Here is a 72,089-nt window from a genome sequence, read left to right on the forward strand (position 1 = left end):
GAACAAAGACACATTTAGTGTTTGTTTACATTTATTAAAAGCAAATAAAAAGATGGAGAGGAACTGAAAGCGTCATGGGGCTGGAGCAGTGGAGGCATTAAGAATCGCCAAAGAAGCTAGGATTTGGCGATGAGTGTCCTCCATGGCAGTGAAACGCTCGCAAGAGAGTTTAAATTCCTGTCTGGACAACAGTAAGAGTAGACTGAATAGCAGGAGATGCAAGCTCGACATCTCCAAACCCATAAATGGGCAAGTTAATGCCTTTGGACTTTTTAGTTGTGGTAGAAGCGTTGTCATCTTTGAATTCTTTGACAGTGTAGGTAGGACCAACCAAAGGAGGAACCAAAGACTCATAAGACATATTCAAAGGACGTTGAGTGTCCAACAACTTGTAAATGATTGAGGAAACATCAAGTGTTAACCCTTGCGCTTCACACCACCCAAAGAAACAATCAGATGAAAGATTGATGAAGTAAGATCAACAGTGATACTGGTCCCAACCTTAAACAGAAAGAAGGTCATGTCTTGAGTGATTGTCGAGGAGTGTGTGGTAGGAAGCCAATTGTATGTGGCAAACTTGAAAAGAGCACCATAGTAGTGTGTAAGGTCTGAGACTTTGAGGGATGCATTCGGTTCCCACACCATAGCTTGGCCAACTAATTCAAATAAGACTTGATCCTTTGCAAATTCAAACGAATCATTGACCTCCACTAAGACTAGATTGAGAACCCAACAATTTCAGAAGGACAAAATTTATACCAATGTCCTCTAACATAGACTTTATGAAACATAAAGGATTTTTGATCACGTAACTCATCATTTAAATTGGCATAAAATTGTTGAACTACCCGAGGGACATACCCATCAAAACTTGACAAAGAGCATAACCAACCCCTTTCTTCAATTGTAAGTAGAACCTCAAATACCCGACGAGGAGCAAAAAGAAAATTACGTTCGCTATTGAAATGTTTATTCTCATTAAATTGCATATTTTTCTCATTACCATTAAAGCAGTAAGTAAGAGAATGAGCCTTGAAAGATGAACCTGAAGAGCGAATTGAAGCACCCTTGCTTTTGGTGCTTTTGGTAGATAATTCAGGAAAAGCCAATGGCTTTTTGACTTTGGGATCAGATGCAGCAGGTTAGGTTTCTGATGGGTCTTCTTCAGATTCTGTCTCCTCCTCAGAATTTTCAAGAAGAGGATCTGCTTGTGGTTCTTCATGAATCGACTCAGTTAGATATGGGTCTAGCTCAGGCAATGAATCTTCTTTTTCAGGAGAGCCATCCTCCGAGGAAGTGCAAGCAGGAGGATTGATTTTTTCCTTCTTTTCGAATTTGGATAAATGAGTGGAGTCGGAGAAAGAGCTAGTACCTTTCACCTGGGCTACTTTGGCCTTCTTGGTGTGCTTTGGGCTAACGACTTTGGATTTACGCTTGCCATTTGCCTTGGGTGTCATTACATCAGGAGATAAAGAAGACTTAGAGTCTTGAGCAGAAGGATCAGTCTCAACTTTTGTTGAGACAGACTATTGAGAGCTTGAGGTCGGTGAGGACACCGAGGACAAGCTCTTCTGCACATTGAGGTCGGGAAAGATCACACCTTTACTGGAAGCCTCAACTATTGGAGACTTATCAAGACCTGGAAGAGCAAGGACATTCTTCCTTGCTGTTGTTTTGTGTTGACGGCCTGGATGAGCAGAGGCGACAGAGGGTGTTGATGTAGAGACAGGCGGAATCGATGATGGGACTGGTGGAGTGACTGAGGGAACTACTCAGAAATAGTCTCCTTTTGAGGCTTTGTTGCATTGGAGGTGGAACCACGACCTCGGGTCTTCATGGTTGCTGTAAGAGAACAAATGGAGAAACACAAAGAGAGAGAAACACAGAACCCTAGGCACAAGTTAGCAAGAAAATGGAAACATAACACACTTAGAACCAAAAGGCCTTAGGGAATCCGATTATATAGAGGATTCGGTTAACAAAAGAGGCAAATGCGAAAATGGGTAACTAACCAAATTTGTGATTAAGGCCAAAATATCTCTATTTTTTTAAATATTCTCTCACACCAAAAGATTGGGAAACTTTTCAACATTTAAAATATAATGAGATAAAACAAAAAATTTCTTTCCATTTTATTTCAATTTTTTTCTAGTATAACGTCAACTAAGAATATTTTTATTAATTAATTTTTTCATTAGAAATAAAAAAAAAAACTAAATTTCTAAAATATAAGCAATCTCATTGCCATACCATATGAGTCCTGTAAATGCCAAGTCCTGTCCAAGAGAAATATGATGACCATTTTTTTAAAAAAAAATTAGAAAATGAAAAAAAAAAATTGGAATATTAAGTAATGATAAAAAATAATTTGAAAAAGTATATACCAGTCACAAAAAATATATTTTAATCAAATTATTAAGTGTATGAATCTAACAACATTTCTTACACGGTCTTAGACAACAACCATTTGTGTGTGCATGTGAAGCTAAGAAATATTGTCGTTTCTTTTTGGCCTTTTGTGCAAGGGTCATTGCCCAAGATTGACAATTTTAGCCTTTTTCAATTGTAACCATAATGGAGGCTATAACTTGTATACTGATGGTAATCCTTTACACTGGTAGAGTATCCTCCAATATAAGTGCTAATTATCTGGTACCAACTTACTCAATGTTGGCTTTCACACATCAATATAAGTAGCACTTTTCCATAATGGAGCCTGAAGAAGAAACTGGATTAAAGACAAGGAATGCTCATACAAAATTGACATAATAATTTGATCAAATATAGATTGGAGGGTCTACAACTTTTTCAAATATGGTTTTTACTCATCACAAAACATAAAAATTATAAAGTTCATTCTCCAAAAATTAAAAATATGGACAACAAATTTCTTTCAGATGGGACAAAGCAATCGATTATTGGCAATTTCACAAAAAACAAACCCCCAAAGATTTCCTAAGGGAATCAAATCTGACTATGTCTAAAGTTTTAGTAAAAATATTTGCAATTTGTTTGTTAGTCTCAACATATTCTAAAATTAGAGTTTTATTTTCAATAAGCTCCCTAATAAAGTGATGACGAATGTCAATGTGTTTGGTGCGTGAGTGTTGAATATGATTTTTGGAGATATTAATAGCACTTGTATTATCACAAAAGATGGTTAAAGTTTTAAGATCAAACCCATAGTCAGCCAACATTTGTTTTATCCATAAAAGTTGAGTACAACAACTATCAGCAACTATGTACTCAGCCTCGGCTATTGACAAGGAGATGGAGTTTTGTTTTTTTCTGTGCCAGGAAACCAAATTATTTCCTAGATAAAAACATCTACCACTTGTACTTTTGTGGTCATCAGTGTTTCCTGCTCAATCTGCATCACTATAGCACACAAGGTTAGAGTTTTTTTCTTTGGATTACCATATACCAAATTCAAGTGTATTATTCCCATAACGAATAGTTCTTTTTATAGCAGTCACATGAGATTCTATTGGGTTTCCTTGAAATTGAGCACACACTCCAACACTATAACTGATGCCTGGGTGACTAGCATTTAAGTATAGAAGACTGCCAATCATACTCCTATAAAGAGTTGGATCCTCTTTGGTCCCATTTTCATCTTTGGATAGTTTGATTGTGGTTGCCATGGGTGTTTTAGCAAGTTTGGCTGTCTCAAGCCCAAATCTCTTCACCAGATTCTTGGCATGCTTGATTTGTGAAATGAAAATTCCCTCATTGGACTACTTAACTTGTAGCCCTAAGAAAAAATTGAGCTCTCCTACCATGCTCATCTCTCACGTCCCCCCCCCCCCCCCCCCCCCCACTCTCTCCTTCTAAGTTTTCTCTCAAAGAGTGGAAGTGTTGAATTCTTGGAGCTTTTAATTTAGTGATTAGCTGAGTTAGATTTGAGGTTGTAATTAAGGATTGGAGGCAACTAGGAGTACTAGCAGCTAAGGGGGGATTTTAATTCTGTTGAAGGATTCAAAGGTATGGAGGTCTAACCTTGAGTTATTTAAGTGTTCTTGGTGAGTTTTGAATTTTGATGTTTAGGGATATTTTAGAGGCTATAGGTTGTTATTTAGCGTGTATCTGAATTGCTTGAATGGTTTGGGTGGTCTATTTGGGATAAAAACTGAGTTTGGAGTGGTTTGGGAGAAGATTGCGATTTCTGAAATCACTATTTTTCTGAGTTCGCAAGGTTGCGTCGCGACGCTATTCTTAGAGCGTCGCGGCCCGCATGAACTCAGAAGCCTAAGGGGTTCTGTAAACCGCCTTAGCGACGCGGCGATGGGTGGGTTGTGCTGCGACACGTGTCCAGGGAAATGAGGGCTCAGGCCCTCTGACTTGTAGAGGGTCGTGGCATTTGTTAGGGGCGTCGCGGGGCCAATTAAGGTTTTTAATCTCAGGAACTCAAATCTAAAGGCTAAGGAAGGATTCTACTACCCGATTTAGTATAATTCAAGATCCCAAAGGCTAGAAATATACATTGAAATTCTTAAATAGTCTAAGGAACTGATGGTTATCATTATTGCTTGTGACTAGGTTATATCACTATGGCTCAGGGATTGGGATTGTCATAGGCTATCTGCTCGCGACTCAAGATAAGAAAACTTTCTGTGCTCGTAGAGCAGGGCATGGCTCGATTATTTGTGCTTGTATTGTGCTTAGTGTTATGTGTAAATGTCCGTAACTATTATGTCATATATGTGTTGTGACTGAGTGGCAAGGGCAAGGATTGACATTAAGCATGCTGAATGCAGGTCGCCAAGGCAAGGCCATCTAAGGGTGTCGTTCTCACCCACTCAGTTAGAATCGTGAATTTGGTGCCTAGTAACGCACCTTGACCGGCTGGAAACATGTGGATTGTCTGTTGTGTTTGATTTGTTATGCATTTATTGAAATGAGTTATTTTATATGCTATGCTGGTGAAGTGTTCTTATTGGGCCTTGGTTCACAGGTGCTCTATGGTGCATGTAAGGACAAGGAAAAGGGCAACCAACCTTGAGTTGGAGGGCATGGAGTGGTGCATACATGTTTGGCCTACATGGCCGCCACGGTTGGGGTACTTTTAAGGAGCACAGTAAAATGTTTGATTTTGTCGCCTAGGTCAACTGTACAATGACTTTTGAGTTGTAAATACGTCTTAAAAAATATTTTTGGATCCCAATGTAACTCTTTTACAATCTAAATGAAATTTCAAATATTTTATATGAAAGTTTTATTAAATGAGTGTTTGTTTTAATTTAATTACACTTTTGGGTCTAACACCTCGATTAGCAAGTCAAATACACACTTTAAAACCACATGGTAACAACTCTAGGATAGTAAGGCGTTACACTCTCATTCTAACTTTCCAATATGGATAGTTAGAGTCATTGAGTAACGGGGGCGAGTTATGGAACCTCCTTCTGTGAAAAAAGACATTCCAAGAACAAAACAACACACAATAAACGGAATATAGCAAGATCAGACTTTAGAAATAAGTGTCTTGCTCTGATACCATTTGAAATTCCTTTTTTAGTAATTACAAAATTAATTAAAACAAGTGGCTTAATTAAGATGAAGAATGGTGATTGAATGTTAAAACATATATCAGTTCTGTCGTGACAGAATGAGGATTGTTCGTAATAGAAACTGAAACAATAAAAAGATAGTGCAAAAACAATAAAGAACTCAACGAATTTTTACAAGGTCCAAAAACCCTTTCGGATAACCTACTCCTTGGAACCACGCCCAGAGAATAAAACTAATTAATAAAGAATCACAAGTACATAAATATTGACTTACACAAAACAAGACTCCCTCTTGAGATTTGCCGCAACTTTGTTGTACTTCTCTTTACTAATCTGATTTTGATTGAAATGCCTAACCACTTGAACTCCCTTCAATGGTTAGCGAGTGCTTGCATCCTCCCCCGAAGCAAGGCTTGTAAAAATCTCCTCCCGAAGACTTCAAGAATTGTGTTCAAAATACAACATGTATTCACTCATGAATGTGGTATAGACTTAACACAAACCTAAACACTCATTTTATTACAAGAACACGTGAATACTGTGATCTTGAATACAAACTATGAACCCTCACAACTATTACAATTCATCCACAAAACAATACACCAAAGAGTTCACTTTTTCTCAACATCCTAGAACTCGATTTATAGAGACCATTTTGAGCTCAGAAGGCCGAGAAAAATATCCACAATAAAAGAAAGAATATTTGATAATATTCTTGATTGAAGGATATTTTCCAATCTGTTGATTCTGTTCTGACAGCCACGCAATCTGTGGAGGCAACTTATACTTGAGTCAACACAAAATTTCCTAAAAAATTAAATGAGCAATAACTACCCAAGAATTTTATTTCCTGGAGTAAACAATCCTTGGAAAGTACAAAAATTAACCCAGGAAAATCCATAAATGAATTCAATTAATCACAAGATATTTTCCTTAGAAAAACAAGAAAAAAATATATTGTGAACATAACTATGAATAAAGAATATTTGCAAATCCCACCAAATATTCCAAGGCATTAAAACTGAATATCACAATATAAAATAATTTAAATCAGTTTTTAAATAAAATAAGATATTTCCATAAATTTGCCAATTTAAAATTTTACACATTTCCATCACATCTATATGGTATCAATATTTTTTTAAAAACCACGTAAAGACATCCCGTTCTACTTTTGCTTATCTTAGGCTCAAAATTCAGGAGGCTTAAATAAAAAGAGAAAATATTAACATTTACAAATTGGTATTTTTATTTGTTGACGTGGTTTTTCGTCATAGTAGATTAAGAAAGCTGAATAAGAGAGATTTTTGTAAACCGTAAAATAAGAACACACAGATTTTTTACATGGTTCAGTAGTTAAAATCCACCTAGTCCACGAGTCTATGTTATTCTGTTTATGAACTCTTGGAGAAATTGTTTAAGACAATCTTTGCTGAGTTTTTGCATACAAAATTCGGTCCCTTTTGCTGTCAATTTCATCTGTATTTATAGGGGTTGATGGACAATATTGGGTAACCGTACAATACTTGGTAACTTTCAAGAATGGGTAACTTCCCAAATACATAATTCCTTAAATATGTTAATTCTCTTGATATTGTGCATTTATTAGATAATGATTACAACTATTAATTGTGTATAAAGAATCTCCGAGTCTTTGAGGATTCACCCTTATGCCACAAGCTGAATGTATTTCTTGAACTGGAGGTTATATGCTAGGGTGATCTGACCCGATAAATGCTCGAAGACTGACGGGGGCGATCTAAACTTTGTGTTATTCGATCTTTATCACAGACATTTAGGGCGATTTAGAGGATCTCCTGATAGCCCAACTCAATGAAGTAATCTCAAGCTATTTAATATGGAGTTAATGAAATGTCTTCAGTCTAGTAATCTTCATCTATCGCTTGACAAGTGTACCTCGAACAAGACGATTTAGCTTGTATTTTTAGGGTACAACATTTTCCCCCCAAGTCCCTGCTCATGTATAACGTCTCTCCTTATGCACACAATAGAGGCTTTTCTACTTCCGTTGTGGGAAAATGTGCCCACGTTCCCTCTCGAGTGTAGGACACGTGTCTGCTTGTTATAGGCATTTGTTCGGGTTTCGAGTACTGTGACAGTTGTCTTGTCAAGTTTTTTGCCACAATTTGGTTCATTTATCTTAGCCCTTATATCTTGACTACTTTGATCGTGTGGCTCAGATCTTTCCCCGAAATTTACGTATATATAGGAGTGCAAAATCTGATTCTTCACCACCTTTATATTCAAATTTCCTTTTTTTTCTCTTTCCTGAAACCCTCAAGTTCTCAGAGCTTTTTGGCAATTTCTTCCAAGAAATTCATCTGAAATCTCGACTTTCCTCACCCTTCCAAACTTCGATCAAGAACCAACTCGTAAGTATGTATATTTTTCTCTGCTTTAAACTTCTTCTACATGTTTATGAAGTTTTCGAGTTCTTTTTTTTTATTTTTTTTATTTTGGTTATGTATGTGGTTTGGTTTGGGTTTTGGTACCCCAAAGTAGATAATGCATCTTATATGACCAAAAATGATAGATTGTAAGGCACAAAATAGGCAACTTTCTAGATTTTTTATGGGTTTTGAGGTTGAAGGGATAGTAATTTAGGCCAAAATTTTTAAGGGTTTCAGGTCTGAAATGGGGTAGCTTAAGGGACACGGTTCTGAGGTGGTTTTGCATTAAAACCTTCTTTCAAAACCATTACTCTAATACAAGATTTCTAAGGTGATAGTACTTCCTAATATTAGGGCGCGTGAAATAGAGGCATGCATGGATACACGTATTAGGGTTTTAGATACATTTTCAGCCTGTAGAAGCTTTATTTTGGGTAGTGAAGCTTTAGTTTGTGTTCTCCCATAATCTTGAAACTAGGTTACATCCCTAGGTCGCCTCTAACATTCATTTTGTAATTAGGTGAACTAAAACATTAAAAAGGAGCAACAAGAAAAGCAAAGCTATCGTAGGCTCCTCTTCCCAGGACAAGCAGATTGTCGAGACCCCTATTCCCTACTTCGGGCCAGTGGTGGAATGGGAGGTTGAGGTTATGTCTGATAACTTTTTCGATGCCGAGAGGATCATGCCTCGTATAATCTCGATGCCCCAAGTGAGCAAAATTATGAGGAGTCATGGGATCGAGATAGACTCCAAATTTTATGCTAGTCTCGCGATGGACGGTGAGCGGAGCTGCAACCTCTCGGAGGATAATTTCGAGGCCTAGAGTGACAAGTACCTTAAAGTAGGGGCGTTCCTCCCTTTGATCTTGTACTTCATGGATTTTATGAACTTTGTGAAGCTAGCCCCATTCCAACTTTCCCCAAACACTTATCGCCTCCTCGCGGGGCTTAAGTATTTATTCCTTAAGAATGAGTGGGAGGATATCCTTTACTTTTTCTACCTGAAGGCCAACCCGGACACCAGAATCAGAGGTGTTGGTTTTTATTAGCTAACCTGGTTCCCCAAATCATCCTACATCATCAACCTCCCGAGCCATCCAAATGATTACAAAGACCAGTTCTTCATGTCGAACAGCTTTCAGATCTGCGAGCACTGCTACTTCAACCGACCTCGTAAGTATCCTTGCTTTTAACCTCATTTGAGTTTTTTATGGCTAAGTGTTTTCTTGTTCTGATCAAGTTATTTCCTTGTACAACTATTTACAAAAGTTCTGCGACTTCTCAGGTTCGCTTGGGTCAGTACCAGACCCTCGCTTCTGCACCTCTTGCTGAAAATGAGTATCGAGCAGTAGTGAATGATGCCACCATGCTGGAATGTGGTTTGATCAAGGAGGGAAAAACCTTGGCCAATAAACCTCGAGGTCCTAAGAGGCATCTAGTAGTTGTTGATGAGGTCGAGGAGGAAGAAGAAGTCACGCCTTTGATGCATAGGAGGAATGTCAAAGGTAACCATAATAATAACCAAGGTCATGCAGAGTCAGGGACAGCAACCGACACCTGCGACCAAGGTAACCCTTATAGTGAAATTAATCGAACTGCTGCTAGTTTTGTATTAGCTTGACACAATCTAAGGAAGGTCGTGACTAGGCACCCTGAGGATCTAGACATGGACGTCACACTGCAACAATGTGTCGACCTCCTGGTCCTCCGCCATGATCTTGGTTACCCTAAATATAAAGTAGTTGTAGATAACACCTTCCCTTTTAGGTCCACCATTTTTTAGCAATATGGAACAAACATTCGACCTTGGTATGCCTTAAACTGTGTCGCCTTTACCCCGGGCTTTAGGCAACTCACATACGAGACTAGATCGGATGAAAAGATTGAGTCTGAAAGGGTTCCCGATGTAACTTTGTTAGAGTCTCCCTCACCCCCAATAATCCAAGAATTAGAGGTCCTAACTATAGCTAGCTCGATCCCCAATTTGGAGCTAATCATTGTAGTTTTTTCCTTTAGTTTGAAGGGTAGGATTCTTGTAATTTTACTTTTTGTTGTTTACATAGTTAGAATTTGTCTAACTCTTTTGATCATTTTGAAGAAGACGATATGAATCCAAAAAATGCCTCACCATCTTCGGCCCTATCATTAAGAAACAACGGGTCTCCAAGAAGACCGCATCCGTGGTTGGAGTTTTGATGGGAATTCCAACGAAGACCAAGGAGACCGCCTCTTCCCAACAACAACCCCGATCTTCCATGATAACGACCAAGGATACTCCTCCTCCAAATCCCTGGGACACCTCCTTAGTTCCCCAGGTTGTTGATGTAGCTCTTCCCCCCACAATGTTAGGTCCTCCCATCGAGATGGGCAAGCACCTGGAGCACTTGCAGGCTCCGCTCCAAGGGATCACTAGTCACGTGGTCGGGCATATCAACCAACTCAATTTGAGGGAGCTGGAGACTATTGAAGGAAATCCCGCCACAACCATCCTCAACTCTGCCATAGGGATGTCTTTGACCATGAGTTCTCTCATTGTCTTTTAAATTCCCCATATATATTTGATATAATTCCTTATTTGAATTTCAATGCAGTCCTGCTTCACCCAAATCTGGGCTGGAGAGCGGATTCTCTCTACCCTCGTGGAGGGGGAATGAGCCGCCAAAGAGCTTGAAGAGGTTAATGCGAACCTGTAGACTTCTTATAATAATGAAAAGATTGCCAAGGCACAGGATCTGGACGTGATCCAAAGTCGCAACTAGCTTCAAAATGAGGTTGAGAGGCTCCAACTAGAGGCTAAGGTGGTCGAGGAGCTAAAGCTGAAAGTGAAGGGGGTCGACGCCAAGCTGGAGGATGCGTTGGAAAATATGTTTTACCAAGTCTAGTGTTTCAACCAGGACGGGGACTTCTCTTTCGTTGTCACCAAGCTCTGGGGCATTACCTCGCCAAATTCCAGGATCTTTTGGCGAAGGAACCTGCGGAGACGGTTGACATGGCCTCAGGAGCTGGTGGAGATGGCGAGGAAGATGAGGTCTTATCCCAAGAGAAAGTTGCTGGAGCTCAGGGTTGAGAGGCTCTTCTTTGATTGTGTTTTATGTTTTTTTTCTTTTATCCCTTGCATGTAGTCCTTTTAGGCCAAGACAATTGCCTTAGGGCTCAGTCGAGGTTAATTGTCCTCGTTATAAACTTATATATTTTGTATCCACAATCTTATGTTATCTCCCTTCAATTAATTATTGGCGTGTTTTTAAACTTTCAAAGTTTTTACACACTTGCATAGTTATAGGGATTTCTTTTTAGATTGAGGCATATGCTTGATGGCTGGCCAGTTAATTTCAGGTCGCGAACCTGGTTGTCTCCAGGGGTTTAATCGTGTGTTCACGTATACCTGTTAGTATTCAAGCCTCAGACTTGGTTTAGTTCCAAAATTCTTTGTACCTAGTTCAGTTCCAGGATTTTTCTGTTGCTTTGAATTTTCTTATCTTAGTTTGTATTCGAAATTACTTTGAAAACTTGAACATTATAAAGCAACAAGATTTCCAAATTTCGAAATACTAAGTTATACAATTTTTTCTTGAATTTGCATAATGTTTCAAAGACTGTACTGAGGGTTATATGCCCCCAAGCGATCTGAATTTATAAATATTCTAGATCACTTTTACACAATGAACTCGTACTAAACAAGATTTAATGGAAAATTCGGGTGCCGTGTTTAAACTACACAGCAACCTTTTATTAATTCAAAGATAAATTAAAAGATATGGCCTTTATAATTAAGCCTTACAAAAATGATAACATAAACTGAACTTAACAAATAGACCCCATTACTGATAGTATTTCTTTAAATGCAAGGCATTCCAAGTTCGTGGAACCGCCTCTCCATTTAGCCAAGCTAGTCTGAAAGTTCCTTGTCGCAAAATTTCCACGATCTAATATGGCCCCTCCCAGTTTAGTCCTAAAACACCATCTTTAGAGTCTTTGCTAGCTAGGAACATCCTTCGAAGCACCAAATCTCCTAGTTTGAGCCTTCATTCTTTGACCTTTGAATTGAAGTATCGGGTTACCCTTTATTGATAATGGGCGAGTTGTATTTGTGATTCCTCTCACTGTTCTTCAATTAGATCCAGGGATGCATTTAGAAGTTCGTGATTCCGCTCCTGATCAAAGGTTCTTTGCCTATGTGATGTCACCAAGGTCTTGACTTGTAGCATAACTTCACTTCCATAGGGTAGTGAGAAGGGAGTATGTCCAGTAGAGGCGCGATGTGAGGTTCTATAAGCCCAAAGTACTTGTGGGAGCTATTCAGGCCATAACCCTTTAGCATCCTCCAATTGTTTTTTTAGATTGGTCTTGAGAGAGTTTTGTTCACTGCTTCCACCTATCCATTAGCCTAAGGATATGCTACTGAAGAGAAACTCTTGATTACCTCGTACTTCTCACAAAATTTCGTGAACAAATCCCTATCGAATTGAGTTCTATTGTTGGATATGATCTTCTTTGGGATCCCTATCGAGATTATGGTTGCTAGTGGTTCGGCCTCAACCCACTTTGTAAAATAGTCGATCGCGACCACCGCATAGCGAACTCCTCCTTTTATAATTGGCAATGAACCAATTAAATCTATCCCTCAGGTGGAAAACGGCTAGGGCGAGGAGATCGTAGTCAACTCCATAGGCCCGACTTGAGCAATCGTGGAAAAGCGTTGGCATTTGTCGCATTTTTGAACATACAATGTCGAGTCCTTCTTTAGTATAGGCCAAAAATAACCCTACCTCAATACTTTCAAGGCCAAGCTTTGCCCCCAGCGTGGTCCCCACAGAATCCTTCATGAACTTCTTTGAGGATAGCCGAGGCTTCTTCGGGCAAAACACATCTAAGAAGAGGCATGGAATGACCTCTTCTATATAGAACTCCTTCGACTAGAACATACCTCGAAACTCGGTACAGCAATTTTCGCGCGTCCTTGCGATCCTCGGGAAATTTTCTAGTTGTGAGGTATTCCATGATGGGGGTCATCCAAGTCGGGCCTTCATAGATCATCATGATTTCTCTTGACTATTCCTCTATGTTGGGCTTATTTAGAAATTCAATTAGGACTACATTCAATGTTTCCACCTCTTTGGTGGTGGCAAGTCGGGCGAGAGCGTCTGCATTTGTATTTTGCTCGCATGGAACCTGTTCGATGGAATAGAATTCAAATTATGACAGTTCGCTTTTTTACTTTAGTTAGATAAGCTGCCATCTAGATTCCACGAGCTTAGGATTCGCTGAACACCTAGTTCACCACGAGCTAAGAATCACTAAAGCATTGTATAGCTTTTCCTTTTAGCTCTTTGGCGACTTGAATTCCAGCCAGCAATTCCTCGTACTCAACCTCGTTATTGGATGCGTCAAACCCGAATCTGAAAGTCATATGAAAACAATGGCCTTCAGGTGTGTTCAAGATTATTCCAACTCCTGACTCATGCTCGTTTGATGATCCATCGACGAAGAGCTTCCACAATTTTTGAACTGATTCTCTCATAGGCTCATTCTGGAAATCAGTACACTCGCCCACTAAATCAGTGAGAGCCTGGCCTTTTTATGGTTGTTCGTAGTTTATATAAAATTTTGACCTGACTGAGTTCAATGGCCAACTTTAACAAACGTCCTGATGCTTTAGGCTTTTGCAAGACCTGCCATAAAGGTTGATCGGTTAAGACGTGTATGGTGTGGGACTAGAAATATGGCCTAAGCTTCCTTGAGGCCAAAATCAGACAGAACACGAGCTTCTCTGTAACGCCCTGGTTACCCCAGAATAGTTATGGTGAACGGTGAACCAGAAATTTGACTCATTGCCTAAGCCCTTTGGTTAAAGACGTGTTCTAAGTGTTATTAACAGGTTAAGGTGAAAACCAGTAAAAAGGAAAGGATATGTTTTATTGACACATAAAACTGTTCAGGGGCCCACAAGAACATTTACAAGTTATTTACAACTCAAAAAGGTCATTACTGTTCCAAAATTTCAAACCCCGCCGACCTAAGTGGCAAAAATAGGGTAAACACCCTAGTTCCTCTGAGAACTCCTTGGCCGTGGTGGTCAAGCGGCCGCATATGTACACATCACCACCTAAGCTCTCCACTCAAGGCTGGGTGAGCTTTTCTTTTCCTTTACCTACACCACATAGCACCCATGAACCAAAGCCCAGCAAGAAAACATAGCTTTACATGTAAACATCATCAAATGATTATCATTATAATCACACAGAGTTCATAGCTTTCAAACAGGTGAGTGAATATCACTTGAGGTCCTGATAAACCATACTGAGTGAGTGACAAACAGGTCACTAATTCAAATGGAAGAGTGGCTGCTAGGTAAGCCACTAGCCTTCAATAGGTTCTGGTAAATCATACTGAGTGACTGAGAAGTAAGTCACTATCTCAAGTGGAAGAGTGGCTGCTAGGTAAGCCACTAGCCTTCAAGCGCTTATATTATTCATCGACCTTGAGGTCGGTCTGGCATTAATGTTCTTTGAGTCATTCAATGAGAAAGTCGATTAGATCTAATATTTATTGGCTTGCGTTGAACACGCTAAGGCCGTCCTGACTAATGAGTCAGCGCAATGTGACCAGTGCCTAGTACCACTGCCAAACATGACTAATAAGTCACAGCTTCACAGTTGATACTAACACCTTTGCCAAATCTGACTAATGAGTCAGTACCATGCAAAAGTGAGCAACATTTGCTAAGTATTCCATAATCAATTCATGTCCACATTTATACATCCAACATGCCTCATGAATAACCATGCATGTCACATTTGGAGTGCAGTTTTCTTACCTCTGATTCGAGCTAGAATGAACAAAAGAACGACCCTTGAGAACGGTTTAGCTTTTAGTCCTTTAGCGATTACCTAATCATAACACATTATAGGATACCATCAATAACATGATAATCAAAGGTTCTCAAACCAATATCTAGCCTCCAAGAGATCAATCCAAACTAATCCAAGTAGTAAGGACACTCCCAAGGCCTAAAACTAGGTTCCCGGGGTCAAAACGAGCAAACGGGGCGAAAACTGGGCAAGGGCTGCGGCCCTAGCACCTTGGGCCACGGCCCCCAGAGTTCCCTAAGGCAAGGGCCGCGGCGCCCTCCATTAAGGGCCGCGGCGCCCAGCAAGCACAAAATCTCCACCTGCTTCTTCAAGGCAGGGCCGCGGCACCCCAAGAACAGGGCCGTGGTCCTCAACTTTGGGCCATTCCCAAACGTGTTTTTAACACTCCAAAATCATACCTAAACATTCCCTAATCATCAAAACAAGATTCCCAAGCTTCCCAATGCACCAAAACCCTCAAAACCCAAGGTTCAAACGGATCGAAAACTCAACAATTCACAAAGTCCAATTCAAAGCTTAGAAACTCTAAAAACTCAAAACTTTAAACTTAGATTACCTTCGATTAGGTTGTTTTCTGTCAAATCCTTCGGTCAAGAAGCTTCTAATCCTTCCTAGGATCGCTATGCCTCGATCCTCACTTGATTCCGACTCCTAGAACTCAAGATTTCTTCAAATATGCTTCGGGTGGCAAAAATGAACTAACGAAGGAGAACAAGAGGTTTTCTAATTGTACGTTCTATCTGACAGCTACTTCAAGCTTAAGTAACCTCAAATAAAACCTAATGCTCGGGGTCCCGAAAACACCCTCGGGGACATTATAGTCAAAACCTCCAGAATTTCACCCTGATCACAAATATTCCCAATTTATCATCAAATAAACATTTCTATTACCCCAAAATTGACCCCGTTATGACAAAACCGCTAATCCACTAAGAATGACCGTCTCATGCCGAATAGCTTGAATATATCTCCATAATAATGGAATCTCATTCACAAATCACATCATGCACCCAAATACACAAATTACCGTCAATGGGCCAAATTATCAAAACAACATAATATTTCAAATGTGGACCCACATGCATGCATATATCATTATATCATAATATAATTCACATAAACATGCATATATTCATTTAATGGCGTAATTAAACAATTACGGCCCTCCCGGCCTACTAAACCACCACTAAACCACATCGGAGAATTCAGAGCATTACATTCTCGATCAAGGGATATCAGGATTCATCTCCCAAAATCCTCTTGCTTATATAGTATACTGGTTTATGTGCCCAATTTCCCTCCCAAACTAATACAACGCTAATTGTATTCTCAGTTATTGCCAAATAGAGGTGTATGTTTTCCCCAGCAACAGGTTTTGACGGGATGGGTAGTTCAGCTAGATGCCTTTTTAAATCTTGAAACACTTGTTCGCATTCTTCTGTCCATTCAAATTGTTTATTTCCCCTGAGCAAATTGTAGAATATGAGGCACTTATTAGTGGGCTTTGACACGAACCGGTTATGGGCTGCGACTTTCCCAATTAGGCTCTGAACTTCCTTTCGCGATTTAGGAGATGGCATCTCTAACAGCAATCTGATTTTCTCAGGATTAGCTTAAATTCCCCTCGAGTTGACAATGAAGCCTAAAAACTTCCCCGACGAGACCCCGAAGGTACATTTCTGGGGGTTTAGCTTCATATTGTACTTTCATAATACAACAAAACACTCTTCCAGGCTATATACATGATTATTGGTAGATTTTGACTTTACGAGCATGTCATCAACATACACTTCCATGTTTTCCCTGATCTGGTCAAAGAACATCTTGTTTACCAATCTCTGGAAAGTTTCTCCAGTATTTTTCAACCTGAACAACATGACTTTGTAACAGTACACGTTGTGCTCGGTCATGAAGTCGGTATGCTCTTGGTCTATAGGGTTCATCGTGATCTGGTTATATCCAGAATACACGTCCATGAAGGACATGAGCTCATGACCCGCTGTGGTGTCGACTAGCTTATCAATTCTATGTAAGGGAAAATAGTCATTTGGACAAGCCTTATTGAGGTCGGAGAAGTTGATGCAGATCTTCCACTTTCTGTTTGATTTTGGAACCAAGACGAGGTTGGCTATTTAGGTCAGATATTTTGCCTCCCTATTAAATCTGCATTTTAAGAGGCGAGCTACCTCTTCTTCCAAAGCTTTTCCTCTTTCCTTTCCCAATAGCCTTCTCCTCTACTTCTTTGCATGTACATTCTTGTCCAAATTTAACGTGTACATGATCACACTTGGACTGATTCCTACCATATCAACATGTGACCAGGCAAAGGCGTCGAGATTTTTCCTTAAAAACTCGACTAGATTCCTTCTATGTTCAGCACTGAGATTCTTTCCAATCTTTATAACTTTTGATGTTATTTCTGGATCGAGAATTGCCTCTTCTAACTCCTCCAAAGCTTGGAGCTCAGATCGATCATCGCCTATCCTCGGGTAAATTTCTTCCTATTGGGCGACCTCGTTTATTGCCACCTGAGATTCTTTCACCTCCTTAGCAACTACCATCGCTTAAGGCTCCTCGACTTCTTCAATTACTACCATGGTTTACTATCCGGGTTGTGATTTTCCCTTCATGGAAATGTTGTAGCATTCCCTGGCAGCGAGCTGGTCCCCCCTTACTATGCATATCCCTAAGGGTGAAGGGAACTTCATGGCTAAATGGCGAACAAAAGTTATGGCTTCGGACATCATCAATGCTGGTCACCCCAAAATGGCGTTATAAATAGTCAGACAGTCTATTATAATGAATTCGAGCATCTTGGCCACAACTTGTGCTTCATCTCCAATAGTTACAATGAGCTCGATCATCCCAATGGTTGTTGTTCCTTCTCCTAAGAACCCATATAGAGTCGTGGAGGTCGCCTTTAGATCGGCTACTGATAGCCCCATCTTTTCTATAGTGGACCTGAATAGCACATTCATTGAGCTCCCATCATCGATCAAAATCCTTCTAACTCTCCGGTTAGCGAGCTGAATGGTTATTACAAGAGAATCATTATGAGAGAATTGGATGTGGCTAGTGTCCTCCTTTGTAAAATGATTGGTTGTTTATCCATTCATTATTGCTTTGATAGTCGTTGTTCCGGAGTGAACACCATGCCCTCATGAGTTTTTAGCTCCTGAATATATATTTTATGGGCCCCATTGCTTGTGCTAGCCAAATGAGGTTCCCCTGCAATCGTGGCTATATCTCTTCCTTCAACATGAGGAGGGATGAGTTGGCTTTCCAGAGCTAGGAGAGCTGGTGGTGGGTTAGCTTGATGTCTCTGAGCTGGTTGTGGATTCTACACAGCTTACGGGTTGGGAGCTACCTGATTTCGAGCATATTGTGCTAACGGTCTAGCTCAGATGAGTGTTTCGATCTCATCCTTCAATTGACAGCAATCATCAGTGTTGTGGCCAATGTCGATATGATAACGACAAAACTTGGCCGGATCTCTTTTTTCCCGTTGATTTCTCATGGGTTTTGGATTCTTCCAAGGAAGGCGGGAAGAATTTTCCAGGTATATATGTTCCCGCGTATCCGTAAGGTTGGTATACACGGTGAATAGTGAGGTGTACTTCTCTCGGGCTATGTTTTTCTTGGACTATGTCTGGTCGCCTTCACCGTTTCCCTTTCTCTTTTTATTCCCTGCCTGGTTATTATGTGTAACGACTTCCTTTCTTAACATACATATATATAGTGTAAAAAAAAAGTTTAACCTGAATACAACAATAATGAAATTCTGAATTTACAAAAAAACCTTATTAAACAATACATAAACTAATGTTCATAACTTCAAACCATACAATACCCACAACCAAATAAAAACTTTATCTTACATACAAATCTTAATACTTTTATAAATAATTTTTGTGGCGTTACTACACCTTAATGTAGAACTAGAGATGTATCCAACCGATAAATTGAAAAGCTTTATGTAAATTAAAAAGTTCATGAAATAGTTTTAAAGCTTTATGTAAAGTTCACAAAATACTTTTTATGAAATATAAATATAAAATTAAGTTTCTCGTTTATTTATAATATAGCATAGCAGAACTCCACTCCATTCAGGTCAACCCCATATGTACAATCACGTTGGCTCCACGTATACTTATCAACAATTTATATTTGGGGCATCTTATCTACAACACAAACATTATCTGATGAGTTAAGGCTCAGTAAGCAGAATAACTTCCTCACATGCATTAAAATAAATGTGCAACATGTTATGTATTTTCTTTCTTTCACTTTCCTTTCATTTGGGCCCTAGAGGATATTGCTGTCGACATTACATAGGGAATCACATTCCCACCTGAACATGAACATGATAATAGGGAATTTCTTCCTCATAAACATTCATTATATCGGGAAGTACGTCTCCCTTATTACATTTTGGGACATAGGTCTCCCAAACAACACCTCTACTTTAACTCTTTCAATAATTTATCTGTAAACATTAAGCGTGCTTATGCATAATAAATATAACATGCTTGAAAATAACTTATGCATAAATACAATATGGCAGAATAACATGTAAAGCATATAATTGCACATAAGACACATAAAATACTTGTGTTGTAGATGAGGATTCTACTTACCTTGCGTCCTGATAAAACAACCGAAATTGTTAGCTTCTTGATAATAACACAAACTATTAACTTACATAAAATCTACATGATGTAATTTTAGTTTATAATTATTATTATTCCATTTTCCCTATTTTATTGTTTATTTTATGTCCAAATGTATGGTCATACTATAATTGTCCATGGCAAGATCCCGATCTAAAAGTTGTGGTCATGGTCATACAGAAATGTCCAGGTCATAATATCAGTCCATAATAGTAGGGAATAAGGTCATATAATAAAAGTCCATAATAGTCCGAAGTATGACTATAGCCTATATAAGTTTAGTATTATAATGACGCATAAAAAAATAGTTTATATTTAAATTTTGGCATTGTAAATTATAACGACATGGTAAAATAATCTATATATAAATTTTGGCATTATAACGGCACGGTAAAATAATCTATATATAAATTTTGGCATTATAACAGCAATGTAAAATAATCTATATATAAATTTTGGCATTATAACGGCATGGTAAAATAATCTATATATAAATTTTGGCATTATAATTGCATAGTAAAATAATCTATATATAAATTTGGCATTATAACGACATGGCAAAATAATCTATATATAAATTTTTGCATTATAACAGCATGATAAAATAATCTATATATAAATTTGGCATTATAACAGCATGGTAAAATAATCTATATATAAATTTTGACATTATAACGACATCGTAAAATAATATATATATATATAAATTTTGGCATTATAACGGCATAGTAAAATAATCTATATATAAATTTTGGCATTATAACAACATAGTAAAATAATCTATATATATATAATAGCTAAGTAACTGAATTGAAAGGCTCGGTAAGGAGCTTACCTAAAAGGTTTTCGTAGGCTAGCGATACAGACAGAACTTTGCTTAGATTTTAGAGATTTAGAACTTTAAAAGAGTGTTAAGAAGAGTTTTAGGCAGAGTGAGAGAAAGAAAATGAGTTTTTGTAATTCAAAATCAGTTTTGGAAGAGCTTATTTATAGGAAAACCTTGGGTTACTATGCTAATAAAATATTTAAAATATCAAGCATAATGGAATAATAAAGTATTCAAAATATCAAGCATAGTGGTTTGCTAAAGTTATCATTGTATCACTATTGCATCAATATGTGGGAACCATGGGGTGGACCACGCTGTGGGTCCCTTGCGGACCCTACTGTGGAACCCACTATGAATAGTACCTGGTGAATAGTAACCAAAAATGAAAACTTCTCAATCTTCTTATATTACTTAGTCCAACATTTTTGACTTGCAAACTTTTCTGAAAAAATTTCTCTAACATCCATAAATTAATTATTTTCATGTATTAGTTACTTCAACAACTTAGAATTGTTAAAATCTCACAGTAGAATATATAGCTATATTCCCAACGATCAGGTTACTGTTTCCAACGGTCGGATCACTATTCACCAACGGTCATAACGGCTAGTTTTTGTCCTATAAATACTTGTTCCTTCAACCATTTACTTGCAACAAATTCTTCATCTCTTACCCCTTATAGATAAAATTCATCATCTAATCATGAATTTCTCTTTATTGCTTATAACTTTAGTGATTGTTTGCTTGTACTTTGCATCATTCTATGAGTATTATACTAATGAAATGCCCTTGGATATTATAGTTGCGTATTCATTAGTTATTCTTCCACTTTACTTAATAGCTCTAGCCTTTAATTAACATTGTAATGCACTCAAAAGTATGAATAAAAATATATTCTCTTATTTTTCATAATTGTTATAATACATTTGTAGAAAGAAGTGAGAGTTACATTATAGGTAGTGAGCTTAGCCGTAGTTGCAGTATTTGTTACCACTCCAACGGGCTGAGTGGGAATTTGGCTAGTTCCGACCATTACAGATTCTGCCTCCTCGAGGTTTATCCATTCTTGAGCTCGGGCCAAGAACTCGTATGTATTCTTCGCTCCATTCCTTTGGAGCTCTTTTAATAATTCACCTCCCACAGTGATTCCTGATCGCATGGCCATGAGGTTGGAGTTGTCATTAGCGTCCCTGGCTCGAGCTTCTATGTTTGTGAATCGGTTAATTTATGCCTTAAGGGATTCACCCAATTGTTGCTTTATATTAGCCAAGGAGCTGGCTTCTACCTATACTTATTTCGCAGATTGGAACTATTTTTGAACTCTGTCGACAACTGTTTCTAGGAGGTGATTGATTGCCTTTTAAATTTATTAAACCACAACTTGGCTGGTCCTATTAGTGTGGCGGGGAACAGGACACATCGCAAGTCGATGTTGACATGATGGGCTCTCATCAAAGTATTGAAAGTCCCAATGTGGTTTGACGGGTCGGTAGTCCCATCATCGGAGGTCATGTTTGTCATTTTAAATCCTATCGGATACGAAGCAGAAGCAATGTGAGGAGCGAAGGGCTTGAGCTCCTTGTCAGAATCACAGTCGTCCTGATTTTTTCCAGACAAGCGACGATTCATTTGCTATTCCCTTAGAGTGAGCCGCTCAAGGGTTGGATCCTTCACATCCAGGTTATTTGGGTGTTGATTATTAGCCCCCATCCCATTTTGTGCATTGTTTGGGTTATTGTCCCTCCAAGCTTGAGCTAGGTTAATCGGGATGTTCCCATTTTCATGCCTTATCAAGGGTTTTCCCTCATCTGATTATAACTTAAATCATTACTGCGAGCTTGTTGTCCATGTTGGATGTTCAAATGATCGCGTAAGTCAGAGTGATGGTTAGAGTGAAAACTTTGAGCTGAATTCAAATGACTCCTCAGGTCGATTTCCTACCTTCGAGAGTGTATACTATGCACACTTTTCGACCTACCCTCATGATGGCTTTCTGTCTAGTAACTGCCTTCTGCGAAGCTTACCATTTGCGGCTGAGGTTGCGGGGCTTGGTTTTTCACGTGAACTCGGACTCCAGTATCTCAAGATCGTGAAACATACACATCTTCTCTAGGTACATAATTTATTCGGTTGTTCCCACGAGCTGATAGATTCCTTTGTGGTCGCAGGGGTGTCGGATGACGAATAAGCAATGGTGGGTGCCTTATTGGTGAGGCAATTCGCTGTCCATTAGGGCGCACCAAACTAGGTCACCCATTATCCACTCCAATATCTCGGGTTGGTGGTAAAGTTTTCTCATTTCTATGTACGAGGTGTTGGATGATTGATTGGGACTTTTGCTCTCCTTGACGTGGTCCCTGCTCGCCCTGTATGACTGGGCTAGTTTCTGGCACGTGAGTTGTATGCTCATTCTTGGGATTATGGGCAGGCTGGTTGTTTCTGGTAGTCCGTTCTGATGGCACGAAGCTCAGAGTTGATGTCTAAACAGAGCGACTCACATTAGGACAGTTATGCCTATGGGATCTAGACCTGCGGGACCCATTTACTCTCCTTTCGACATTACCGTTGGTTATAGGAGGGCGTAATAGTGCCATGATTTCATCAATTCGCCTATTGGCCTGAGTGAGGTGGCTCCTCAGCTAAGCACTCTCCATCTCTACAGCAGTGAGATATCTTGGGTTAGGATTGTGGGGGCGCGAAGCTGAGCTTCCAGTATCGCATGGTTGTCGTCCTGGTTTTGGGGTTGTTTTCCAGGACGATGAGATACAGAGGTGCCCTCTCTAGCAGGGTCAACCGTACGGAATTCTCCTTGATCTTCAGGTCTCTCAAACTCATGGTCGTGCATTGAACATGTTACCACCATAATTATATTGGGATGAAAGTTTTCTGAAATATATCAGTAAGCCTAATCTACCTCTCAATGAAAACACTAATTTGTTGACGCGGTTTTTCGCCAACAGTAGATTAAGAAATCTGAATAACAGAGATTAGGCTTTTGTACACCATAAAATAAGAACAGAAGGAGTTTTTATGTGGTTCGGTGGTTAAAATTCACCTAGTCCACGAGTCTATGTTATTCTGTTTATGAACTCTTGGAGAAATTATTTAAGACAATTTCTGCAGAGTTTTTGCATACAAAATTCGGTCCATTTTACTGTCAATTCTCTCTGTATTTATAGGGGTTGATGGACAATTTTGGGTAACCGTACAATACTTGGTAACGTCTTAAATACATAATTCCTTAAATATGTTAATTCCCTTGATATCAGACATTTATTAGATAACAATTACAAGTATTGATTGCGTATAAAGAATCTCCGAGTCTGTGGGGATTCATCCTTATGTCGCGAGCTGAATGTATTCGTCAAACTGGAGGTTATACGTCATGGCGTTCTGACCCAAGTAATACTTGAAGACTAACAGGGGCGATCTGGACGTTGTGTTATTCGATCTCTATCACAAACATTTAGAGAGATTTGGAGGATCTCCTAATAGCCCAACTCAATGATGTAATTTCGAGCTATTTAATCTGGAGTTAATGAAATGTCTTTAGTCTTGTAATTTTCACCTATTGCTTGATAACTTTACCTCAAACAAGACCATTTAATTCCTATTTGTAGGGTACAACATTATTTAAATATATATTTTTTTATATAATTCATCATTATTATTATTATGAGTAGTTGTGGAAGGGAAGCGGAAAGGATGGATGGGTGACCAGCCAGCCAAGTCAGAAAGCTACAGCTTATATAATCAAATAAAATAAGAACTCGAACTGGGCACGAGCGAGGGGCAAGTTAGTTTGAATTTAAAATGCTGGTGAACTGGACAATCAGTCTATTATATTATCATTTGTTATATGGGCACCTTCTTCCTCTTGCTAAATGAATTCCTTTAATTGGTAACTTCTTCTTCTTCTTCTTATTATTATTATTATTATTATTACGGAAGATAAGAGCTATGATACATAACTTAATACAGAAATTAACTCAATCTGGCTCATTCTCTAGTCTAGTATCTAGAGACTATCTTTATATTTTCAATGTGGCTACAGAGGAGTTTTTTTGTTTTGTTTAGTTTTTCAATGGTTATATATACAGTTGCTTGTGACAAATCACCTAACTCGCTTAACCAACTCGAAGGACTTTGTTCAATAACAAATAATTTAATTTTTATTTAAAAAAAAAAGGAGTTTTAAAGTAAGATTAACTACTAACTATAATGATTAATTTACGTTTAATGACTGGTTCAAAAACTAGTATTAGAAAAATGTTAGTACGGGAAATTTAAACGTGGATTAAAAAAACCAGAGAGTGCCCCAATCAATTTCATAAACTGCTGGCATGTAACTGTAATGTATCCAACAAAGATTTCAATTTCAAACCAGAGAACAGAAAAAAGAACAGAGAATCTGACCTTGCAAAGTGCATACCCCAACTTTGCCCCTACATATAGACCAGACCTATCCCCACTAGCCGAAAAAAAAAACTCTTTCAGAATAAAACAATGGAATGGCCCTAGTAAAAGTTTTTTTTTTTTCTGATTTTTTTTAAAAGATTAATTTTTTATTTATTATGTATATATTGTGGGTTTTTTTTTTCTTTCATTTTTTACTTTTCTACTTTTTGTTTACAGTGTAAAAGTGAATTTTATTTTTTAATATTTATAGCGAAAATACTTAAATTATTTTATTTGTAGCATTTAAGTGTTTAAGTTATTCTTTTGGCGAGAAAAGTACCTCATATCAATGTTTTAGTAGAGTTTAGTGCATTAGTGCAGATCTTTATTTTGCTGTTAAGTCTACCACATGTCATGAAAATTTACTTATAACTGAAGTATTTTTGCCGAAAATATTTCTTAAATTGATATATTTTAATTTTTTACTTTAGCTACAAATATTAATTATTTTTTCATACGAATATTAATTTAATTAAGTACGCTTAAATATTATAATCGATCTTAACAGTAAAAATTAAAGACTGTAACAAAATATAGACTGTATATACTATTATCAAAAAAAAAAATATCTTTCTTTTTAATTTTTTTTCCTTCTAATGGCATTATATTTGTTGAGCTAGAAGAAAGATTCCAAATTTAAAAAACCCAAAACCCAGACAACAGAGACTTGAAACGAGAGGTAGCTTTCATGGTCTCGACGACTTCTTCACAAATCGCGTTTTTGGATTCTGGGTTCCTTTTTTCCTTTCCTTTTCAGGTGGGTAAGTCCAAAGCTCTCTCTTCTCCTTGTTTGTCTCGCCCTTATCATATACCATTGTTTCTTCGTCATTTTCAACTCTGTAATTTATCGTCTTCTTGTTCTTCTCGTTTTCTTTTCAGACTGCTTACAAAAATTTCATAATAATAGTAATATCCTTACTTGTGTGTATTTCTTATTGTATGGTCTCTTTCGTTTGCATTGGATTTTTCTACTTTTTTGGATCTCTGTTGTTGCTTCATGCTATAAACATGATTTTTAAAAGAGTTTGTTCTACTAATTTGAAACTAGCTTTCTAAGAGCAAAAGCTTTTCTGGGTCCTTCATCTTTTTATAAGAAGATATTAGTGACACATGTGACATTTGAGTATTCCATCTCTGCAAGTTATCTACATGTGGGATAATTATAGTTTTCTTTGCTTTGCTTCAATGGGATAACTTATATTACTTGTTTATTGCATTATAGTCTGTAAAAAGAAATGTGGTTTTTGTGACAGGACTTGTTTCAACTGAACACCAGGTGTCCCATGTGAAAGATATATGAGAAGTGATTTCATTTGCCCTTAATTTCTGAAAAATAAAATAAATAAATCCTAGTAGCTAAGCACCAAGTTTTTGAGAGAAGATGTTGTGTGCTTGTTCCGGGGAGCAATTTAAATTGGAAGAGCCACCTCAGTCACCGGAGTCACTTGCCACAAGAGACTTCTCGGCGAGTGGCCTTTCATCAAGAACTGGAGACTGGGAATCAAAATTTGAAGACATTCAAGTGGATGAAGCTGAATCAACTCTAAAAGAAGCTCTTTCATTAAATTATGAGGTGAGTCTTCTTCACTATCCTAAACTTTCTGAAGTTCTAATTTCTACAGTGAAACTAACTAGCTTTTGGTGAGTTTGGTGCTCTTTGATGAACTCTTACTTGAAAGGTTGACCTTACATTATCTGAACGCATTACAGGAAGCCAGGGCTTTGTTAGGGAGGCTTGAATATCAGAGAGGAAATTTTGATGCTGCCCTTCAAGTATTTCAGGGCATTGACATAAAAGGTTTAACTCCAAGGATGACCAAGGCTATTGTTGAAAGAACTAGGCTGAGAAAGCCTCGTTCTAAAGGTGATGTTGTGCCTGCTGGTATAATGTCAATGCACTCCGTTAGCCTCCTTGTTGAAGCAATATTACTCAAGGCAAGATCATTGGAGGATCTCGGAAGATATGTAGGTATGAACATTTCTCTTAGGGCGGTTTTCTTTTAGACCTTTGAACACAAAATTATATGTTTAGAGTTAAGAAGATTATTTAGGTTCTTTGGAATTTTTCCAAGACACAACTACCTCTTATAAGAATGAATGTGTTGATTACTATACTAGTATAAAGTTGGTTCTGATTCTTTTCTCAATCATCAGATGCTGCAAACGAGTGTAAAATAATTCTTGACACAGTTGAATCGGCACTGCCTATTGGAATGCCTGAGGGCATTGGTGAAGACTTCAAATTGCAGGACATGTTTCATAAAGCTTTAGAGTTGCTTCCAAATCTCTGGACAAAGGCAGGTTTTCTTGACAATGCTATTACAGCATATCGCAGGGCTCTGGTCAAGCCATGGAACTTGGATCCGGAGAGGTTGGCTGCTGTACAGAAAAACTTGGCGTCTACATTACTCTATGGCGGTGTTGAAACAAACCTTCCTCTTCAGTATCAAGTATGGGGTCCAACTACTCCTAAAAACAGTGTAGAGGAAGCAATCATTTTGTTATTGATACTCATGAGAAAGGTGTCATCTCTTGAAATAAAATGGGATCAAGAAATCATGGATCACCTGACTTATGCCCTTTCTGTTTCTGGACAATTTGAACTATTAGCAGATCATGTTGAACAGATTCTTCCTGGAATCTATAACCGAGCCGAGAGATGGTACTTTCTTGCTCTATGTTATAGTGCCGCAGGCCAGGAGGAAGTGGCTATAAACCTTTTGAAAAAGGTTGCAGGCAATTCTGAAGCAAAGCAAATGCCCCACTTTCCTTCTTTCCTCTTAGGAGCAAAGCTGTGTTCCCAAGATCCAATTCATGCGAAAGAAGGGATTCAGTTTTCTAGTAAAGCAATCAATGTGGCCAATAATCAATATGAACATTTCAGGGGCCAAGCCCATAACTTCCTAGGGGTTTGTTATGGCAGTGCAGCCAGAGCTTGTGTGTCAGATTCCGAAAGACTTGTTCTTCAAAGGGAGTCTTTGAACTCTTTAAACCATGCGGTTCTTAATGAGAAGAATGATCCTGAAGTGTTATTTAGCCTTAGCCTGGAAAATGCAGTGCAAAGGAATCTGGAGGCTGCTTTTGATAATGCAATGGCTTATACTGATATAGTGGCTGGCAGCACTGGACGCGGGTGGAAGCTATTAGCCCTCATTGTTTCTGCAAAGCAGCAGTTCAAGGATGCTGAAAACATAGTTGATTTCGCTTTAGATGAGGCTGCGAAAACGGACCAATTAGAACTTCTCAGATTGAAAGCTGTGCTTCAAGTTGCTCAGGAGCAACCCAAACAAGCAATAGAAACCTACAGACTTTTGCTAGCTCTGGTTCAAGCACAAAGGGAGGTTCAAGCTAAGAAGTTTCAGCAAGTGCAGAACTTACATTCCGAGGTGTGTATCTCCTATTATCTTATGTGTTTATTAATCCAAGCAACTTAAAACGAAGTATAGACATGGTTTCAGTAAACCACTTTGATAGACCTCCAATACGGTATACCTATACTAGGAGATACTGAAATTAAGGGGCAGATTTGGGAAGGATATTTATGGAGATTGCTGATTGTAGTTTCCTGTTTTATCTATTTTATATTGTTTAGTTACCTGTTTTGATTTCTGGTTTTGTTTGGAAAGTTTAGGGGATTAAATTAGATGGGAAGGGTTAGGGCATGCTGGAATTGATGTAATTGAGCCCTAGACTGGAGAGAAACCAGGTCTCTTGAATATCCTGGAACTGTTTCTTTATTTTTCTGGTATTTCTATAAAGTTTTTCCCTTTGTTTCCTAGTTATTTTTCTGGTTGTAAACCAAGGCTCAATTACATCAATTCAGCATGTCATAACCCTTCCCATCTAATCCTATTTAATCCCCGAAACCTTCCAAACAAAACCAGAAATCAAAACAGGTAACTAAACAATATAAAATAGATAAAACAGGAAACTACAATCAGCAATCTCCATAAATATCCTTCCCTAATCTGCCCCTTAATTTCAGTATCTCCTAGCATAGGTATACCGTATTGGAGGTCTATTACATTTTTCTGTAAATAGTAAAACTTTCCTGCCCATTCTTAAATTTGTCAATATTTTTACTTTTCCTTCAAAAGAAGCAGCTCGTACTCAATAGTCTTTGGTACAAGATAATGAGTTGCTAAAAGTCATTTTGTTTTCACTTTCTTTTCTCATTGGTTTAAGTAGGAGTGGGAATATTTGGAAAACTACTTTATACTATGCTCTGAGCAAAGTTCTTACAGAATATTTCCATACTCCATACAGTAGTGTAACATTTTACCTGAAAATTCTTCTCCAACTTCTTCAGGCATTAGCAGAAAGAAAGTTGGAAACTGAAGCCTGGCAGGATTTAGCTACCATTTATACAAATCTCGGTTTGTGGTCTGATGCAAAAATATGTGTTGACAAAGCCAAGTTAATCGAGTTTTATTCTCCCAGTAGTTGGCATACAACGGGTAGGATTCTTTCCCTGTTATTTAGTCCTTTCAACCAGGTTACATTCTGTAAATAGAAACCGATATTGGGGAGCGCCATTAGCAATAAACTCTGATTGTAATAATTGTGCATCTCAAATTTCAGGTATGTTGTTTGAGACACAATCACAATACAAGGAAGCTCTTATTTCATTCTCACTCTCCTTGTCAATACAGCCGGATTATGTTCCAAGTATAGTTTCTACTGCCAAAGTGTTGATGAAACTGGGTAGCCAATCATTCCCGATTGCTAGAAGTTTTTTGATGAATGCTCTACGATTAGAACCGACGAACCACGAAGCATGGTTGAACCTCGGATTGCTTTCGAAATCTGAAGGGTTATTGCAACAAGCAGCGGAGTTCTTTCAAGCTGCCCATGAGCTAAAAATGTCAGCTCCAGTGCAAAGCATTGCATGATGTTGGGTTTCCTAGCTAACTTTAAACGTTCAAATGTTATAACGAGGGGAGAGTTCATTAGATTGGATTTTCTGAAATATGAATTTTAGTCTTGCTCCATTCACTTTTGTAAGGAGTGTCATTCCTTTTATTATGATTGTATAGTAGCCCTGGCTACCTCTCAGTAGCTTTTGAGTCACAATGTACTTGGATTTTACGCACACCTTTGCTTGCCATTTGATTCATTTTGATTGAAATGTATAGCTTTTAATCAGTCCTGGATGCTTTTCTGTGTAGCTTTTAGTTTTTGTTCTTTTAATCAAAATTTTGTTGAGCTCAGAGTCTCCCTTTAGTAGCGGTTTTATTTGCTTCATTCGTTCTGCTTATTTAGCTTGACTTGAAAATTAAATTGATTTTTTTTTCCTTTTCTAATTATTGGAAACGTATGCTTTCTCCTTCAAATGAGTAAAGTTCCCCTCCTATAACTTTATTCCCCTCTCTTTTTTGGTTTCTGTTCTCTCTTGGTTTCTAATCTTTCTCTACAGACAGCAGCAAAACAGCACCAACATTAACGCCAACCACCATTAACACCAATTTTTTAATGATTAAAAATCCAATTCAAAACTTAAACCTGCCAAAATATTCACTTAAAATTCTAATTTAAAGATTTGAAATATATTTGTGCTTGATTTATTGATTTTGATTGCGAGTTTTTCAAATTTGAATATGTAGATTTTCAAGCAAGTAAAGACGATGCTTAACGATAGTTTGTAATAATCCCATGAAAATTTGGTCTCTAAAATAAAGTTTAATTAAACCGTCATTTTGGCTTCTAAAATCAAGTTTTTCGTAAACCATCGTTAATAGCATTGTTTTAGCCTTTAAGATCAAGTTTTTCGTGGAACCATCGTTATGAGCATTGTTTTGACTCTAAAATTAATTTGTTTTAACACGACCATCACTAAGCATCGTTATGTGCATTATTTTTTGTAAAATTTGATAAAAGCTTTAGTGAGACATACGTTTTCACTCAATTTTCAGTTTGAGGGTTTTTCTTTTTAATTTTGGTTTCGTTTTTTGAGATCTATACGATTAAAATGTGTAGAAAGTGAAGATAGCATGGCTATAGCATAAGCCTTCACCATATCACTCCTTTACTTATCAAGCCTTGACTTTGATCAATTTCTTCCAACAAGGTCTTTCAAGTCTTTGAGCTAAGCCTTCCTGCTCTACTGGAAACTCTCCAATATCAGGATCAGGCAAATCTTAAATTTGAGGTTCTAATATAGATTGAGACTTGAATGATGAAAATTAACTAGTTGAATAATCATATATTTCAACAAAAGAAAGAAAGAATGCAACGTCACGTGTGTTATAAAATGTGCCTCAACAACATGTCATATAGATTATTCTTTTTTAAGTGGTTGGATGGGTGGTGCCAACTGCCAAGTATCTCAGGTGTCCTTTTTTAACCGGTTGCATAATCAAATCTTTCTTAAAAGAGATGGCCTAGTCTGTAAGTTATTGGAAAGAAAACCTGTTGAATTAAAAACCTATTGCCAAAATCAGCCACTGGTACCCACCAGTCACTCGTGGATGTGGATGACTTCTTTTTTAGGAGTTTATATGCTATTTTCCCATTTTTAGACAGTCCAAAGTTATTGGAGACGCAGAAAAGATAAAGTACATTGCAGCCTCAGCATTGGTCTTAATAAAGAAATTTAATTACAAACATCATTATTAATTTACAAAATAAATATTTATTGCCCCCTTATGTTTAGATAGAGGTATGAATCGCTGAGGCGGCAGTGCAGAGAACAAGATTGAATCTTATGTTGAATCACTGCAACCACACAACAACACCAATCCCATTAGTAAAATAATACCATTCCAAAATAAACCAAACAACCTTTCAAAAAAAAAAAATAATAATACACCAAACACCATTCCAACTCTTTCAATGCCACATAATATGATAATACATAACTTGATCAAATTTTTGCTTTTGATGGTGCATATTGTGTATGCAAATTTTTTCTGCCATGTTTTTCATGCTGAGAGACCCTCTGACAAACTAAACAACCATTTGCTAAAAGTGATAAAACAGCAAATCTATTGTTCACACAGTACATCTCATCTATGATATAAATGCATGATGAATTTATTTGAGACAAAAATTCACATAACTCAATTAATATATATATATATATATATGGAAATTCTAAGAAGCCCCACCGGTGGGGCTCTAGTGTATTCCTCACCCGTGAACAGTTTTCGACGCGATTTTTTTTTATAACCGTATATTTTGTAGTTATTGTTTTCCACGCGTATAAAAAAGACGTGTGCAACAAATTTTCGGCACTGTAAATTATTCAGAATTTTTTTGAAAATTTGCAGGATGCTATAAATAACTACAAAATATACGATCATAAAAAATATCGAGCCGAAAACTGTTCACGGATCAGAAATACACTAGAATCCACCAGTGGGGCTATTTTTGAAGCCCCTGTAGTAAAATCTCCATATATATATATATAGCATACATAAATGTCTAATCATAGAGTAATTATATTCAATAAGGTAGAAAAAATATTCTATAACTTACAATAAGCAGTTGTTGAACTGGACAGAAACAATACTTAAGACCCACCCATTTGCCACTGCATTTTACAACACAAACCAACAAAAAAAGTTAAAACTGAGAGCATCTGCCTTCCTCAAACTTGACTAAAAGTGCAAGTATTATTTTTTTTTGAATGGGAAAGTGCAAGTATTATTAGGCATATCAAAATCATAGCTTTTTTTTTCTTCTCTATATCAATGGCAAGATCTTAGTTAAGATATATCATACGCATAATTTGTTATTTGTATCAATGCAATATAACAGAGTTTGCAACTGCTAAGGCCTTCGGAGCTAAAACATAAAACATTAGAAATATAAGTGCAAGAAGTAAAACCTTTAATACCGGTTCCCCTTTGTTAGTATTTAATGCTTGCTTTGCAAGACCCTGTTGCTGTGCACGTGCAGCTCTTCCTGCTGCAGATTTTTCAAATTGCTCTTGCCTGAAGTTATGATTTTTTTAAAAAAAAAAAGAAAGGGTAAAAATTCACAACATAAATAAACAATTACATCTACTCCACCATTTTTCACCGTTAAAAGAAATGCTTACAGCAAAGTCCAGTCACAACAACATGTTGACAGAAAGACCGCCCATTTTATTTTTATTTTTATTTTTATCTTTGCATTTAAGACTTGGCACTTATATGTTGTAGTTTTTTCTTAAGGCTACCCCAAAAAAGAGTTGCAAAAAGGAGCAGTCTTAAACTTAAGTAGGCAGAAGCATTTTAAACTGTACTTAAATGATGTATCCAAATTCCGAAAATGCATCAAATAAATTAGGATAAAGATATTAAAAAGAAAATGAAAATGCATAAAAAATGCACCAAATTCGAAAAGCCAAAACAATGATCCATTGCTTGTAAAGATCCTCAGTGTTTTGAAATCATTACTATCATCATTGACCTTATAGACAGATAACTGGGATTATAGGAAACAGTTTCATGTACTAAAATTTTGTCATGAATCCAGTGAAGAAATAATCAACCATGATTATGAACGATCGATGGCTAGAAAATGAAATAATATGTTCTACAAAACTCATATACCAGCAATATATAAATATCAAAATCCCTAAATTGGGCAAAGTCATCGACCCTTTTGGTTAACATCTATGGTGAGACTACAGAAAAGGATTTGAATTTTATGTTTTTAAAAAAATGATCATTGATTAACAAATTTGATTAATGAAGAAAGAATTGATTAAAATAGGAAATATAATTAGAGGGAGAGAGACCGTTTTTCAGCAGCTTCGGCAGCTCTGGCACGGACTTCAGCGGCGGCTAACCTTTCCCCTTCTTTCCTTCGTTGATTTTTTTCTTCGTCTAAGCAAGACACGCACTGCCCCATACCTCTCTCTCTCTCTCTCTCTCTCTCTGGGTATTCCTTCTTCTTCTTCTTCTTCTTCTTCTTCTTAACCCCTGTTTGACTTTGGGGGTACGTATAAAGTTCTTTAAGTACACCCCACGTCATAAAGTTCTTTATTCTCTTGTGGTTGTCGTTTCTTTGTATTAATATTCCCCTTCTTTTGTAGTCGTTTTGCTATTGAAACTATTAATGCCCTAATTAGTTTCTCATGTTAAGGCATGGCTTAAAGATTAGATTAATGCTAATTCACTCCTGCTGCTTCTTAACCCCATAATTAATATAATTATAAATTTTAGGAGAGTTAGTGGCAAAAGTCAATAATCTTTTAAGATGGTTGTACTTAATTTCTTAATCAAATATTTTGACGTTAAAAGTTTCTTACATTTATATTGTGTTACATTTTTATTTTGCCATCGTTAATTCACCATTAAATATTGACAGTCATTTCAAAAAATATATATAATAATTGACATGGCAAATACATAGCAAAATTTAATTGATTTAACTAATAGAAAATGTAAATTCTAGAATTAGCAAATTTTATAGAAATATATTTTTATTTAAAAGATAATTTTACTTTCCTATTATTGTAATTTTCGGAATATTACTTTCCTATTATTGTGATATTAAGTTTCATATTATTTCTTATTTACCTTGATTTTATCACAATATGATTATAAATAAAAGTTGTGTCTTAGTTATATAAAGCAAATATTCTGTACTTACTCAAAATCATTTCTGGAATATTTGTCTTTTATTTTTCCTGCAGCTCAAGGTAATAAACTTCATGAAACTAAATCTTTGAAGTTATTAATTGATATTTCTATCTTGAGATATTTGATGTGACACAAGTATTAGCTCTCCCCACCAAATTCGTATCTGTTGGATCCGAATCTTCTAAAAAAAACAATTCTTCATCAATCAATAATATATTCTTCAAATATTCTTGTTTTTATTAGGAGATTATTTCTCATCCTTTCTGAGCACGAAATGGACTCTATAAACAGGCTTCTAAGGCATTGAGAAAAAGTGAACTCATTGGTGCATAATTTGTGAGTGTATTGTAATAATTGTGAGAGTTCCTTATTTGTATTCAAGATCATAATATTCACGTGATCTTGTAGAAAAATGAGTGTTTAGTTTTTGTGGTGAGTTTATTCCATGTTCATGAGTGAATACACATTGTAATTTGAACACAACTTTTATAGTCTTAGGGAGAGGATTTTTACAAGTCTTGTGTCGGGAGGATGCAAGCACTCGCTAGCCATTGAATGAGAGTTCAAGTGGTTGAGAATTTCAATCAGAATCAGATTAGTGAAGAAAAGTACAACAAAGTTACGACAAATCTCAAGAGGGAGTCTTGTTTTGTTTAAGTCAATATTTTGTACTTGTGATTCTTTATTAATTGTTTTTATTCTCTGGGCGTGGCCCCAAGGAGTAGGTTATCCGAAAGGGTTTCTGAACCTTATAAAAATTCGTTGTGTTCTCTATTGTTTTTGCATTGTCTTTTTATTGTGTTTAGTTTCTGTCGTGACAAGTTCGGATTCTGTCCCGACAGAACTGAATATATTTCAACATTTAATTACCATTCTGCACCTTAATTAATGCACATGATTTAATTAATTTGGTAATTACTAAAAAAAGAATTTCAATTGCTATCAGAGCGAGTCACTAAACTCTTAGTGAGATTTTGTGGTTTTCCATTTGTTTTGTTTCTTGTGAAATGTCTTTCTTTACTGAAGGTGTATCTATAACTCGCCCTCCATTGTTGAATGATACTAACTATCCATACTGGAAAGTAAGGATGAAAGCTTTTGTCAAATCCCTTGATGAAAAGGCTTGGAGATTAATATTGACCAGTTGGACAACACCTGTCGAGACAGATTCGAAATCTAGAAAGACACAGGTAAAATCTGAACTTGAATGGTCTAATGAAGAAGATAAATTGTCAACTTATAATAATAAAGCTTTACATGCAATTTTTAATGGTGTTAGTGAGAGTTATATAAAATTGATTTCATCTTTTGAGTTTGCCAAAGATGCTTGGGAAATCCTTCAAACTCAATTTGAAGGAACCGCTGATGTTAAACGATCTAGGCTTGTAATGTTGACCACAAGATTTGAAAACCTTCGCATGTCTGAAAAAGAAACCCTCACTGAGTTTTATGAAGAATTGTCTGACATTGCTAATGAATATTTTGCTTTAGGAGAAGATTGTCTGACTCTGTTTTGGTTAGGAAAATTGTTAGATCTCTTCCTGACAGGTTTCAATCCAAGATCACAACCATTGAGGAGGTAAAGAACCTTGACACCTTGAAAGTTGAGGAATTGATGGGATCTCTTCGAACTTTTGAACTAAATCAAAAGATTCGCCAACAAGAGAAATTAATTGTTGTGAAGGAGAAATCGATTGCCTTGAAATCTTCCAAAGAGAGAACAGAAAGCTCAGATGAGGAAGAAGATGATGAAATGATCTTGTTATCAAAAAAATTTAAGAAGTTTATGAAAAAGAATGGTAACAAGAAAAATATGTCTAAATCCTCCAAAGGTAATAATTTTTCAAAACCTTTTGAATCTACTAATAAAAAAAGTATTCAATGCAGGGAGGGTGAAGGTTTTGGACATATTCAATCTGAATGTGCCAATACCTTAAAGAAAAATAAGAAGGTCATGGCAGTCACTTGGAGTGACCAGGACTTTGAAAGTAGTGACGAGGAAGAAAATTCTAATATTGCCTTAACTTCTGTTTTTTCTTGCTTACCTCTTTCTGTGCAGGTGAATGAGAACCTTGTTTATTTAAATAATACTATTTCAATAGATGAGGGTTCCAATGGTGATTCGGATGAATCCAATTTGGAAGAGGATTCCTTGAAAGAATCATACAAAAACATGTATGATCAATGGTTGAAAGTATGTTCAGATAATCGTTTGATGGCAAACAATAACAAAGTTCTCAAGAAGAGAAATGAAGAACTTGACTCTCTTGTTAAAAAATATAAAATTGAGATTGTTGCTAAAGATTATGAAATTAATCGTTTGTCTAATGAAATTGTGAAATGTGTCAAAATGCTTAATCATAGATCTATGGTTTTGGATGATGTTCTGCTTGCAAGTCAAAAAGCTTGTGATTTTTCTAGATTAGGATCAAATGGATCTAAACCTAAAGGAAAAACAATTTATATTTCTAGAAATCTTCCTATTGTTTCGACAACTGACTCTTCTGCAGGAACAACTCAAACTCATGTGGCATCATCTTCTCAATCTGTTACAACACATGAGAAACAGACCAGAAATTTCGAGAATAAAAAAATGGTCATTTTATTCCAATTTGCCATTTCTGTGGAGTGAAAGGTCATATTCGACCTAAATATTTTACCTTGATGAATTTTCTTCAAAAAAAATTACTTTAATCATCATGGTAATTTGAGACAAATGCCCTTGAAGAAAATGATACGACCTAAGAAAGTTTGGGTGAATAAAAATGAATTCAAATGTCTTGTTGCCTTTACTTGTCTTAGAACATGTGCTTTTAACTCTTGGTATTTTGATAGTGGTTGTTCTAGGCATATGACAGGTGTTGTACCCTAATTTTAGCCCGAGTTCATTCACTCAGTTCGGGTACAGCTGACAAATAAATATACGGAGAAATAACCAAGGGAATGATATCTGCTTATTATTCACGTAGACAACTCCAGTTTCATGTGGACACGTGTGGTATTCAGCGTCCTGGGTTTAACCCGAGCTACATACACGAAGGTTGTGAAGCGCGAGCTCATAATATTCAAACGGCAGTCGAAGTATAAGCTTGGAGGAGATATTTAGCTCATGGTAATTTGAATCTATTGCACACCCGCAGATCCCCAGGGACTCGGATCCTTTTATGCGTTTATTTATGACTAGGCTGTCATATTTAATGTCCCAGATATTAGGAGAACATTTACTGTATGATCAAATCATATCCCATTATAAATGGCAAATATATGTATTAAATGTAATAAATATGTATATGCGTGATTGACTCTCGCGGTTACCCAAACCTGTCTATGGAATTCCCTTATAAATACTGGGAATATTGGACAGGAAAAGGGACCATTATTCTATAATACTGAAACTCTGCCAAAATATAGATAAAAACAACAATAATATAAACTCTTGGACTAGGTGGATTTTAACCACTGAACCACGTAAAAGATTTGTGTTCTTGTGAATTCATTTCATTTTTCATTACGGTTTATTACTAAGCACTAATCTACCTTTTTTTTTTTTTTTTTCTAAATACACTGGTGGCGAAAAACTGCGTCAACGGTTTGGTGCTTTCATTGAGAGGGAAATTAGTGCTTCATCAAAATCCCAGTCGAATTTTATTATGGTTCTCACTCGCTCAATGCCCGACAATGAAATAGAACAACCTGGTGGGCAGGAGGCCCATCATACCGCTGTTCCAAACGAGCATGGCCCTAAAGTCCAGCAACGTCTGGGAAAACAACCGGCGGGTCATGGCTACACTGGGAGTTCGGCGTCATTGCCACCGAATCCAAACCCAGACTACTTAACTGCCGTTGAGATGGAAAATATGCAGTTAAGAAGCCATCTCGCTAAGGCAAACAGGCAAATTGAGGAGGTTTTGGCTCGGTTACCCCCTCTCGCAACTAACGTTAATGTCGGAAAGAGGCAAAGTGGGTCTCACAAGTCCCACAGGAATAACCAATCCAAACCAAGTCGTTTAGTCAGAACTGGCACCCCAAGTTCTGTGCCTACAGGGCGAAACCGCCAAAATGCCCATCCCAGTGGCCCTCAAAGGGGTCATCAGCATATCAGTCGATCAGTTAGAACCTTAACCCCAAGTTCGGTGCCTCCTTCACAAGCACCTAGGAATTCCCATGGTAACCCACAAGGAGGGGCTGGGACAGGCTCACAGAGACAAAATGTTCTAGCAAACCCTCATACGTCACGATCAGATCGTCAGGTGCAGAGAGCTAGACATAATGGGGAAAAAAAAAGGTGGACTAATTTAGTTTGGCCTAATGGGACAAGGATTGCCTCGCCAATAAGGCATCCCCGTCACCTATAAGACATCTGATGCCACGTCGTCCTACACAGGACATTCTAGCTTATGGAGACAGCAGGAGAAATCCTCCTCCATCTGCCAACACCTACGTCCCACGGACACGTGTTGAAAACCCAGATCCTCGGCCCCAACCGCGAGCTGTGAGCTTCGTAAATGGGAGTTACTAGACCGAAAGTCGTCGAAATGGTAGGTCCTAGGGAGATCTGAGAAATCAGCTGAGTTCGGCACAAAGCCCTCGGTACGATTCACAACCTGATTTGCGTGATCGTCTGAATTCACAGAGAAGAAATCTAGCTCGGAATGAAGATGTTAGTTATACTCGGCTAAAGGGAGGTCCTTCCGATAGGATGGGAGCTGATGAATAGCCCCAGATAACCTAGGGACCAGAGACAAAACCCTCGAGAGGCTGGCTCTGATGGAAGATAAAATGAAGAGGCTTTTATTTGGAAAAGATAAAGACGATTACGACTCAGAGGATGAGCTTGAGCCTTTCGCTCCAAATATTGCGGCGGTCACATATCAGATAGGCTTCATAATGCCACACTTGTCAAAGTTTGATGGAGATGGAGACCCGTCAGACCACCTCAGGATGTTTAATACCATGATGATGGCCCACAATGTCGGACTCGATCTAAGGTGCATCTTATTCCCTTCAACTCTGATCGGGCCAGCCAGACAGTGGTTTAAGCAATACAAGAGGCATTCTATAAGTTCGTGGAAAACATTTTCTTCTGACTTCAAAAAAGCATTCCGGGCTTCCTAGACAACTCGGGTTAAGGTTAATTCATTAGCCAAATGTAAAGCAGCAACCCGGCGAAATGTTGAAGGCATATCTAAGTAGATTTTCCAATGTCACTGCACAAGCTAGGGATGTCGATAATAGCTCCAAGCTCATGGCAATGAGGACATGAATCCTTGTTGGGGGCGACCTATGGCAAGAATTACAGAGAAAATGAGTTAATAGTGTGGACGAGTTCTTGGCACGAGCTCAAAGATGGATTAACCTGGAAGAGGCACGAGCTTCCATCGTAGGAACCAGCCAGATCCCTGTCCAGCCCGTTGGAGCGGTAACGGGCGTTGCAGTTACGGCTCAAACCATTACCCAGAATAACCAAGGGGGAGTAACAAAAGGAAAGGAAATGGTGAGGGCAACCAGAGTGGAATGAAGAAAAATAAGTCTAGGGAGAAATTCAAGCTTGTTTATGCCACTTATACTGACCTCACGGATACTAAGGAGCGCATCTTCCTGGAAAATTCTACTCGCCTTCCATGGAAGAAGCCAGAACCGTTGAAAAACCAAAGAGCGAAGAGAGATCCTTTGAAGTTCTACCGATTTCATAATGATATTGGTCATAACATTGATGATTGACGATAGCTGAAGGATGAGATCAAAACTCTCATTAGAGCGGGTCCTTTGGCCCAGTACGCCCGAAATTAGGTGGTCCCTAATCAGCCTGCTGGACCAAACTCTCTGTCAGCCCTCGAAGCTCCCGTAAGTCAAACTAGAGCTCAAGCGAATCAGGACGATCCTCCTCTGATAATAGGGGAGATATAGCCACCATTTCAGGAGGACCTCATTTGGCAGGCACGAGCAGAGGGGCCTAGAAGAGGTACATTAACGAACTGAAATCCCATAACATAGTGGAGTTCGTCCCAGAACAACGGTTATCGAAACAACAGTGATTGGAAAAACAACCAATCATTTTTATAGAAGAGGGTGCTAGCCATGTCTATTTCCCACATAACGATCCCTTAGTCATAACCATTCAGCTCGCCAACCGGAAGGTCCGGAGGACACTAGTAGATAACGGGAGTTCTGTGAATCTACTTTTTAGGTCCACCTTGGAAAAAAATGGGGTTGTCTGGAAAAGAATTAAATGCGACCTCAATGACTCTGTACGGATTTTCTGGCGAAGGGTCAGCAGCCATTGGGACGATCAAATTAGTGGTAACATTGGGAGAAGGCTCACGAACTGTCTCCAAGTTACTTGAGTTCATGGTAATCGAGTATCCAACCGCATATAATGCGATTTTGGGCCGCCTGTGTTGATGGCATTTGAAGCCATAACCTTTATCCGCCACCTAGCAATAAAATTCCCCTCAGCTACGGGAATATGCACTATCAGAGGTGATCAGCTCGCTGCTAGAGAATTCTATAGCATTTCTATGAAGGGAAAATCACAACCCGGGCAGCAAGATATGGTCATAAATGACGGAGGCGATGAGTCCCGGGAAGTAGAAGATACTTGTGGGATGGAAGAACCTCAGCAAAAAGAGGACAGTAACGATGCCCAACACGATGACATTGACCCACGAATAGGTGAAGACAGTTCAGAGCTCCAGGCTATAGAGGAGCTCGATGAGGTAAACATTGACCCCAATGAAGCTTCAAGAGTCGTAAAGATTGGGAAGAATCTAAATGATAAAAGGAAGAAGGACCTGATCAAGTCCTTACAAGAGAATTTGGACATTTTTTCCTGGTCACATGAAGACATGGTGGGAATAAGCCCGAGTGTAATCATGCACACTCTAAATTTAGACAAGAACGTGCCTGCAAAATCCCAAAAATGGAGACGCTTGGGAACAGTCTGAGCTGAAGCCCTCGAGGAAGAAGTAGCTCGAATATTAAAGTGCAGGTTTGTTCGTGAAGCAAAATACCCAATCTGGGTTGCCAATCCCGTGCTGGTCCCAAAGCCAAACAGGAAATGGAGGACCTGTGTTGACTTCTCCTACCTGAACAAAGCTTGTCCAAAAGATTTCTTTCCACTACCAAGGATTGATCAGTTGATAGATGCCATGACAGGTCACAAGCTCATGTCCTTCATAATTGCGTATTCTGGATATAACCAGATCGTGATGAATCCTGCGGACCAGGAACATACTAGCTTCATGACCCCAAATAACGTATATTGTTATAAAGTTATGCCCTCGGGCTGAAGAATGCCGGAGCTACATATCAACGCTTAGTCAACAAAATGTTCGCTAATCAGATCGAGAGAAATATGGAAGTGTATGTGTTATATTATTTTATAATATAATGAAATATTATATTATAATATAATGTTTTAGATTAAATAAATGTGACAAAGAGTGTCACATATTGTAACATATAATAGAGAGTTACAATATTTAGATATATGAAATATATCCAAATAATGTAACATATTTGGTGTTACAAATTTGTAACTTCCAAATTTTACCCTTTATTGTGTAAATTTGGTGTTACACAATATTGAGATGAATTTCATAAATCCATATGTGAAATGGCTGTTAGAGATATGATTTTAACCCTAATAATGTGTTTTGGGAGTTACAAAATCATTTGGGAGGGTTTGGATCTGTTTGGAAAAACAACACATTTTTAAGTGCTGAAAATGGTCAGTGGCCGCGGCCTGTGGGACAGAGAGTAGTGGCTGCGGCCACAGGCCAAAAACTGACCAATTTTTCAGTTTTTTCAATCTTTGTTGAACGGCTCAAAAAACCCAAATAACTCTCAAATCTCATTTTTAATTCCATATTAATCCAATTAAACATTGGTAACAGCCATGGGAGTTGGTGGAATTTGAAATTCAAAGGGTGTCTCTAAACTCTATAAATAGGAGCCTATAGCTCACTTGAAAGACACAACATTTTCTATCCACTAGAGCACTTGGCTAGAAACACCTTGAGGCTTGATAATTCCAGAAAGCATTTCCTATAATCTATGAGAGATCCCTTAGTGCTTGAGTTAGGGGGAAATAAGCTTTTGGACAAAGGTTTCAAACCTTGTTCAAGTTGGTGATCCCTAACACTCTTCACTTTGGTAGTGTGAGTGAGAGTTGTTTCTATTTAGTTTGTTTGTTCTTTCTTTCAATTCTATTTCTCTTTGTTTATCCATAAATCAGTTGTTGATGACGTGGCAATGATTTTTGACATGTGGCGGACACGTAGTAGAGATACGGCTCGCCTATCGACCAGCATTATTTTTACACAAAGAGATCAAATTCTATATACGACCAGCCTGGTCGTATGTTCGCTTATTTATGTAAAGATCTGTACAGTTGTGAGGATATCCGAGAATATCTCTTCATTATGACCTGCAGATCCGATCATTAAAGATAGATATTATTTCCTAATTCATGTAACTCTTCCTGAGCCTATAAATATACAAGAGATAGCTCAAGGAAAGGGATCGGTCTTTTTGCTTAGAGAATTACATTACTATTATCGATCATTGTATTGTTTTCTTCTTCTAAGGTCCGTGAAACTCAGGAACCCTCGTTCTTTGATCACACCTTGGGAGTTCAATATTAATAATAGTATCAAGTGGACGCAGGTCATTACCAATTACTGGGGCCGAACCACTATAAATCCGTGTGTTCTTTATCTTTCCATTAGATTATTTTCAAGCTCTATATCATTTTCTTGTCGTTTCCTAGACTCCGTGTCGTTGACCAAAATCAAGGTCAACATTCTTGTGCTTTCATTGAGAGCTTTGAATCCGAGAAAAACTAATGGAAAAGACTACCAAGAAAACTAGATAGGCTGCTGCCGCTCCATCCTAGCCTCCTCCACCAAACATGGCTGAAGACGAACCTCATTTGGAGTTCGATGAGGAGGAAGTAGACTCTGAGGCCCTGAAGACAACATTGGGGGTGTTGCAAGATGAACTGGCCGCTCTGAGGGCCAATCAAGAGAGTGCCGCCGAGGTAATGGCGTCACAGCAGAGAGAGATAGAGCGCCAGCGCCAAGAGCTGAGTGAGAGACAGGCGGAGATGGACCGTCATCAGAGGGATGCCATGGCAGCCCTCCAATAGGCTAGGAATCAGGCTGCACCTACCTCGCAGCCTAATCACCCCCCGAGTGGACCACCTCAAAGAGGTACCAATCCTAGCCCTCCGCTCCAGCCGACAAGCCCTCAAAGGCCGGAGCAGCCACCAATGCCTCAGGATGATGTCCCACCTAGGGACCCTGAGACGCAGCCTCCATCCCAGGCTGGTCGAGGCAATCCCCAGCGTCCCAGGCAGAATAGGGCCGAGCAACATCCCCGAAGCCCTAGACGCCCAGGGGGTGAAGAGCCGCACCCACCAAGTAGGGGGCAACGTCCCTCTGCCAACAGAAGGAATTTAGAGACAGGCTCTGCGGTCAGGGGCCCTCCACGACATGACAATGCACGGGGACCCACCGACCAGCGCAGGCCTCCCCCTAGCACTCGGGAAGTTTCGGCCCAAGGAGGCAACAGAGGAAACAGTCGGTCCCACCATTGCCAGTCAATGTTCAGAGATGGCCACGGCTACAATGAGGCCGACTCAGGTAGAGGGAATGCTGGTTGGAGAAATGAGGAGAGAGGTGGAGGCAAAAGCCCACCACCTAGAGAAGACCGACAAGCAGGACGTAATGCTGGGGGGTAGCCCAGACAAAACAACGTCTTTAGTCAGCTCGGAGCCAGTGAGCAGCGGCGGAGAGACGACGACTTGAGGGATGTACTCAACGACTGCTGAGAAAGGCACGATGAGTACATTCCCTCGGCACCGGAGGCCCTAGCAATTCCTGAAGCTGTTCAAGCTCAAATCGATGCCCTAAACCAGGCTGTACAGCAGCTGGTCGGGGGGCGGACATCGCATATCGAGTACGATCGGAGGAGAGGCACTCCTTTCAAACAAAGAATTACTGTGGCAGAAACCCCCAGTAAGTTCAAGATGCCAACTCTGCCAAACTTTGATGGGTACGGAGACCCAGTATCTCATGTAAACAAATTTGAGATACAAATGGACATTCAGAAAGTCTCTGAAGACGCTCGCTGCAGGATCTTCCCAGCGACCCTTTCTGATGCTACTCAGGAGTGGTTCTTTAAGTTCCCTCTTGCAAGTATAATATCCTGGGAAATGTTCGTGAAGGAGTTTTACAGGGTCGTGTGCACCCCACTGAGGTAAACCAACTGGTCGAGATACGCCAGAAAGAAGGAGAGCCTTTGAAGGAATATGTTCAACGCTTCATGCGAGCCGCAGCAAGAGCCAAGACTGTGGGCGATGAAGACAAGATGATGGCCCTAACCGCTGGGGTTAGGTGCCATTCTCCTCTTTGGAGTAGCCTCAGGAAGCACGGGGTTAATATTACCCAAGAGTTTTTAGATTGAGCTGATCGGTACATCAAGCTCGAGGACGCGATTGCCAACGAAGGCAAGTCGCCAGCAAAGGACAAGGGGCCCAAGGAAGGTCCCGCCAAAGCCGCCAACGGGTCTAAGCCCAATGGCAACGGCAAAGGCAACGGGAATGGCAACGATAAAAATGGTGGAAAGCGGGCGAATGGAGAACCCTTGACCTCCGAGAGTAAACGCCCCAAAAATAATTGGTATGAACCGAAATTCACCAATTACACCGCCCTTGTCGAGAGCCGAGCCGAGGTGTTCCAAGCGACCAGCTCGAGCGTGCCCTATAGACGACCTGCGCCTATAAGAAAGGATATCTCCAAGAGAGATTCGACAAAGTTCTGTCGTTATCATAACGACTACGGGCATGACACCAATGAGTGTAACCAGCTGAAGGACGAGATTGAGTTCCTGATAAGACAGGGGCACTTAAGAAGATATGTACGAGCCGCGGGAGGTTCTCAGCGAGAGGCTCAAGGTGGCAACGAGTCGGCGCCTGCACGCCAGCACTCGCCACCTTTACAGCCAACTCCCGTGGCAGGTAACCTACTCACCATCTGCGGAGGCCCACATCTTGCAGGAGATAGTGGAAAAGCGAGGGAACGATATGCTCGAACCCTACGCCACGACCAGGACATTAAGATGATGAGTGTTGAGGATCATGCACCCAAAAAGGCTCGAACAGAGGAGGAAACGATCACCTTCTCTGATGACGATACCCAGCATGTGTGATTCCCACACTCCGATCTGCTGGTCGTGGATGTTCAAATCGCAAATATGATGGTGAAAAGGGTGTTGGTCGATACAGGAAGTTCGCTCAACATCCTATATAAGTCCTCGTTGGAAAGGATGAAACTGTCCATCAAGGACCTAGAGCCATGCAACCAAACCATTTATGGTTTTTCCAGAGAAGGGCTCGCCCCAATAGGGTCAATTAGACTCCTAGTCATAGCAGGTACCGCACCTGCTAACAGGACATTACTCACCACTTTTATAGTGGTTGATTGTCCTTCGGCGTATAATGCTGTAATAGGGAGACCTATTCTGGTTGACCTTCGAGCCGTCACTTCTGTATGGCACCTCGCCATGAAATTCCCAACAGACGTAGGAGTAGGATGCGTACTGGGAAACCAGCGAGAGGCGAGAGAATGCTACAACGCCTCGATCACCACGGCAAAAAAGGGTGTATCGAGGGATGCCACTGGAAAAGAGGTTCAAATGGCATCTGATGTTCAAGCCCGCTCAAGTGATAATCTCACCAAATAGGGCGTTGCCTAAAGTGAGGGTAGAGATGTAGATCCTCGCTTTGGGGATTTTGAAGAAGAAGTAGTCCCCATCGAGGACCTTGAAGAAGTCCAACTCGATGAGGGGAATCCGACCAGAGTTGTGAAAGTCGGTAAAAACTTAAAGACAACGACAAAACAAGCACTGGTGGAGTTCTTAAAAAGGAACCAGGACGTCTTTGCCTGGTCGCATAAAGACATGGTTGGGATAGATCCTGCAATCATTAGCCATGTCCTGAACATTGACAAAAAATTCCCACCTGTGTAGCAGAAAAGAAGGCTGCTCGACAAGGACCTATCGAAAGCTTTGAAGGAAGAAGTCGAGAAGCTGAAGGAGAATGGTTTCATCAGGGTGGCGTTTTATCCATCGTGGGTCTCCAATCCCGTACTCGTGCCCAAGCCGATTGGAAAGTGGCATACGTGCGTGGATTTTACAGACCTCAATAAAGCCTGCCTGAAAGACTGTTTCCCACTCCCGAGGATCGACCAGCTGGTCGATGCCACTGCAGGACACGAGATCCTCTCATTTATGGATGCATACTCTGGGTATAACCAAATTAGTATGCATCCCCCTGATGAGGATCACACTAGCTTTCGAACTGATACAGGGCTCTACTGTTACAAGGTGATGCCCTTTGGTTTGAAAAACGCTGGTGCGACTTACCAGAGACTCGTCAACCACATGTTGAAGAAGCTGATCGGGGCGAACATGGAGGTCTACGTCGACGACATGCTGGTTAAGTCGAAGAAGGAAGAAGGACATGTAAGGGATTTGCAGGAATGCTTCAACGTCCTTAATAAATATAGGATGAAGCTGAATCCCCTCAAATGTTCCTTCGGAGTTGGATCAAGGAAGTTCTTGGGATTCATAGTTAACTCAAGAGGAATTGAAGCTAATCCCGAGAAGATAAAGTCCCTGATCGAGATGAAGTCGCCAATAATGATTAAGGATGTCCAAAGTCTGACTGGGAGAATTTCCGCCCTTAGTAAATTTATTTCAAAATCAACGGACAAGTGTGTCCCATTTTTCAATCTACTCAGAGGCAGCAAGAAATTTTAATGGACATATGAGTGCGAGCAGGCCTTTCAAGCATTGAAAGCTCATATGGCGTAGCCGCCCATCCTATCGAAGCCAGTAGATAAAGAGACTTTGTTCGTCTACCTGGCAATCACAGATTACGCTGCTAGTGTTGTTCTGGTGAGAGAAGAAGGTGTGCAGAAGGCTGTCTATTACATAAGCAAAAGGCTGATCGGAGCAGAATTAAGATATACCCCATTGAAAGGTTAGCCTACTGCTTAGTATTGGCCTCTAGGAAGCTACGGCCTTATTTCCAAGCCCATCCGATTACGGTATTAACCGACCAGCCTCTTCGGCAAGTTCTGCAAAAGCCAGAGGCTGCCGGAAGATTAGTAAAGTGGGCAGTCGAGCTCGGACAGTTCGACATATCTTACCTGCCGCGAGCAGCAATAAAGGGACAAGCCTTAGCTGACTTCATCACCGAGTTTACAGAGCCCGTGGGTGGTGAGCAGATCGAGGAGCCTAGCAAACCTGAATGTCAAACACAAGCACCATCGTGGAAATTATTCACCGACGGATCATCTAACGAATCCCACGTAGGAGCAGGAGTGATATTGATAATGCCAGAAGGGCATCAATTTCACTGTGCAATAAGATTTGACTTCACTGCCTCTAAAAATGAGGCTGAATATGAAGCACTACTCGCTGGACTGCGATTAGCCAAGGACATGAACATTAAAGCGCTTGACATTTATAGTGATTCTCAGCTAGCCGTGAATCAGATCTTGGGAGAGTATCAAGCGCGAGGATTAAAAATGGTTGCCTATCTGAACAAAGCCAAAGATTTGTTAGCCTAGTTCGGCCGATACACTCTACAACAAGTGCCTCGTGATCAGAATTCCAATGCAGACGCTTTGGCAAAGTTAGCAAGTGCAAAAGATGCTGATACTCTGAACATAGTGCCAGTCGAGCGACTGCCCGCACCCAGCATCCAAGCAACAGAAACCTCTCTAGTCATCCAAATGGAGGATACATGGATGGCACCATATGTAGAATATCTATCAAGCGGCGTGCTACCAGTGGACAGAAACAAAGCTAGGACCCTTCAGCAGCAGGCTGCTAGGTATATCCTGGTCGATGGAATTCTGTATCAAAGGGGATACTCACTGCCACTTCTCAGGTGTATTACAAAGGAAAAAGCCAAAGAGTTGATGAAGGAGGTACACGAAGGTTTTTGCGGGGACCACGCTGGGAGGCAAAGCCTGTCGAAAAAGATCCTAAGGCAAGGATATTTCTGGCCAACAATGAATGAAGACTCCATGGAGTTCGTGCGAAAATGTGACAAGTGTCAAAGGTTTTCTAAGATCCCGTGAGCAGCTCCCAATGAGTTAAAGCAGATGCAGAGTCCATGGCCCTTTGCGGTTTGGGGAATAGATCTAATCGGATCTTTGCCTACAGGGAAAGGTGGTGTAAAGTACGTAGTGGTTGTCGTCGACTACTTCACCAAATGGACCGAGGCTGAGCCACTCGCGACCATAACAACGAAGAAAGTGCTTGACTTCGTGGTCAAAAACATCATCTGTCGCTATGGATTGCCAAAAAAGATAGTCTCAGATAATGGCACCTAGTTCGACAGTGATCTATTCACAGACTTCTGCAAATGCCACGACATTATTAAAAGCTTTTCTTCAGTTGCTCATCCCCAGGCGAATGGACAAGTCGAGGCAGTCAACAAAACGCTGAAGGATACACTGAAGAAAAGACTTGAAGAAGCTAAGGGAGCATGGCCAGAATAGTTGCCTGAAGTCCTCTGGTCGTATAGAACTTCCCACCGAACAGCAATAGGTCATACCCCATTTTCCTTAGCATACGGATATGAAGCCATGTTGCCTGTTGAGTTGGATCCGCCCTCTCACTGCAGATTAACATACGACCAAGATTCTAACAGCCAGCTCCTCATGGAATCCTTGGACTCGATTGATGAAAGACGAGAACAAGCCCAGCTCCGAGTAGCTGCATACTAGCAAAAGGTCACCCGATATTTCAACTCCAAAGTTCGAGAAAGAAAATTCAATGTTGGAGACCTTGTGCTCCGAAGAGTTTTTCTTAACACCCGCGACCAAGCTGCTGGAGTACTCGGGCCAAATTGGGAAGGGCCTTACCAGATTGATAAAGTCCTTCACCCAGGCACTTATAAACTTGCCCACTTAAACGGAGATCTCATTCCTCGATATTGGAATGGAGAACACCTACGCAAGTATTATCAATGAACAATTCTTCTTAAAGAATTGGCTTGTATAAATTTTACTTTTTATAAGTTTTGTGTAAGATCTTATAGATCACTCGTAAAGACATGTTTAGTCCATTTACTACGAGAATAAAAGGGACTATGCTCAGCCAGTCATTTCTTGCCAACTACTGTATTTATTACCAGTATTTGCTTATTACGTGTGTTGTTTTGCTGTATTATAATTCTAATCGCATTGCTACGAGCAGTAACGTTCGGGCAGGTTCTAGTCAAGGCAAGTGACCAAGGACCTAAAGCTCCCCGATCACTTGGGGGGCATACAAGGTACAAGTAAGCAAAACATATCGTTAAAAGGTATGTAAACACATGAGCAAAATAAGTGAAAGCATGCTAGGGCACTTAGAGTATTTTTCAAAATTTTGATATTTTGTTAAATCAAACCAAAGTGCTATGCTAAGTTCGGTCATGCGAACAATTAGATATTATAATAATATGAAAATATATTGTAATATCAAAGCGATCCTTTTACACCACAAGCAGTAACTGCTTGGATGTAATTGTTTAAAATAAAAGTAAAAGCTGCCCGTACAGCAAACCAAAAAATTGTATTGTCTTTATATCACGACCCGTAGGTCGTGTAATTAAAAAAAATATATATATAAAAGGAAAAAATTAAGGAGCTTGAGGAGCTGGAGGATCCTGGGGAGGGTTCTGGTCGACGGATTCATTGCCCGCACCCTCCATCCCGGCGGCCAGCGAGATTTCGGGGGAAGCAGGGACCTTCGACCCTTCTTCTTCAGCAAGTTGAGCTGCGCAGCGAGCCAGCTCAGCTTCCCTCGCGTTCTCAGGAAGATAATCAAAATTGGCACCCTGATTGTGCTTCCAAAAGTCATAGAAGCACCTCAGGGTGGCATTTTTGTACCTCTCTAAGTTGGCAGCATTGGTCTTCTCCAAGTCCTTAACTCGGTCCTCCATGTCTCTGGTTTCTAGCCTGCTCGCGATCAAGTCCAGCTCGAGCTGATTAGCCACCTTATAATTAGAGCGGTTGGACTCCTTGTATTGGTCCCTCAGCTCGCGAGATTTTTCCAAAGACTTCAGCTTCTCCTCCAACTCCTTGGCCAGTTGGGCCTTTTCCGCAGTCACCACCGCCAGCTGATCAGCGTGCCTAGCCTCGGCAGCTTTGAGTTCATCCTCGTGCCGTTGATCCGAGGTCCTGGCCTCCTCGGTGACGGCACCCAGGGGAATGTGACCAGCAGTAAGAGTCAGCATGGCCTGCATTCAGAACAAAAATTAGACAAACAGTAAAATTACCAAAAGCCTAATGTCACAAAGGAGACAACTTACACTGGTGAACTCATTTAGGGCTCAATTTAGAATTGGGTCGACGCCCATCGTCTCCGTAGCCACTATTGCCGCCCGGCAGTGGTCGTGATTGACGATTTTGGTAAGCCTCTCCTTAATCAGTTTAAAGGAGTGGCCAACCATCAGATTCCCGGTTGAGGCAGGAGCTTCTTGCTGGGTTTGGTCAGATGGGGCAGCAGGCGAAGGAGTCGACCCGGCTGCAGCAGATGGAGTCTGTTGCTTGCGGGGGGAAGGCAGAGTCGCGGTGGCTGAGGGCCCGGCCTCCGAAGGGCCTGCATTCCGGACCTTCTTCAGCTGAGGCTCTTTGCTGCTCTCCCCAGCATGTCTCTTGCTGGCTTTATTTTTGCTCTGAGGGGCAGCAGCAGCCTCTGGGGTGTTGTAAAGGTCGAATACATTGGTGGAGTCCATACCTGAAAAGCAAGAACAAAGTCAAACCATGAGATAGCATGAATAGCCAAACACATTACATCAGAAAAAGAAACAACAAAGGATTGCAAAGTCCAATACCCGAGCTATTATTACTGGTCGCTACACTACAAACTCTACTAGTCTTACACTCATTCTTTGACACAAAGAAGTCTAGCCCTAAGTGTGGAGCATATTTAAAATTGCCGTCCCCATCGAATAGATGACAGGGAATTGACAAATTGTTTAAAAGCGAAATTACTATACCGTTGTCATCCGATGAGTCGTCAGAGAATTCGGCAGGCTTGGTGGCCTTCTAGTTTCCTTTCCCCGAGGGGGCCAAGGGCCTCTCTGCTCAAGGAGTGCTAGTAGGTTCCCTGATCATGACCCCAGTCAGTCTCCTCCGCGGAGGAGATGCTCGGGGTTGCTGCTCGGGTTCCTCTTCGGCGGGAACACTCCCTGCCGAAGGCCCCCTCATATTTGATTGAGGGGCCCAGAGGCCAGCCAACCTAAGGTTAGCCTCTGTAACCAGATTCTTGAAACTCTTCTTAGCATCTGGCATGCTGGCTAAGAGTGCCAATCTTGACTCCATTCCCAGAGTTGGGTTTGGTCGCGGCCACGGGCCTGGAAGACATCAAAAGTTTAAGACATTGTGGAGGAAAACACTAAGTGAAGAATTCAGCCAGCGATACGAAAGTTTTACCTCCTCGTACGAAAGCTAGGTTGTCTGCGACCAGGTCAGGCATAAGGAAGTACTCTTGGTAGTACCTCCCCACATTTGAGATGTGGGTCGTGTCAGTCAGGAAAGTGCGTCTGTTTTCCTGATGACAAAGATGGAAGAACCCCGTGCCTTCATGGTTAGGGTTAGATTTGAGGTCGAACAGATAGTTGACCTCATGTGGCGATGGCACGGGCCATTTTTTTTTGCTGTACAAGATATAGAGTGCAGCGAACATCCTATATCCATTTGGGGTAATTTGGAAGGGGGCAACTCCAAAATAGTTGGCCACCCTGAAGAGGCAAGGTAGCCTCTGCCTCAACATGAAACCGCGACCAAGCGCTATAGGCGCCTCCCGGCATATTAGCCCTTTGGTCTGGGTTGGGCTTGACTAGGGTCACCCCTGTCAGACTATATTTTCTTAAGTAGTTAGCGATCATTCTGACCGCCACCCTACTTTCAGAGATTACATGCCACTCGACATCCGGCTTAGTAGCGTGTCGAGGGCGGGCGTGTCTTTGGATGTTTGGATCAGGGAAATTTTCCTCTCGACCACTGGTTAAGGGAGCATCAGCAGCAGGCTGATGAGAAGTGTTGGAGGTTTTTCTTTTCTGGGCCTTAGTTTTGGTGTGAGCCATGATTCGGGTCAAAACTGGGGAAGTGTTTGGATTAATACAAGAAAAAAGAATATTAGGTATCAATGTCGAGGGTTGTTCTTCATCCTCAAGCAGTTGAGCCAGCAGATCATCGTCGATGGGTCTTTCTCCTCCTCACGGGTCTTGCATATAAACTGCAAACAGACAAAGGGGGAGATAAGACGCATAGCCTAGGAGCTTATGTTGAAATTTGGAATAATGTTGCTCGCGTCTATCGACCAGCAGCATTCTAACCGAAACACTAAATTTTATGCGAGCAGTTTGAAAAACGGATCAAAAAGTGAAAGTAAAAAGTTTTTTCTGAAAAAATATTTTTCAACTCCAAAGGGGTGGGAAAAACCCAGTTTTCCAGCTAGCCTAAAAATCGAATTTTTACTTCGATTTTACGCCCTAAATCCATGATCCTAACTATCAAACTGATTCTTAACTTATATAAAGCAAAAGTACACTACCCTATCAAGCATCAAAGGGTATATGCAAAATATTCACAAATTTCTACCCAAGAACACAAAAAGTTTCAGAGTACAGAAGCATCATGCATGGCATCTCAAAAGGTTAAACGTCGAAGAAAGTTTACCTGAGGGGAGATTGGAGATTCTGAGAAGGAAGAACTTTGAGTTTGCAGGCGAGAGATCCTCTGCAAAGCGACTGAAAACCTTAAAGTCCGGGGCTCTGAAATATATTTCTTGAGAGTTCTTGGCAAAAAGATGGTGTGTAAAGAGTTAAAAGAAGATTGTGGGGATTATTTATAGAGCTGATGTGTGCCGAAAAGGGGTAATCATGGTTACCTTTTTCAAGGCATGGGGGAGTGTAACAGCCGTCGGAATGATTTCTTGAAAACTGAAAAGGCATGATTGGACGTGATTAGGTCACTATTTTCAAGAAAGCACGAGAGTTCTGACAGATTTCGTGGGGTATACGAAAATTTATTTTCCTAAGTTTACTTATTGCTGGTCACAATAAATAAACTTGGGAGGAAAATGTTTATCCACAAATCAGTTGCTGATGACGTGGCAAGGATTTTTGACACGTGGCAGACACGTAGCAGAGATACGGCTCGCCTATCGACCAACATTATTTTTACACAAAGAGATCAAATTCTATATACGACCAGCCTGGTCGTATGTTCGCTTATTTATGTAAAGATCTGTACAGTTGTGAGGATATCCAAGAATATCTCTTCATTATGACCTGCAGATCCGATCATTAAGGATAGATATTATTTCCTAATTCATGTAACTCTTCCTGAGCCTATAAATATACAAGAGATAGCTCAAGGAAAGGGATCGATCTTTTTGCTTAAAGAATTACATTACTATTATCCATCACTGTATTGTTTTCTTCTTCTAAGGTCCGTGAAACTCAGGAACCCTCATTCTTTGATCACACCTTGGGAGTTCAATATTAATAATAGTATCAAGTGGACGTAGGTCATTACCAATTACTGGGGCCGAACCACTATAAATCCCTGTGTTCTTTATCTTTCCATTAGATTATTTTCAAGCTCTGTATCGTTTTCGTGTCCTTTCCTAGACTCCGTGTCGTTGACCAAAATCAGGGTCAACACTCTTCATCTCCATATTCTTTTCTTTTGTTTATTTGTATTTCTTGTTTTGAGTTGTAATATTCTTTTCTATATTTCAAACACTTTTACTTTACTTGTAATATTTTGCTTTGAGTTGTATTTTTCACTATTCTATTCTTCTTCTCTTCTTCTTGTTCTTTAGTTTATTTGTATTTTCAGTTATAGAGTTGTAACCTTATTCAATCAATCAATATTTATTTGTAATATTATTGCATAGAGTTGTATTATCTTACCCATTTCCATTGAGGCAATCTATTTTTTCCTAACATTCAAAAGCTTAACCCTTTCTTTGTTTCAATGAAAGGTGAGACCATCAAAATCATGAATCAAGACCTAGTGAGGTTGGATAGGTTTGATGGATCCAATTTCACTAGGTGGTAAGACAAGGTGAGATTCCTTATGACCACTCTCAAAATCCCCTACATTCTAGAATCCACTCTAGAACCTCTCCCAACACCATCCGACAAGGACACTCCCGAGGAGGTGGAGAAAAGAAGGAAGAGGGAGGAGGACAATCTCCTTTGTAGGGGTCATATCCTCAATGCCCTATCCGATAGGCTTTATGACCTCTACACCGAGACCAAATCGGCCAAGGAGATATGGGATGCACTTGAGAAAAAGTTCAAGGCGGAAGAGGAAGGTACCAAAAAGTTTTTGATATCTCAATACTTTGATTTCAAATTTTTTGGTGATAAACCTATTCTTCCTCAAATTCATGAATTACAAATAATTGTTAACAAACTGAAAGTTTTAAAGATTGAACTTCCCGAGGCCTTTCAAGTTGGTGCTATAGTGGCTAAATCACCACCAACTTGGAAGAGCTATAGGAAAAGAATCCTTCATAAAAATGAGGATTATTCTTTGGAGGAAATCCAAAAGCATATTCCAATCGAAGAGGAATCGATATGTAGAGATAAACTTGTGGAGGGGTCTAATGGAGAGACTTCCAAAGCAAATGTGGTGTCACAACCAAAACATCCAAAAAAACAAAGGGAAAAAGGGTAACGAGAAGCCTTTGGGTCCAAAAACCAACCCAAACAAGTTTAAGGGTGAGAAAGGTCCTTGCTTTGTGTGTGGGAAAAAGGGTCACTATGCTAGAGAGTGTAGGCATAGAAAAGACCAACAAGGACCTAAGGTGAACATAACTCAAGAGGAAAACATAGTTGCGACCCTTAGTGAGGTGAATGCGGTCCAAGGCAAGGTGAAAGGGTGGTGGTATGATACTTGTGCCACCGTCCATGTCACCTATGACAAATCATTGTTCAAGACCTTTGAAGAGTCAAAGGGCAACCATGAGATTCAAATGGGCAATGAGGGCAAATTCAAGGTACTTGGCAAAGGTACCATTGAAGTCTTTTTCACCTCCGGCAAGAAAGTTACATTAGTGAATGTACTTTATGTTCCCAAAATGAGTAGAAACTTGGTAAGTGGTGAGTTGCTTGGCAAGCCCGGCATTAAAGCCATTTTTGAGTCCGGTAGACTTATACTTACCAAATCAAATGTATTTTTGGGAAAGGGGTACTCTTGTGAGGGTATGGTTAAATTGTGCACCAATGATGTAACTTTCAATGTTATCAATAAAAATGCTAATTCCGCCTATATTGTTGAGTATGATTCTTTATTTTTGTGGCATCTTAGACTATCGCATATAGGTTTTTCAACCATGAAAAAAGTATTTAAATGTGGTATGATTGCATACAATATTAAAAACTATGGTAAATGTGAAACATGTGTTAAGGCAAGAATGATTAAGAAACCATTTCCTAGTGTAGAAAGATCATCTAATTTACTAGATTTAATCCATAGTGATCTTTGTGAATTAAATGGTGTTTTAACTAGAGGTGGTAAAAGGTATTTTCTTCCTTTTATAGATGATTTTAGTAGATATACCTATGTGTTTCTTTTAAAGCAAAAGATGAAACTTTTGATGCTTTTAAATTTTATAAATTAGAAGTTGAAAATCAACTAAATAAAAAGAATAAGGTACTAAGAAGTGATAGAGGAGGAGAATACTTCTCTAATGAATTCAATACATTTTGTGAAGAAAATGGTATAATTCATGAGTGCACTGCACCTTATACACCACAACACAATGGTGTTGCCGAAAGGAAAAATAGGACTTATCTAGAGATGATAAATTCTATGTTGGTGTTTTCTAAGTTGAACTTCAACTTATGGGGTGAAGCGCTTTTAACTGCTTGTCACATTCTTAATCGAATACCGATGAAGGAAAATGAGATATCTCTATATGAGTTATGGAAATGAAGAAAACCCAACATAGGGTACTTCAAAGTGTGGGGGTGTCTTGCATATTGCAAGAAAAACGAACCTAATAGAACAAAGTTAGGTTCAAGAGCCATAAAGTGTGCTTTTGTTGGTTATGCCAACAATAGTAAAGCTTATAGGCTATTAGACTTAGAGTCTAATATTGTGATTGAATCTAGAGAAGTTGAATTTTTTGAAAATATGTTATGTGACAAAAATTCTCAAGCTTCAACATCTCTAAAGGAGAATATGTTATATGAGAACAATTCTCAAGCTTCTACATCCAAAGTTGATTCTCAAGAGGAGAATTCTCAAAAGGATATAAAGCAACCCTTTGAACCTAGAAGAAGTCAAAGGCTTAAAAATCATAAAAGTCTAGTAGTGGATGAGATAGATTCTCAACGAATTTCGTTCTACATGGTAGAAGGAAATAGAGAGGAAGTTATTAGGAAAATTCCTATTGTACTTCTCGTTGAGGATGATCCTAAGACTTATAGAGAAGATATGCAATCAAGAGATAGTGCATTTTGGAAAGAAGCCATCAATGATGAGATGGATTCCATTCTTTCCAATAACACGTGGGAATTGGTAGACCTCCCACTGGGGTCTAAGCCAATTGGGTGTAAGTGGGTATTTAGGAGAAAATACCACACTGACGGCACTATCCAAACCTTTAAAGCTAGATTAGTAGCTAAAGGGTTTAGGCAAAAAGAGGATATCGATTATTTCAATACCTATGCGCCTGTTGCAAGAACAACTTCTATAAGAATTTTGTTCGCTTTAGCTTCTATATGCAACTTGTATGTTTATCAAATGGATGTCAAAATGGCATTCCTTAATGGTGACCTCAATGAGGAGGTCTATATGGAACAACCCGAAGGGTTTGTCTTACCAAAATATGAACATAAAGTATGTAGACTTGTAAAATCCTTATATGGATTGAAACAAGCTCCTACCCAATGGCATGAGAAATTTGATCAAGCCATCATGTCTAATGGGTTTAGACATAACAATGGAGACAATTGTTTGTATTCCAAAACTTGCAAGGGATATGTGATCATTTTTTGCTTATATGTGGATGACATGCTTATTCTAAGTAATAGCATGAAAGGGATAGAAGAAACGAAGAGGTTTCTATCATCAACCTTCAAGATAAAATATCTTGGAGAAGTTGACACCATACTTGGTATCAAAGTAAAGAAACATAGTGGAGGGTTTTGCGTTAGGGCAAGCCCACTATGTTGAGAAAGTATTGACCAAATTTAACCATCTCAAGGTTAAAGATGCCAATACTCCATACGATCATAGTGTAAAACTAGAGATGAATGAAGGAAGAATGGTGGCTCAATTAGAGTACGCTAGTGCTATAGGGAGTCTAATGTACGCTGCCCAATGTACTAGACCTGATATAGCATTTGCGGTAAGTAAACTTAGTAGGTTTACAAGTAATCCAAGTGTGGATCACTGGAAGTCAATTGGAAGAGTCCTAGGTTATCTCAAGAAAACCAAAGGATTAAGGCTTCACTACTCCAAATTTCCTTCAATTTTAGAAGGATATACAGATGCAAGTTGGATATCCAATCTTGGGGACAACTTGTCCACAACTGGTTGGGTATTTACACTTGGTGGAGGTGCAATTTCTTGGGGTTCCAAGAAACAAACCTGTATATCTCATTCCACTATGGAAGCAGAGTTCATAGCTCTAGCTGCTACCGGCAAAAAGGCCGAATGGTTAAGGGATCTGTTGATAGAGATTCCCCTAATCAAAGAAAATGTATCTACTATATCGATACATTGTGATAGCCAAGCGACATTGGCTAGAGCATACAGCGGAGTGTATAATGGGAAGTCTAGACATATTAGTCTAAGACATGGATATGTAAGAGAATTGATTCAAAGAGGAGTCATCTCAATATCCTATGTGAGAACAAGTGAAAATCTGGCGGATCCTTTCACTAAGCCACTAACGAGGGATTTAGTGGCTGCATCATCTTAAGCGATGGGACTTAAAATGCCTAAAGAGATTCACGATTGGTGGTAACCTATCTTAACACTAGTTATTCAACTAGTGTTAGGTTCAATAGGTAACAACACGTCAATCAAGTGAATATTAGTTGTACTCAAAACAAGTCCCATCTGAGATATTGAGTACCTGTGTGTTACCAAATTGAGGGTTAAAACTGAAAGGTTTTTTAATAGAATTCAGTCTTGTGAAGACAAGTATTTTTGGTAACAAAATACTGTAAGAATTCTACCTATATGGACCTAGGGGTGGTGCCGCCTCTCATGAGAATTGGGAGTATTCTCAAGAACGTCCATGAATGGAAAGTGCACATGGCCATTAACGGTGCAAAGCGAGACATAGAGGTCTTAACATCGCAAAGGTGTGTGTGTTATCACCGATTTGTTATCATGAAAAGATGGTTCAATGCCTAGTGCAACCAAATTTTCAAAAAAAATTGTGATAATTACACTATAGTAAAGTTCAAGTTGAAAAACACTTTGCTTTATGCACTAATGTAATGACTCCTATAAGAGAGAGTTCTTATTTAATCAAGTGGGGGATATGTTATATATATTTTTTTGATCAATCAGCTCAATGTGTATTACTTCAACCTCAAATTTACAACCTAAGCAGGACTAATGAAACAAAACTAGCCTGCTAGAATATCTAATTACAATATTTCCACCCATTCTCTATCCTGCTGTTTAAGTTCTTTTTTCCAGGTATTTGTAATTCTAATTTTCACATCACTTTTAATTCTTCTAACCATTATCTCAACTGTTGGGGTATAATGATTCCAATAAGCATCATTCCGAGATCTCCATATATGATAGACTAAGATATCCACCGGAGAACCTGCTGAAGCGAGTTTCCTGCAATCTTCCAGCCAAGCCATTGTTTCAATCTATCCAGAAAGATCCTACTGAGATGACAACCAAAGAACAGATGCTCAACATTCTCATTAGCCATACCACATAATAAACACTCTGTGATATTGCAGATATTGAATTTACACAATCTTGCCTTAGTCTGAAGACGATCTAGCATTGCAAGCCATAAAATTACCCTGTGTTTTGGATGCTAAAACGCCCCCAAACTTCTCTATGCCATCTGACTTCCTTGTTACTCTCATTTAGAGCCTTGTAAGTTTGGTGAATACTAAACTCTCCAATTATGAGTTGCTGGGCCTTGGTATTGTTTTTGAATTTTTCTTTCACCTCTACTATCTGCTTCCAATACCAACTGCCTGTAGAAGGAGCTGTATAGTTCCACCAGTTATTGTTCCCCAAGTACACACTATGAACCCATTTGACCCACAAATTATCTTGCTTTGTTGCTATTGCCCAAACATACTTCCCAAGAGCAGCTCTGCTCCAAATCAGAGTTCTTCGAAACCCCAAGCCACCTTCCTTCTTAGCTTTACATAGATCATCCCAAGCCACATAACTCGGGCCATTGAAGTCCTCAACTCCTTTCCATATAAAAGCTCTACAAATTGCATTTACTTTCTTCAAAACAAGTTTTGAAAGAATCATAATTTGTGCCCAGTATGAGTGGATTGTAATGAGCACTGAATTAATCAAAGTGATTCTACCGACAGAGGAGAGATGTCTTGAGCTCCAAACCTTTATTCTTTGAATCATTTTTTCTACCAACCCTTCACATTCAGCAACTGATAACCTTCTTGCATAGATTGGTATGCCGAGATACCTAAATGGAAACCTATTTTTTGTAAAACCAGAAACATCCACCACTCTTTGCACTTCTTGGTCTGTCATACCACTACAATATATGGCTGATTTTGATTCATTGGCCTGTAAACCAGAGATTTGTGAGAATAGTTTAAGTCCCTGCAGTATCAAAAGAATGGACTTGTAATCTCCATGACAGAACATGAGAACGTCATCTGCAAAACAAAGGTGATTTAACTTAATATCCTTGCATCTCTCATGGAATTTAAATTCACTCTTCTGTCCAACCTGAGCCAAAATTCTAGAGAGGTACTCCATGCCCAACACAAATAGAAGGGGAGACATTGGATCACCTTGCCTTAGCCCCCTTTTGGCTTCAAAGAAACCATGAAGTGTGCCATTGAACATCAGGCTAAATCTCGGAGTTCGAATACATACAATAACTAGTTCTATGAACTTCCTTCGGAACTTTAAAGCCTCTAACATTTCTTCAATAAAACCCCACTCTATCGTGTCATACGCCTTCCATAGATCCAATTTAATCATGCAATTAGGCCTTGCATTCTTCCTGTCATAGTGCCGAACAATATCTTGACAAACCATAATGTTATAAGCGATATACCTCCCTTGAATGAAACCACTTTGGTTTTGTGAAATCAAACTAGGCAGAATATTCCTCAATCGAGCACACAACATCTTGGTCACCACCTTATAAATCACATTACAACATGGTATTGGTCTGAAGTCACTTACATTATCTGGGCACTTGGATTTTGGAATAAGTGTGAGAGTTGTTGAGTTCAGCTCTTTGAGAAGCTTCCCTGTGTGTAAAAAATTCAGCACTGTTGTACAAACTTCTTCCTCCAAACACTTCCAGTTATCTTGGAAGAAATAGCTACTGTAACCATCAGGCCCTGGAGCTTTGCTGCCTGGAATGCTAAACATTGCAGCCTTTACCTCTTCTTTTGTGAAATTCTTCACCAGGGAATGATGATTTTCCTCTGAAAGTACAGGCCCCTGCCTCACGAGATGTTTAATTACTGACTTCCTATTTGCCATTTGAGTTCCCAAAAGTTCCTCATAGAATTGGAGAAATGCCTCATTGACATTTCTAGGATCATCCATCCAATCCCCTGCAATATTCTTGATCGAGTAAATTCGATTACTAGTTTTCCTTGCTCTAATACTAGCATGGAGCACCGCTGTATTATCATCACCCTCTTTAAGCCACTGCACTTTAGCTTTTTGATGCAGAAAAGAAAGGTATGCTTTATGTACTGCTTGATATTTGCTTCTAGTCTCCTGCTCTTTTGCAATAAGCATTTCACTCAAAGGTTGGGAATTCAGCTCATGTTGCCAATGAATCATCTCTTGATGCGCTTGTATGTTTGCGGCTTGAATATCCCCTACTCCTTTTTTGTTCAACTCTTTCAGCACACTTTTAAGCCTTTTCAATTTACTCACTAATTGATACATTGGTGATCTCGAGATTTAAAATATAATGATTGATTAAATAAGTGTTACAATAGATAACTATTTAATCTAGTGGGGGAATGTTATATTATTTTATAATATAATGTAATATTATATTATATTATAATATAATGTTTTAGATTAAATAAATGTGACAAAGATTGTCACATATTGTAACATATAATATAGAGTTACAATATTTAGATATATGAGACATATCCAAATAATGTAACATATTTGGTGTTACAAATTTGTAACTTCCAAATATTACCCTTTATTGTGTAAATTTGGTGTTACACAATATTGAGATGAATTTCATAAAGCCATATGTGAAATGGCTATTAGAGATATGATTTTAACACCAATAATGTGTTTTGGGAGTTACAAAATCATTTGGGAGGGTTTGGAACCGTTTGGAAAAATAGCACATTTTTAAGTGCTGAAAATGGTCAGTGGCCGCGGCCTGTGGGATAGAGAGTAGTGGCTGCGGCCACTAATGTCTCTGGTCGCGGCCACAGGCCAAAAACTGACCAATTTTTCAATTTTTTCAATCTTTGTTGAACGACTCAAAAAACTCAAATAACTCTCAAATCTCATTTTTAATTCCATATTAATCCAATTAAACATTGGTAACAGCCATAGGGATTGGTGGAATTTGAAATTCAAAGGGTGTCTCTAAACTCTATAAATAGGAGCCTATAGCTCACTTGAAAGACACAATATTTTCTATCCATTAGAGCACTTGGCTAGAAACACCTTGAGGCTTGATAATTCCAGAAAGCATTTCCTATAATCTGTGAGAGATCCCTTAGTGCTTGAGTTAGGGGGAAATAAGCTTTTGGACAAAGGTTTCAAACCTTGTTCAAGTTGGTGATCCCCAACACTCTTCACTTTGGTAGTGTGAGTGAGAGTTGTTTCTATTTAGTTTGTTTGTTCTTTCTTTCTATTCTATTTCTCTTCATCTTCATATTCTTTTCTTTTGTTTATTTGTATTTTTTTTTTTTGAGTTGTAATCTTCTTTTCTTTATTTCAAACACTTTTACTTTACTTGTAATATTTTGCTTTGAGTTGTATTTTTCACTATTCTATTCTTCTTCTCTTCTTCTTGTTCTTTAGTTTATTTGTATTTTCAGTTATAGAGTTGTAACCTTATTCAATCAATCAATATTTATTTGTAATATTATTGCATAGAGTTGTATTATCTTACCCATTTCCATTGAGGCAATCTATTTTTTCCTAGCAGTATGTCGATGATATGCTTGTCAAATCCAAGACTATCGATAACCATGTATCTGATCTGAAAGAATGTTTTGGAATCTTAAGGAGGTATGACATGAAGCTAAATCCTCAGAAGTGTACGTTCGGAGTGGCGTCAGGAAAATTTCTTGGTTTCATAGTCAACATGGGGGGAATAGAGGCAAATCCCGAGAAAATTAGGTCACTGGTAGAAATGCCCTCACCCAGGTCGCGTAAAGAAGTTCAAAGCCTGACTGGAAAGGTGGCAGCTTTGAACCATTTTATTTCAAAATCTACTGACAAGTGCCTCCCATTTTACAACTTTCTCAGGGGAAACAAGAAATTTGAATGGACTGAGGAATGCGAACAGACATTACTCGACCTAAAAACGCACCTAGCCGAGCCCCCAGTGTTATCTAAGCCTATGTCTGGAGAACCTCTGTTCCTTATTTGGCTATGACAAAAAATGCAGTCAGTGCCGTGTTAGTCCGAGAAGAAGACCGTGCTAAAAACCCAGTATATTATACAAGCAAGAGACTTCTTGGAGTTGAGTCACAATACCCACTAATAGAGAAGCTGGCATTCTGTCTGATATTGGCTTCCAGGAAGCTCCGGCCATATTTTCAGTCACATTCAATCAACATCATGACCGACCAACCTTTAAGGCAGGTGTTGCAAAAACCTGAAACGTCGGGACGTCTGTTAAAATGGGCTATCGAACTTAGCCAATTTGAGATACTGTACGTGCCACGGACCTCAATCAAAAGTCAGGTCCTTGCTGATTTTGTGGCTGAATGCACCAGATTTCAAGAGGAGCTCTTGAAGGCACCAGTGCAGGAATTATGGAAAATCTTCGTGGATGGATCATCAAACGAGTACGGATTGGGAGTAGGGATCATCTTAACCTCCCCGGAAGGGCATTGATTCCATACAAATCTAAGATTCAGATTCGAAGCATCCAACAACGAAGTTGAATCTAAGGCTTTACTAGCTAGGCTGAGAGTGGCAAGGGAGCTCAAGGAAAAAGTCGTCCAATGCTATAGTGATTCTCAGCTTGTGATTAATCAGATGTTGGGAGAATATCAAGCTCGAGGTACCAAGATGGCGGCCTACCTAGCTAAGGTGAAGGCATGCTATCCGAATTTGAGTACAATACTATTAAATAGATACCTCGCAAGTAGAACTCTAATGCTGATGCTTTGGCAAGGCTTGCCACCACCAAAGATGCTGAGACATTGAATGTAGTGCCAGTGGAATTCTCAGAGAATCCGAGTGTAGCAGAAATGGTAGAAGTTGAAATGATCGACACAAGACTGACCTGGATGGCTCCCATAATGGAATACCTCACAACAGGAAGGCTACCTAAGGATAGAAAGGATGCAAGAAAAATACTATATCAAGCTCCGAGGTATATGATAGTGGATGGGACATTGTACTGACGTGGTCATTCATTGCCTCTCCTACGATGTGTTCGGCCCAAGGAAGCTAAAACTATTTTGCAAGAAGTGCATGAAGACTTTTGTGGAGATCATGCTGGGGGGAAAAACCTAGCACTGAAAATACTGAGGCAGGGCTATTTTTGGCCCACTTTAACAAAAGACTCAATCTCGTATGTTCAGAAGTGCGACAAATGCCAGCGTTTCGCCATAGTTGCCTGAGTTGCTCCAGTCGAGCTAACAATGACATCATCCACGTGGCCATTCGCGATATGGGGAATCGACCTAATAGGGTCCTTACCTATGGGAAAGGGAGGAGTTTGTTACGTGGTGGTGGCAATCGACTATTTCACGAAGTGGGTAGAAGCCAAACCTCTGGCAACCATCACTTCAAAAAGAGTCCTAGACTTTGTGGTAAAGAGTATTATATGTCGGTTTGGGTTGCCTAAAAAGATCATGTCTAACAATGGGACACAGTTTGACAGTGATCTCTTCATTGACTTCTGTGAAAAATACGACATTATTAAGAGTTTCTCCTCAGTAGCATATCCGCAGGCCAATGGACAGGTCAAGGCTTGAACAAAAACCTAAAGGCGAGCCTGAAGAAAAGGTTAGACGAGGACAAAGGATTATGGCCCGAACAACTTCCGCAAGTACTTTGGGCATACCGAACTTCTCACAGAACCTCCAGGGACATACTTTTTTTTCCTTAACTTTTGGAAGCGAGGCCGTCCTTCCAGTCCAAGCCATGGTAGCCACTCACAGGCAAAGGACATTCAACCAAGAGTAGAATGAGGGACTACTTAACGCATCCCTTGATCTGATTTAAGAAAAACGAGAAGAGTCGCAGTTACAGATCGCCCATTATCAACAAAAAATCACTCAATATTTTAATTCTAAAGTTAAGACGCAGAGATTTGGATTGGGCGACCTGGTTCTCCGAAGGGTATTTCTAGCAAATAAAGATCCCAAGGATGGTGTTTTAGGCCCGTATTGGGAGGGACCATATCAGGTCATTGAGGTTTTGCGAGAAGGAACTTTCAAGATAGCTCGGGTGAATGGGGAAGTAGTCCCACAGACCTGGAACGCCCTACATTTGAAAAAAATATTATTAGTAGCACCACCATCAATGTAAGGCTTATTTATAAATGGAATTTTATTAAATAATAGGTGGATTATTAAATAATCTTTAAGATAGTATGCGTTCGTGTTCTAGTTTTCTGAAAGCAACTAAGAAAGTTTCTACATTCTGGTTACTTGGGGGGCATATAACCTGAGATTAGATGGTAAGTTTAAATCATTAAAATCCCTGGATACAACCAGTTCCAAAACATAGAGGCTTGGAAAAATTGATTATTCGACAACTTTTTAAGAGCTTGAGTTTTCAATGAACCTAGCGCAAACTAAGTTGAAATCATTTAAAACCCTGGACGCAACTAGGTTCGAAACTTGGAAAGTTGGGAAAATTGTTTAATATCAAGGGCTTGTTAAAGCTCGAGTTATCGATAAACCTAAAAATGAACTAAGTGTAAATCATTTAAAACCCTGGATGCAACCAGTTCCGAAACTTGGAAAGTTGGGAAAATTGTTTAATATCAAGGACTTTTTAAAGCTCGTGTTATCAATAAACCTATCACGAACTAAGTTTAAATAAATTAAAAACCCCGGATATAATCGGGTTCAAGGTCTGACTTTTAACAGGTATGATACAAATCAACACACAAAACTTGGATATAACCAAGCTTGATAAATTCTATCCCGATCTAAAAATCGATTCCTAAAATCTTGAATGTACAAGTCTAAAGATTCATAAACATGAGAGATAGTAAAGGAGAGATAAATGGATCAAAAAGTTAGATATATATTGAAATAAAGCAGGCAAACTATCACAAGGAGAAAAACCTTGAACTGAGCCCGAAGGCAATTGTTTAATAAAAAAACTGTTAAACAATTACAGATAAATACAAAAAAGCTATCATTGAGCTCCGCCAGTTCGCCCATCCAAGGTGACCTCCTCGCCATCTCCCTCAGCTGCTCCAGAAGCCTTACCAGTCTCTGACGGCTCTTGCAAGAGCCAAGCCTTGAATCGTGCAAGGTACGGATCCCACAACTCGACCCCCATGAAAGAGAAGTTCCCATCTGGGTTGAAGGCCCAGCACTAGTATAGCATCTCTTCCATGGAAGACGATGAGGCCGTCTTTTCTTCTTTGACAACGGCCTCGACCTCAAGCAGTTTTACTTGGGCTTCATCAAGCTCGGCCTGAAGTTGTGTCATTTGGGCTTGGAGAGCAGACAAGGGAGTCTTTGCAGCCTGCTCACTTTCCTGGGACGAGGCAAGAGCAGCCTTGGCATCATGCTAACTCTTTTAAGCAGCCGCCAAGGCAGCTTTGGCGACCTACTCATCTTCTTGAGCAGCTGTCAGGGCAATGTTGGTAGCGTTTAGTTTGGCCCAGAGCTCGTCATTTCTAGCCCTAGCCCAGGCTATGCTGCAATACTGGGCCAGGACAAATTTCCAAACAAAAAAACAAGTCAGAGATATACCCTTGATCATAATAAGAAGGAAAATGTCACCAAAGAAGGATAACTTACGGTAAGGTTCATTCCCATAGCTGATTCCATGACATTCTCTGGGCTCCGCTCCTCGATGGTCCTAAGATCCCTTGAGCTGGCCCTATAGGCATGCCCCACCATATGGCTCGTCATCTCATAAATGATACCCCAAAAAGCTTTAGGGATTTTTTCTAGATCCTGAGGATCTACTGGTATTCGAACAGTCGGGGTTGGGATGGTGGGGGTTGGAGGCTTAGCTTGTATTATTTGGGCTTGAGGAGGTGCGAATCGAGGTGGAGGAGGGGGCACCCTAGCAGTAATAGAACTCACCGGAACTGATTCTCGAGTTGAGCTCGCGTCTTTCCCCTTGGCAGGGGATCTTGAGGTATTGCCCGCTGCAGGGGGTTTTTCTTCGAGATCTTGAGCCTCTTTACGGTGGGGCCCAAGTCGGTTTTCTTAGTCTGGAAAGCAGTTCGGAGGTCTGGAGCTCCGGTTTGTTCCATATCTTTGCCTGAAAAGAACAAAAAGGAGTTAGTTCACAAATAAATTTGTCAAAAACATATACAAGGATAGAGAAAACAAAGATCCTACCCTCCGGTCTGGGGTAAGAGTCTATTATCACCAGCACGAGTGTTTTGGCTGGGATAGGCACGACCTCTGGCCTTGGAATTACTGGAGGAGAGGGAGAGTCTATGGTTAATATATCTGGGATCCTAAGGAGTTCAGGCTCAGGTCCTTCCTCAGGGTTGGATTCATCTACGTATTGTCTAAATCTAGGGGCAAATGCACCATGGAGCAGAGAAGACCAGGTCCTATGGTTGGTTCCATACTCCTAAAAAATGGCGGATCTAAAGTTTAAAGTGTTGTCAACAACAACTGTGCCCTTAGGGTAACTATAGTCATGGCATACCACAAGGTGGTATACGCATTGGAGCAGGGTTACATTACGATCTGGGTTATGAGGATGACGATGGATGAGCTGATTTGGGTTAAATCGAACTAACCTAAAATCAGCAACAATCCTATCTAATTCCCTATAGGGGTATGGGTTACCTTGGCCGGAGGGGCCGACTGCTACCCCTGACGTAGCTCATTCCAAATCAAGTCCTCGGACAGCCTCAGGAGCCCGCCTTTTCCTCACAAGAGGCACCTCATCCTCTTCTTCCTCCTCACCCTTAGAGGTTGGCAAGGCCTCCTCTTGAGAGGAGGGAAGCTCGCGGATCATAGGAAGGGTAGCCTGGGACCTCAAGGCCAATGTTTGACCTTCGTCGATCAACTTGCATGCCAGCATCATGATGTCATTCACGACCTGGCGGTAGTCCTTCTCACTGGGTAGAAGCCCAGACAATTTCTCGTGTTGACCCCCGAGGGTTACGAACTTTCCCGTCCTCACAAATATGGCTGGACAAGAAAAAAATTCAGTTTAGACGTGTACAAAAGAAATATCTTGAAAGGAATAAAATGTCACGAGCTGAAGTCACAAAAGTAAGGAACTTACGAGGACGGTTGAAGTATCGGTGTTCACAATTCCGAAATCCATTCGACATATATAACAAGTCTTTGTAGTCGTTGGGATGGCTGGAAGCTTGATGACAGGGGCAGAGTTGGGAAACCTTGTGAGATAATAGAACCCGTCACCTCGCCCTTTCTACTCCGGGCTAGCTTTGAGGCAGAAAAAGTATAATATATCTGCCGGGGTGGGACCTACCACTCATGCTTCAAAAATAAATATTTCAGCCCCGCCAAAAGTCTATAAGAATTTGGGGGGAGCTGAAATGGAACCAACTTCACATAATTTAAAAAGTCCGTGAAGTATTGGTCCAGGGGAAGAAAGGCCCCAGCCTTTAGATGCTCATCACTCCAAGCTGCAAAGTTGTCTTGGAGAGGGGAGCAGCTCCGTTCTCCTTCGAACGCAAGTGGAGCCAGAAGAGTTCCAGTCCCGACCTCTATGTTGTGGCTCAACATGATTTTGTTCACCCTCCCCTAGGTCGTGATCTTCAATACGATACGTTCAGCCTCGAAGTAGGCATTTGGGTCAACCACCAACTTCTTCTTCACCACCGGACTAAAGTGCAGGGTGGGATACTCTGGGGCGATCTACTTCCCCTTGTTCTTCTACTGAGCGGACGAGCTTGATGCATTCTTCTTTGAGGCAATTTTCTTTTGTGGAGCCATCAGATCGCCTAACGAGTAGAACGACCTAGTTAATATGCGACCTAAGAGGATTTGAGGTCTATGACGTGAGAATACGAAGGGGGGAATGGTTTACTTTTGTTATATGAGCTGAGGTTAGACTCAGACCCATCGCGTGATGCCACGCGATACCCTAAGTTACACACCTCGGTTTCCTAACAGATCCCTGATATTTAGGGATCCGTGTGTCAGATTGCCAGACCACTACTTACCTTGGGAGGCGGTTTAGTACAAAACCACCCAAGAAATGTAACCTCTAAGCTATCTGGTTTGAAACCTAAAAACCCTTCAATTCCTTTATCCCGAATGGGTATTCTCTAAATTAATTCACCATTAAAATTACTTAGATTTACCCAGAAATTTCCCAGTTTTATGAATGTCTTATTTATAGAGCTATTTTTTGAACTCACCCGTTGAACCTAAGTCGAAACCTATTCCCTGAAAACATTTAGAAATAGTCTAACAGTGACTACTGTGAAGATTGCGGATGAACAAGGTGAAGAACAAAATTCCATTAAAAAAAAACTCTTAAAACCAAAGAATGAGATACTTACAGTGTGTTCTTCAACGGTGATATGTAGACTTTGCGAATGGATGTTCTTGGAAAACTTCTGAGCGACTGGGTGCGGTGAACAATTTTTGGGGATTTTTGGAAAAGAAGAGAGGTTCGGAAGTGCAGAAAAGGAAAAAATTTAAATGAAAGGTGGTGAAGTCTGAAACTTGGCCATCCCTTTTATACGTAAATTGTGTAGATTGATCTGGGCCATCCTATTAAGTTAGATCAAGATCCAAGGGCCAAGGTTAAATAGACAAAATGACGGCAAAAAGGTGACAAGAGAATTATTGCAATCCTCGAAATCCGAACAGACGCTAATTGTAGTACACCATGTGTCCAGTACTCGAGTAGTGGGCAGGCGTGATTTTGTGTAACAGAAGTCTAAAAGCCCCTACTGTGTAGGTCAGAAAGTGACGACGCCATACACGAGCAGGAGCTTGGGGGGCAAATGTGTTGGATTAAGCTTATACAGGTTCTTTATTTATTTTCATGTATATCTAATATTAAACAAATTAATACGAGAAAGCCTAAAACATGTTTCTAAAATTGAATTCAAAGAGAAACAAAAAATAGAATACTTATAGTATACGCAGCGGAATTAAAGAGTCCTTCATTTAGTTTCTCTAACTCTTGTATCCTTTCTGTCGCAGAGTATTATCAAGAAACTGAACCGATCTTCTATTTTCTTCACAATCTTCCAATGTATCCTTAGAACCACCTAGACTAGTGTGGTCAATTCTCAACACATGAGATAGATATAGAGAGAAGAAGAGAAAATAACAAAGAGGCTTAGAAAAGGACTTGTGTTTAGAGAGAATCTAAAACTATCAGAAAATCTGACTTGTGACTTATCAAACTACTTTTTTTGACTTCTCTCTAAGCACTCATTCTATAGACTCAATTAGGCCATTTAATTTAATTAAAAAATCAATAAAATAATAGCCATTTTGAAGCCCTAGGTCGAAATTATCATGGGCTATAGGCCCGTGAAATTTCCCATTTGATTATAAGCCCATTGGACTTAAAATCATGGCCTGTATTATTTTCTATTGATTTAATTAATTAATTAATTATTTAAATCCTTTATCAAATTAATTATTTATAATTTGAACCTTGATTTAAACTTATTTATTAATTTAGATACCAATTTATCTTAATTAATAAATCTGCCATAATTTCTCTTTTCTTCTCAAAATTACACAACTCTGTGAAACTATCCAAAATTGACCTGGTCAACTTTGATAATTTTAATTGATGATTAAATCAATTAATTGAGACTATCTAGATGATTTTATCCAAGGTACAATGGGGACCATGGGCCTATGAAATCAAGCTCCAATAAGTTATCATAAATCTAACAAATAAATTTACTAACTTATTAATTCCTTGTGACTCCACTATAGACTTGGAATTGCACTCTTGAATTCATAGAACGCTCTATAACAAATATAGATACACTATTAATTATCCATTGTTACAACCATAATTGTCACTCAATCCTCTATAGATGGTCTACAATGAGATAGGACTAAAATACCGTTTTACCCCTCATTGTATTTTATCCTTAAAACACTTAGTTCCTTGTAAATGATATTTCAGTAAACTAATTTAATTACTGAAATGAGATATCTATCATTTAACACCTTGAACCAAACTAAAAGGAAACCATCGTTTCACTTCTTCATCAGAAGCTATAGATGTTCATATCTATGATTAACACTCCCACTCAATTATACTACCGAGTTCCCAAGATGTAAGTATGGGCTAGTCCGTAGGGTAAGCTGGTAACGAACAAGTCAAAGAACTCAAATAATACAATCAGTTAGAATACTAACCACTCAGAATTGAGATTGAATTGACCTATGGTCAACTATATGATACGACTAGAATAGATAATAACGACATGTTTACTTATCTTATCAACTGTCAATATCGGTCTTGTCTGATGTAACATATACATCCGATCTTATCTACTTTGCTAATGTTCTGGAAAGAACATAACACTGTAATGTGTAAGTAGATCATATCGTAGATTGGCAAGTCAGTGTAAATCCGGTGCACTGACTAATCTTAGGACTAACTTATTTTGAACATATAATCATATTTATATTCCACTGTGATTACGTCACTATAAATAAGATTAGCTATATGCTCGGGATTTAATAGAAGTTTATATTAAACAAATAATCATAAAAATAAAACATGTGAGCAAAGTGATTGACCAAGTCAAAAAATGATTTCTATTCTTTTATTGATAATAAAATGAGATTACAAAGAATTTGGGTTTTAATTAGGGCATAAAACCCCAACAAAATGTTGTACCCTAATTTTAGCCCGAGTTCATTCACTCAGTTCGGGTACAGCTAGCAAATAAATATACGAAGAAATAACCAAGGGAATGATATCTGTTTATTATTCACGTAGACAACTCCAGTTTCATGTGGACACGTGTGGTATTCAGCGTCCTGGGTTTAACCCAAGCTACAGACATGAAGGTTGTGAAGCGCGAGCTCATAATATTCAAACGGCAGTCGAAGTACGAGCTTGGAGGAGATATTCAGCTCGTGGTAATTCGAATATACTACACACCCACGGATCCCTAGGGACT

General features: G+C 39.4%; 2 protein-coding genes across 5 annotated transcripts; one reads left to right on the plus strand and one right to left on the minus strand.

Moving 5' to 3' along the window:
• Positions 1 to 25,363: 25,363 nt before the first annotated feature.
• Positions 25,364 to 29,960, plus strand: LOC133803146 (protein NPGR1). 4 transcript variants are annotated; one of them, XM_062241106.1, is made up of 6 exons: positions 25,364 to 25,511; positions 26,004 to 26,323; positions 26,461 to 26,719; positions 26,905 to 28,136; positions 29,060 to 29,207; positions 29,332 to 29,960. In XM_062241106.1, the coding sequence occupies exons 2-6, from the start codon at positions 26,132 to 26,134 to the stop codon at positions 29,640 to 29,642; spliced, it is 2,142 nt and encodes a 713-aa protein (XP_062097090.1). In that variant the 5' UTR covers positions 25,364 to 25,511; positions 26,004 to 26,131; the 3' UTR covers positions 29,643 to 29,960. The 4 variants fall into 4 exon arrangements, with proteins under 4 accessions (XP_062097090.1, XP_062097089.1, XP_062097093.1 ...); XM_062241105.1 differs by having other exon boundaries at positions 25,364 to 25,507; XM_062241109.1 differs by lacking the exon at positions 25,364 to 25,511 and adding an exon at positions 25,572 to 25,589.
• Positions 29,961 to 31,287: 1,327 nt separating this feature from the next.
• LOC133804612 (uncharacterized) lies at positions 31,288 to 33,669 on the minus strand. The gene is made up of 4 exons (XM_062242758.1): positions 33,476 to 33,669; positions 32,579 to 32,684; positions 32,227 to 32,281; positions 31,288 to 31,464 (listed from the first exon to the last, which is right to left on the minus strand). The coding sequence occupies exons 1-3, from the start codon at positions 33,586 to 33,588 to the stop codon at positions 32,261 to 32,263; spliced, it is 240 nt and encodes a 79-aa protein (XP_062098742.1). The 5' UTR covers positions 33,589 to 33,669; the 3' UTR covers positions 31,288 to 31,464; positions 32,227 to 32,260.
• Between the last annotated feature and the right edge of the window lie 38,420 nt (positions 33,670 to 72,089).

The sequence above is a fragment of the Humulus lupulus genome, chromosome X (genome assembly GCF_963169125.1).
Source record: "Humulus lupulus chromosome X, drHumLupu1.1, whole genome shotgun sequence".
NCBI classification, from domain to species: Eukaryota; Viridiplantae; Streptophyta; class Magnoliopsida; order Rosales; family Cannabaceae; genus Humulus; species Humulus lupulus.

What these genes read in the sequence shown, in the direction of transcription:
- LOC133803146 (XM_062241106.1), top strand. Translation starts at nt 26,132, where the DNA reads ATGTTGTGTGCTTGTTCCGGGGAGCAATTTAAATTGGAAGAGCCACCT. An exon ending in TGCAGAACTTACATTCCGAG is followed by an intron (nt 28,137 to 29,059) that starts GTGTGTATCTCC and finishes CAACTTCTTCAG; the next exon opens with GCATTAGCAGAAAGAAAGTT. An exon ending in CAGTAGTTGGCATACAACGG is followed by an intron (nt 29,208 to 29,331) that starts GTAGGATTCTTT and finishes CTCAAATTTCAG; the next exon opens with GTATGTTGTTTGAGACACAA.
- LOC133804612 (XM_062242758.1), bottom strand. Translation starts at nt 33,588, where the DNA reads ATGGGGCAGTGCGTGTCTTGCTTAGACGAAGAAAAAAATCAACGAAGG. An exon ending in GCCGAAGCTGCTGAAAAACG is followed by an intron (nt 32,685 to 33,475) that starts GTCTCTCTCCCT and finishes TCATAACTTCAG; the next exon opens with GCAAGAGCAATTTGAAAAAT. An exon ending in AAGGGGAACCGGTATTAAAG is followed by an intron (nt 32,282 to 32,578) that starts GTTTTACTTCTT and finishes TGTAAAATGCAG; the next exon opens with TGGCAAATGGGTGGGTCTTA.